This window comes from Antechinus flavipes, chromosome 3 (genome assembly GCF_016432865.1).
Source record: "Antechinus flavipes isolate AdamAnt ecotype Samford, QLD, Australia chromosome 3, AdamAnt_v2, whole genome shotgun sequence".
In the NCBI taxonomy this organism is placed as follows: domain Eukaryota; kingdom Metazoa; phylum Chordata; class Mammalia; order Dasyuromorphia; family Dasyuridae; genus Antechinus; species Antechinus flavipes.
Genome location: NC_067400.1, coordinates 625165668 through 625237756, shown reverse-complemented (window position 1 = coordinate 625237756; position 72089 = coordinate 625165668). Strand labels below are relative to the sequence as shown.

At 38.5% G+C, this 72089-nt stretch overlaps 2 protein-coding genes across 3 annotated transcripts in view; both read left to right on the top strand.

The window, feature by feature from the left end:
- Nucleotides 1–32416: 32416 nt before the first annotated feature.
- LOC127556627 (zinc finger protein 260-like) lies at nt 32417–50069 on the top strand. Of its 2 annotated transcripts, none has more exons than XM_051989890.1 (5): nt 32417–32495; nt 37713–37798; nt 39645–39771; nt 40096–40200; nt 47409–50069. In XM_051989890.1, the coding sequence occupies exons 2-5, from the start codon at nt 37766–37768 to the stop codon at nt 49064–49066; spliced, it is 1923 nt and encodes a 640-aa protein (XP_051845850.1). In that variant the 5' UTR covers nt 32417–32495; nt 37713–37765; the 3' UTR covers nt 49067–50069. The 2 variants fall into 2 exon arrangements, with proteins under 2 accessions (XP_051845850.1, XP_051845849.1); XM_051989889.1 differs by lacking the exon at nt 32417–32495 and adding an exon at nt 34533–34611.
- A 15905-nt stretch (nt 50070–65974) lies between these two features.
- The window catches only part of LOC127557626 (vomeronasal type-2 receptor 26-like), a 17571-nt gene continuing 11456 nt past the window's right edge, over nt 65975–72089 (top strand). The window contains exons 1-3 of the mRNA XM_051990938.1: nt 65975–66018; nt 67172–67463; nt 69698–70501. Coding sequence (XP_051846898.1) covers nt 65975–66018; nt 67172–67463; nt 69698–70501 — 1140 coding nt within the window. The remainder of the gene's footprint in view (nt 66019–67171; nt 67464–69697; nt 70502–72089) is intronic.

The window sequence follows — 72089 nt, the reverse complement described above, 5'->3', positions numbered from 1 at the left end:
ACTCCTTCACTTATTTTTTTTCTTCTTCTCAAGTTTAAACTCATTCAGATGTAAAGATCAAGCATTAGAAATCACTTCTATATAATAAACAAACTTGTAAATTTTCAGTAAACCCATTTTTTATCTGGGAATTTTATTACCCATAACAAGCTTTTTTTCCCCAGGGTTGATGATCTTGTGCACAAGTTGGTTTCAAGAAACCTGGTAAGTTTAAAAATTAAGGGGAATCTACAAGGTTTTTTTGGTACTTTCTCCCAAATAGTAATTAGTAATTACCAATTTCCCCCCTTTCCCATAATTTGTCCAGTATTTAGTGAGTCTCATTATTAAATTATAGACCCAACCAACTTATTGCCGAATCCTTTGGGGATTCTCAGAAGGAACTGGACTCTTCCTCCTATGAGAGGAAACAAGGCAGTTCTTAAAATTAAGATAGAACATATATATTACAAAAATAGGTAGGAGTTATTTTAAAGTTGAACATTACTTAACTTTAGTTTGTAAGATTCCCTAAATTCCCACCAAATTTTCCAATCAAACTCAATTACTCTTTGGTTGTTTTCTGATTCACATAAACTTTTTCTCTTTTTGTGACCCAGCAAAGAGTTAAGTGCCAGTACTATGCCAAAGTGTAGGCCTTTTTCACCTTGAAACTTTCACTGACACAGCCCCCTAACCCTATCTTTTCATAATGTTTGTATGTGGTTGGAGTTCTAAAGTGACAGTAAACCTTTTTATTTGTTTTGCCAAAAGTTTCCAAACTCTCCAGTCCTCTGTTAGCATTGTTAGGGCAAACAGATTGGGTCTTTCTTTCTGTATGCTTTTATCATCATATTTTAAATAATCTTTACTGATGATTATATAAGAAGTTTAATAATCATATGGACACTTACATTAGGTAGACAACATATGGTTCATTGGATCAGGATTCTACAAAGACTTCTTGGCAGTTATAGAAATCAAATAAAGGGAGAAGGGGTTATAGAGTATCATTGTATATATTAGTACAGTTTGGCTAATGTTTTAATTTACTGCTAGGCTCTGGGCTTGATCCCCAGATCCTGGGCATCAAGCCAGTACAGATGGTAAGATGTCCAGATGCTCAAGGTCATGTGCTGGTCATTTTGAATAAGTTCATAGGCACATAGGAGGGTATTTACTGGGCATTGTGTCCTTGCTGTGGCTTTCATCAATTGGGACCTCACAATTAACTCTCATCAAAATTGGCTCAAAGAAGGAATAAAATACACATTTCAGTTGGATATAGAAATTTATCTTATTCTAAAAGAGAGTTAAAAATTGGGAATAACAGGAGGGGAAAGAAGGACTGATTTAAAAAAGTATATTGGAGAAGGCAGTGATCAGAAGAAAACACTTGTGATGAAGGAAAAGATGGGGGTTAAGAAAGAAGGGGAAAAAGTAGCATGCAGAGAAATATATCAAATGATCAGTATCAATGATATATATTAAATGTATCATAAACATATCATATATACCACATATAGCTATTATAACTATAAATGAGAATGGGATGAACTCAGCCATAAAATGTAAGCAGATAGCAGAATGGATTAAAAACCAGATTCCTGTATTTTGTTTGCAAGAAATATATTTGAAGTAGAGAGATACACACAAGGTAAAGGTAAGGGACTGGATTAAATCCATTATTCTTCAGCTTAAGCAAAGAAAGCAGCGGTAGCAATCATAACCTCAGACAAAGCAAAAGTAAAAATAAACCTAACTAAAAGAGATACTGTGTCTTGCTGAAATGTACCATAAACAATGAAATTATATCAAAACTCAACATATTTGCACCAAATGGTATAGCATCTAAATTTTTGAAGGAGTTGAATGAATTATAAGATCTTAACTTTTCCCTATCACAGCTAAATAAATGTAATCAAAACAGAAGGAAGAAGTTAAGGAGGTAAATAAAATTCTAGAGAAGTTAGATATGAGACCTCTGGAGAAAACTGAATGGGAATATAAAGAAATGTACTATTTTTCATCAGTATATGACATGTACACAAAAATGACACAACAATCTCACGATCAAATGTAGAAAAGTAGAAATAGTAAACATATCCTTTTCAGATCATAATGTAGTAAAAACTGCATTTAAAAATGGATTTGGAAATTAAGTAATCTAATCCTAAAAAGACTCACTCAAAGACAAATCATAGAAACAATAAATAATTCCGTTAAAAAAGACAAGGAGACAACATATCAAAATTTATGGGATGTACCCAAGGCAATACTGAGGGGAAAATTTATTTCTCTAATTGATTATATCAATAAAATAGAGGATAAGCAGACCAATGAATTTGTTATGAAACTAAAAAAACTAAGAAAGTTAATAAATTAAAAATCTACAATTAAAGACCAAATTGGAAAGCCATGAATTCACATGCAAAGTCTACCAAATATTTACAGAACAATTAATGCCAATATAGTAACGATTTAGAAAATAAATGAAGAAGGAGCCCTACCAAATTCCTTTTGCAAAAAAAAAAAAAAATTGGGCTGATACTCAAACTAGGAAGAGCCAAAAAAGAGAAAGGAAGTTATAGACAAATTTCCCTAATGAGCATGAGTACAAACTTTTTAAATAAAATACTAACAAAGAGATTATAGCAGTATATCTCAAGTGTTATACACTATGACCACATGGGATTTATACCAAGAATGCAGCCCTAGTTCAGTATTAGGAAAACTATCAGTATAATTTACCATATAAATAACAAAACCAACAGAAATCATATAATCATTTTAAAATAAATTCAGAAAAAGCCTTTGAGAAAATACTGCACTTATTCCTCTTAAAAGCACTAGAGATCATAGGAATAAGTTGAGCTTACCCTAAAAATGGTAAGTAATATTTATCTAAAACCATCAGAAAGTATTATTTGTAATAGAAATAAGCTAGAAAACTTCCCTATACGATTAGGGGTGAAACAAGGATGACCCTTATCACCTCTATTATTTAATGTTGCACCAGAAATGTTAGCTATAGCAATAAGAGAAGAAAAAGAAATTGAAGACATTAGAATAGGCCATGAGGACACAAAGCTATCAATCTCTGCATATGAAATTATGTTACACTTAGAAAATTCTAGAGAACCAATTAAAAATTATTTGAAATTATTAACAACTTTAGCAAAGTTGCAGGATACAAAAGAAACCCACATTCATAAATAACATCTATATATTACCAGAAAAAAAATCCAGCAAAAAGAGAAATTCCACTTAAAATAACTGTAAACAATATAAAATATTGGAAGTTTACATGCCAAATTAAACACAGAGACTACATGAACACAACTACAAAACATCTTTTACACAAAAAGTCAGATCTAAACAACTGGAAAAATATTAATTACTTATAAGTGGACTGAACCAATATAATAAAAATGACTCCTAAATTAATCTACTTATTCGGTGCCATACAAATAAAACTATAGAAAATTATTTTATAGAGCTAGAAAAAATAATAACAAAATTCATTTGAAAGAACAAAAGCTTAAGGATATCTAAAGAATCAATGAAAAAATTCAAAAGACAGTGGCTGGGCCATACTAGCTCTCAAACTTTATAATAAAACAGTAATTATCAAAATAATCTACTATCGGCTAAGAACTAAAATGGTAGGTCAGTGGATTAGATTAGGTACAAATTACATTATAGTAAATGACCATAGTAATTTAATATATAATAAACCCAAAGATCCAAGATTTTGTAATAGAAACTCATTATTTGACAAAAAACTGTTGGGAAAACTAGAAGACAGAATGGCATAAACTGAGTATAGATCAACATTCACACTGTATACAAGATAAGGTCAAAATGGATACATAATATCCATATGCATCCATAATGGATACATAAAAGGATGTAAACCATAAATCATAAGCAAATTATGAGAGCATGGAATAGCTACCAAATTTATGGACAAAGGAGGAATTTAGGTTCAGAGAAGCTGTAGAGGAACATTACAAAATGAAAACTGGATAATTTTGATTATATAAAATTAATTTTTTCGCAAACAAAACCAATGCAGCCAAAATTATATGGAAAGCAGAAAAATGGTGAAAATATTTGTAACAAGTATCTGACAAAGGCCTCATTTCTCAAATATATAGATAACAGAGTAAAATTTATAAAAATACAATCAGTTCCCAATTCTTAAATGGTCAGAGGATATTAACAGTTTTCAGACAAAAAAAAATCGAAGCTTTTTATAGTAAGATAAAAAATGCTCTAAATCACTATTTATTAGAGAAATGCAAATTAAAAGAGTGGCTAATATTACACAAAAGGAAAATGTTGGATGTCAGAGGGAGTGTGAGAAAACTATGACTCTAATACACTGTTAGTGCAATTGTGAACTGATCCAGTCATTCTGGAAATGATTTGGAACTTTGCTCAAAGGGCTATAAAACTGCATACTCTTTCATCCAGCAATATCCTTGCTAGGTCTACATCCCAATGACATCCAAAAAGGGAAAAGGACCTGTTTGTACAAAAATATAATGAGCTTCTTTGTGGTGACTAAGAATTGGATATCAAAGAAAATACAATATTAATCTGCCACTGTTACATAGTAAGCATTTATTATGTGCTTGTTGACCATTGACTGACAGACTTAGGAACTATCTACAATCTTAATTTAGAAAAGTGGTTTAAAATTCATAATGATGCTCTAGCACATTGCTTGTCAATGCCTTCAATAAAGAGACTGATCTGCTATTGGATTTCAGGTGCCCCACAGTTAGCTGATCCAAGTCTTCCTCATTATGTTGTAAGCTCCTCGAGAGCAGTACTTTTCTTTTTTTATTTTTGATATTTGTACCCAAGAACTTAGCACAGTGTCAATCACATAATAGGTACTTTATAAATGTCTATTGATTATGAATGTGATAGTGGAAAATTTATCCATATAAAACCATTGAGAGACTGGGAAACTTTTCTATTTACAAAATAGCCCCCAAGTATGGAGGAATCCCAGTTATCACCAAGGCACTTATTGTCCATTTGTAAAATGGGCTGGAATTTTCTTTTTTTTCTCTCTCTCTCTTACCATATCTTTATTTATCTTGGGTTTCAATTCCCTGTACAACATATCTTGTCTAATATGATGACTATTCTTTTATTTTTATTTTTTAAATAACTTTTTATTGATAGAACCCATGCCAGGGTAATTTTTACAGCATTGTCCCTTGTATTCACTTCTGTTCCGATTTTTCCCCTCCCTCTCTCCCTCCACCCCCTCCCCCAGATGGCAAGCAGTCCTTTACATGTTGAATAAGTTACAGTATATCCTAGATATAATATATGTGTGCAGAACCAAACAGTTTTCTTGTTGCACAGGGAGAATTGGATTCAGAAGGTAGAAATAACCCGGGAAGAAAAACAAAAATGCAAGCAGTTTCTATTCATTTCCCAGTGTTCTTTCTTTGGGTGTAGCTGCTTCTGTCCATCTTTGATCAATTGAAACTGAATTAGCTCTCTTTATCGAAGAGATCCACTTCCATCAGAATACATCCTCAAACAGTATCGTTGTTGAGGTATATAATGATCTCCTGGTTCTGCTCATTTCACTTAGCATCAGTTCATGTAAGTCTCGCCAGTCCTCTCTGTATTCATCCTGCTGGTCATTTCTTACAGAACAATAATATTCCATAACGTTCCTATACCACAATTTACTCAACCATTCTCCAAATGATGGGCATCCATTCATTTTCCAGCTTCTAGCCACTACAAACAGGGCTGCCACAAACATTTTGGCACATACAGGTCTCTTTCCCTTCTTTAGTATCTCTTTGGGGTATAAGCCCAGTAGAAACACTGCTGGATCAAAGGGTATGCACAGTTTGATCACTTTTTGAGCATAGTTCCAAATTGCTCTCCAGAATGTCTGGATGTGTTCACAATTCCACCAACAATGTATCAGTGTTTTTCCATATCCCCTCCAACATTCCACATTATCTTTCCCTGTCACTGTTGGGCTGGAATTTTCCTAATGAATACACACAGAGAAACATTGGTGCTCATTTAATCCTGACCACAATCTTGGGAGTTAGGTACTATGATGATATCCATTTTATAGATGAGCAAATTGAGGCTAACAGAGTGATATGTCTAGGGTCTCACAACTAAGAGTCTTGACATCAGGTTTTTGTGACAAAGGGTGGCAATACTTTGGGCTACTTAGCTGTCTACTGTGAGTTTTGCTGGACTGCCCCTTTTTCATTTATTCCTCTCTGGATAAGGAAAGGGGGAGGGATATTTTTAGAAACCAATGTGATATGAGATAAAAAAATAATCAAAATTAGATAACATTTTTAAAAGGAGAGATTGCTGCCAACCTTAGAGAGAGCAGTTTCAGTCACTCTGCTGTGGAAAACATTCTAAAAGTGCAATTCATGGTTGGGAAAAGATTTTTAGTGAAATTAGAGGTTCTTCAAATGAGAGGGTAGAATCGTCTGAGCATCAAGAGCAATGATTGGCTCATTAACTAAAATAAGATTATATGATTATGTTAGCTGTTTTTAATTGATACAAAAATGTAGAAGTAAGATACTCATCACCTCTTAATTGGCTTGTTGGAATAGTCTACTAATTGGTGTTCCTTAACTTTCCTAAAGCAGCAATTAGTGTCAGCCTCCTTGACCTCCTTCTTCCTCTTCCTTCTGCTCTTCCTCTTCTTTGTCTTCCTCCTCCTCCTCCTCCTCCTTCCTATTTCTCTTGCTTCTCCTTCTCCTTTTTCTCTTTCTCATTGTTTGTGACTCATCATACACAGGACTTTATTTTCCCATCCAGGGTTTTTGCAATGGTACCCAACCTGCATTAAATGTCCTCACATACTCATTTGTTGCCAAATAATGATTTAACTAATGCATTCAACATGCTGACTGCACTTGACAGTGTTTCTAGCATTCTGTTTTTTGTGGAAGGAAAGAATTTTTTTTTTCATTATCACTTGTTATTGACAATGGAGTATTAAATAAACTGTAAAACAACTTATACAGAAAGAACTCTATTTGATATGAAGAATTAGGAAATTCTGGCAGGTATTCTGACAGAAACCAAGGTCTAACCCTGTTGTTATTGAGTTATTGTCCATTTGTAAAATGGGCTGGAATTTTCCTAATGAATACAACTGAGAAACATTGGTTCTCATTTAATCCTGACCATAACCTTGGGAGTTAGGTACTATGATGATATCCATTTTATGGATGGATAATTGTCATATTTGACAATTTTAATGGATATATATCCTTAATGCCCCAAAACCCATAATCAAAAAACCCCTCAAATATGTAAGGTTTTCCCTCCAGTATGAATGCTTTCATATACAGTAAGATTTGCCCTTTGAAGATTTTTGCATGTTCATGGCATTCATTTGACTTCTTTCCAGGATGGGTTTTCTGGTGTACTGAAAGTTTGGAAGACTTTATGAAGGTTTTTGCACATTAATTTCTAAGGTTCCATTCAGAACAAATCCTTTGATGTGAAATGAGGGTTGACCTTTGAAGTGAAATGAGGGTTGATCCCTGGTGGAAAATCTTTCCAAATTCATTGCAATTCCTTGTTTTTTTTCAGTTGGTGAATTTTTAGAGGTCTAATAAAATCTATATTCTTAAAAAAAAAAGGCTTTCCCATATTGATCACATTTATTCAAGGTCTCTTTAGTATGAACTCTCTAATGTAAATTGAGAGATGATTGATGGATGAAGCTTATAACATTTTCATTATATTTAGAACGCATGGCATGACTTTTCTGATGACTATTAAAATCTGGATCAAATCAAAACCTATTTTACAATGATTGTCTTGAAATCCTTTCACTCAATATGCTTTCTTTGATACTGAACACTGCCATAAAGCACTTTACTATATTTGGAATATCTTTTTCCAAAAAGATTTTCTTAAGTTTAATTAAGTCTGAATATTGTCTGAAGGCCATTCCATTTTCATTATATTCATGGAGGACCTTTTCTGGGGGGGACTTTTGGTGGACAGAAACTGTTGACCCTGAGGAACACTTCTCTCAAAGTTGTTGCACTCACTGATTCTCCCTTCATTGGACATTTTCTTGGGGCTCATATTGAATTACTTAGAATGGCCTTCCCAATTGTTTTGCTCCTTCTCTAGCCCTCCCCCTTGAACTTTCTTTGTCTCCCCCCTTCTCTCCCACCCAGAATATCTGACTGTCCCTTTCCCAATACACTATTATAATGTCTAGTCTTATCTCCTAAATCCTGCCTTTAGTTTAAACCAGGCTTCCTGGCCCAAAATCTTTCTCATCTCTTTTTTTGGCCACTCCCTGACCTAGAATCCTCTCCAATCTTAATTGGCTATCCCCAGTTACCTTCGTTGCCTCAGTTCCCCTATCTTCTCTTCTACTCCTTAGAGGGATTATTTTTCCTGGCCTCATGATAGCCCTTGCCATTCCAGGTCTCCCTTTTTAGGACCTTCCCCATCCTCAGTCTTTCCCTTTTAGATCAAACAGTATGATGACTACAGACCAAGGATGGGGGAAAGCAATGGAAAGAGATCTAATATAGAAGGACTCGGTGAAGGTATCCCTGGCCTCAGTTCATTCCAGATACCAAGCCCCTTCCTGTCTCTTGAATCCTCAAAGGAGAAATTTGGGGTGGAAAGGAAAGGATGTGAAATATTTTTTTCCCTAGTTAGAGCTTTTCATTTTCCAAGTCTGAACCTAATTGTTGGCCTTCCTCTTTTGGTTTGAGTCTGTTCTATAGGGACAGATCCAGGGGCTCTTACTCTCACTGGGACTTGGTCCTCTGTAGGTCACTGTGGGAATATCCAATTTCTGGCCATCTTCTCTCGTCCTAGCTCAACCTGCAGAGGATCCATGTCTAGTCTAAGAGGGAAGCATGGAGCTAAAAATAATGGCCTCTGAGACCCAAAAGATGAAAACTAACTCCATTTTAGTATATTATCATCTATTTAAAATATATACCCCATTTAATATTTAACAGTTTTCATATATTTTTATCACATTATTTTAGCAGGTTTTAAAAAAGTTATTTTCTAACAGCATTTCTGATACAATGATTTCTCTAATTTCACAATATAAGAAAAATTTAGAAATACAATAACATGCACAATATCATATATTTAAAACATGAAACAAAATTTATCACTCAGATGACATCAGTTCATCTTGAATGCATTTCCAAATTATCTTATATATGAAAGCATTAATCTTATTGCCTTTGGCATTTTATACTAACCACTTCTAAATCATATACTATCAAGTATGAAATAGTTACAATCAAATAAAATTTTATAATAATAACAATAATCAATATTTATATAGTGCTTACCTTATTCCAAACACTGTCCTTGCATTTCACAATCTTTATATCATTTTGATCCTCATAACAATCCTAGAAGGTGGGTACCATTAATTTTCTCTTTACAGCTTAAAAAAACTGAAGTAAACAGAGATAAGACAATTTGTTTAAGATTACACAGCTACAAAAAATTCTGACATCTGCATTTTCCTGCATATTTCCAGCTTTTTTGCTTTTGCTGTCCAACACCTTTATTTGGGAAACTGATTTGAGGAGATGAGAGAGGTTAACAGGGTCAGAAGATGAGGGTCTCTGGACTGGAAGAGTCACAGGAGAGCCATAGTCTTTTAACTGGGGTGGGGCTCACAGAGGAATCTCTGAGCTGGGATGGGAATGCTCAGGAAGTCCCTGATCTGGAATAGGCACCCAAAGTGGGAATCTTTAAACTGGATTGGGAGGATGAAAGGGGTCCCTCCCTTTTCAGTTTAAATCACCATTTCAATTCCTTAATTAAAATTTACTCATTTTTAAGTTGCTCTCCGATTTAAAGTCTTTTTTCTTTTCATGGTTAAGTAAGGATTAAGTATCAGGTAAATTTAAACTGCAAACAACATAACAATCCCCCCCCCCCCTTCATTCATAGGATTACTTTCAAACTAGTTGTCCCCCTTCATTACACTAATATAATCGTTCTAACAATTTTCAGGGGGAAAATGATCTAAGTTTTGTTTACTCCCTGAAACTTTTACAGAACTTAATTCCAATGTTCTTTTGAACTAAATTCTACAGGGTAAGACCCCCAAACTCACTAAGATAGTTTAGAAGGGAGTGAGTTCCTGGAATTCCGAAGTCCCAGACATTCTTCTATGGAAGCTCAAAATGATTAATCTCCAAATCTTGAAAATCTATTAACATATTTTTACAAGGTTTTTTTTTTTTTTTAACCTAATCTCTGGCTGAAAACCTAAAGAGGGAGCTAGTCCTGCTTATTGGGATAAATGAAGTATGAAACCATTAATCTTTTTCATCATAATAAACTCTTTGAAGCTTTTAAGCAAGACCAATTAATTTAAAAGGAAACAACCAGGATATAAAATTAGGTAATTTAATTTCCAGTTGGAGGAAAGATTCCTACCATTCGTTTGTCTTCTTTAACTAGGAATTTTTACTAGGTCTCACTCACTAGCAACTAGAACCAAATCTGTTCCAGACCATGAGGGCTTGCTGAACCCTTTTCAGGGCTGCTCATTTATTTTTGGTGTCCACCTGTCACTTATTTCTCACCTCTCAGCATGGCACAGTGGCCATGTCCTAATAAAGCAATCCCAGCAAATGGGCTAACTCGGGGACAGGGCAACAACACATCTCCAAGTCAGAGGAATGTCTACCACAAGCACGTGAAGACTTCTCCCAGAAGAATGGATGGTAACAATTTGCTCAAAGGTGTACGCTCAGAGCTTGGCCAGACCTAAAGACTCCAAGTCATTCATTGATCCCAAGCCATTTCCAGTCATCCTAACTTCTATCCTGCCATTGGACTTTAGTGACTGGAAGACAGAGTGAGGGAAACAATTTTGTGCAACTTTGCCCACTTAACCCCAAATTCATGAGCAAGTTAAGATATCCTTTTGCAAAAATGAAGAATGAACAACACCATTGCATTCGGCAATCTCATCAACTTTTGTGGCTTTAATTAATATGTTTGTGCCGATGACTCTCAGATCGACTTATCTAGTCCTAACCCCCAGGCCTCCAGTATCCTCCAACAGCCCATTAAACATCTTGAACAGGATGCCCTTTAGACATATGAAACTCAATCAGAACTAAACTCGTCCCTTCTCCCAAACCCTTCTCCTTACCTATGTTCTCTATTGCTCTTATCATTTGGGGTGCAAATGAGGTTTCATCTTTGATTTCTTTATTTCACTCCCCCCCCCCCATATCCAGTCACTTGCTAAATCCTGTGATTTCTACTTTTGTAATGTCTTTTGTATCTACTCATTGGCCATTGATACCCCTCTGTTACAGGTCCTCATCACCTTAAGTATGGTGATAGCCTACTAGTGGGTTTTCCTCTTCCAAGTGTCTCCCTATTCTATTCTATTCTTCATTCAACTTCAAATTTATCTTCCTTAAAATATGTCTGACCATGTCCCTCTCTCTTCAAGAAATTCCTTATTGTCTCCAGGATTTAATATAATTCCTCTCTCTCTCTCTCTCTTTCTCTCTCTCTCTCCCCTTTTAAAGCCCTATAATCTGGCCCCTTTGTATATTCCCATTCTCCTTATGCACTATTTCCTTCCTTTTATTCTCTCTCACTGACAGAGACTTTTGTTTTTTCTATTTCTCTCACAAGATAACTCCATGTCCTGACTCCAGGCTTTTTCCATGATTGTCCTCCAAGTCTATCTGTTTTCCCCTCATCATCCAAGCCTCCTAGCTTTCTACAAGTCCCAGTTAATTTTTTTCTTTTTGTAAAGAAATCTTTCCCTTTTCCACTCAAAAGCTCTTAGCGTGCACTTAGTGAATTTCCCCAATTTACTCAGTAGATAACATTGTTTGCATATTGTTTCCCACTTTCGATTGTGACTTCCTTGAGGGCAGAGATTGCTTTTGTCTTGCCTTCTCTCCTCAGTAATTATCACTTTCACATAATAGATATTTAAGAAATGCTTATTGATTCCTATCATTTCCTTTCTTCTCACCACTCCAAAAACAGCAGGAGGAAATAACAAAATGCCTTTGGGTCTATAGTAACTATAAATCTTCTGATCTCAAGTGGGTCCCTGTTCAGCCTAGTCACTTTTCCTTCTCCCTCCCTAACCCTAATCCTCTAACTCCCTCACCCCCAGAGGGCTTCCAATCCTTTGTTTTTCTCCTTTAGCTTTCCTGGGCTGCCCCTCGAGTAATCAGTTCAGAAAAGAATCTTGACTTATTGTAAAAATTGAGGCCATTTGCCAAAATCTCTCTTTGTCCATCTCACACTCTCATATCTCACCCTTCATGATCTCCTGCTTCATTCTAGTTTCTGTGGAAATGGTCATCCTTCCTCTTATCAAGACAGTCTTTTTTACATGAGACCCTGATCCCATCCAATTATGATTTTTCCCCTAGGTTGCTCTCACCATTCTATCCTATCTCTCTGTCTCTCTGTGTCTTTCTTCTTCCCTTTCCCCCTTCCCATTTTTTTTTCTCCTCCATCCTGATTTCCCTCCTCCCCCCCCACACATCCATAATTTTCTTTTTTTTTTTTTACTAGTTTCTTTCCTGCCATCACAGAGATTAGTAACTACCATTTTTGAACTTCTTGATCATTAGTCTATTGTGAAGTCAGATCTTTGCTAGAGTAGCATATAGGAACTGCACAGTCTGCCTATGCTTGGGCAAACATCTATTCTGGGAGTCCCTGGGAAATGAATTCCTAACAATGAATAGAAATTCACAGAAGAGAAAACAATAGTTTTGATTACATGAAATAAAAAACATGTGCCCAAATAAAATGAAAGCAATCAGCATAAGAGGAAACAGTTGATACACGACCAAAAGCCATTCTATTATAAAGAATATGAATTAAGAGTTCTCAAAATGATTCTAAACTATTATCCTTGAGAAAGAATAAACTATCACACCTGTAAAAGAATATTCCAAAGTCCTGCAAATGTATGTTCTGGCTCCAGCCTCTCGGGGCTTGGCAGCTACCTCTCCCCTTGGGGTCTGGAGTGGAATGACTATGTTCTATTTATTGCTTCAAACTCCAACCACCTGGGTTTCCCTTATTTGCTAGGGGCCTTTAACTAGCATTTCATTTCATTTTATCTACATGGTGTTGCTAAGCTTTTATGAAGACATATTTCCTTCAAAGGTACAACAAGAACAAATGTACAAGCATTTCCCACAATACTTCCAAGTCATATTCTCCCCTTTACCACTCCAGTCTCTGAGGAGCTGGTTCAAAACTTGGCTCAGCTGTTACAAAGCATTGATCTCATCATGTTCTTATCTAGATGGAAAGATTCACAAATGCAAAGTGAAGTGAGCAGGGCCAAGAAAATAATTATTGACAATAATCACAACGTCATTGGAGAGATTTAATCCAAAATTAAAAGGATAAGCCAAAACTCAGAGATGAGAGGTTAAAAAGACACCTCTCTCCATTCTTCTGCATCCTGGGAGGGGACAGGGGAAGCCAAATGGGAAGGATCCCTCCAGGAGTCATAAGTATGGCCTACACTAACTGGGGAAAAGGAGAAGGCAAAGTTCAAGGGAGAAAACTGAAGTGACACTAAATATCTACCAGATTTCTTCCTGTTCTCAGGAGTAAAAGAATAAATAAGTTTCTATCATTTGTTTCCTTCAGATAGGAAAACCAGCCCTCAGACCAAGGAGTCTTCTCCAAAGCTGAGGCTTTCCTATGATTTCATTTTGAGAGAATTCTGGCTTAGTGATATAAAGTTAAAGAAGGAAAAAAGCAACTGGGGGAGTAATTCCAGACACTTAAAAATGATTCTCAAAAAAATTCTTGTGAAGGGAAAGACAAATGTAAAATGAAGAAATCTTTCTCTGCCTCTCTCTCTCTCTCTCTCTCTCTCTCTCTCTCTCTCTCTCTCTCTCTCTCTCTCTCTCTCTCTCTCCCTCCTTCTATCTTTGTCTCTGTTTCTGCCTGTCTCTCTTTCCATCTGTCTGTCCATCTCTCTGTGTCTATATCTATCTCTCTGTCTCTCTCTGTGTCTGTCTCTGTCTCTCTCTGTGTGTGTTGCTTTGTCTCTGTGTGTTTCTCTCTCTTTCCCTCCTTCTCTCCCCCTTTCTCCCTCTCCCTCTCTGTCTGTCTCTCTTCCTCCTTTTCTCTCCCTCTCTCTCTTTTTCCCTTTCTCTACTACTTTCTCTCCCTCCCCACTCTCATTTAGATCTTGATTTCTCTCAAAGGGGGAAGATGGCTGGAGAATACAAATGCAAATTTCTCCAAATCTCTCTCTTCCCTAAAGGAAAGAAAACCAGAGGAAGATGATACCTATGAAACAATTTAAAAAAAAAAAAAGGATTTTTGAGACATAAATCAGAAAACATTCTTGGTGCTAAGCGATTCTGATGGTCCAATGCTTGAGTATAAACAATAAGATAAGAGAATGTCTCCAAGGTCTCCAAATCTCTTCAAAATCCATAAAATAGGATGTCTGAGAGCTCCATAAATAATAGTTAGACGAGTCTCTGAAGATAAAGATATATCTTAAAACTTCACAAACTATCAAATGGTTTGCTTCAAGGGCTGCTTCAAAGCTGGTATAGTTTTAATTAGCTTCAGAGTTTCTGCCAATCCAGCTGGGTTTACTCTTGGTCATGGCTAAAGATAATTGGATGTCAGACTACTCTGAATCTTAGTTTATATAACCAGTTGTCATGCAGCTCTTCTCAGTTACCTGGATAATTGGGAAGTTCAAACAATTCATGGTAGTTGCCATACTCATTTACAAATTCACTTGTACACAAAAAATTTGAGAGTTTTGCTCAAAGATCAATCTTTCCTGCCTACAGGATAGACCCCAGAGGACATAAATGTATTATTTATATAATATGGTTTATTATATATATGAATATACTATTCAGACCTAATTTGACTTCAGAAAATTCTTTCAGGATATAGATATTCCAAATATAGTCCAAATATTTTAATGAGCTTTTATGTTATTTTAATGAGCAGAGAGAGCATGTGGGGAACCATACTGAAGTTCGGGAAAAGTTTTCAAGATAATGATTATTAAAGCTATCTCATGATAGCTTTCACCATGATTCCTTCCTGATTAGTTAAAAGTCATACTGGAAAAATCCCTTCTCTCTCTTTTTTTTTCTTTTCTTTTATTTTATAATAACTTTATATTGACAGAATCCATGCCAGGGTAATTTTTTTTACAACATTATCCCTTGCACTCGCTTCTGTTCCGAGAAAAATCCCTTCTCAAGGTAATGAGTGTGGTTCAGATTTTGTCCAGTAAAATCTCTCAATTTACTTAAGACAGCTCAGACTAGAGGAAAAATTATATAGATGTAATCAACATGAGAAGTATTATTTTCATAACCAAGACCATTAGACAACAGAAAATCCACAGACCGGAAAAGGTTTGCAAATTCAATGAATTTTGGAATGCTTTCTGCCATAGTTCACCTCTTATTTCCCATCAGAGGATTCATTCTGGAGTGAAACTTTATAATTGTAATGAATGTTCTAAAGTTTTTATAAAATCCTCCCAATGTGAAGTATAAGAATATTCATATTGGAGAAAAACTTTATAAATCATTGTGGAGAAGTGTTCATATATTTTGTAACATTGAAAATATCAAAATTAATTTTAGCTCTTGTTTCTTCTGTATTGATTTTTATTATATTCATCATACAATCTAACAGATTTTATGCTGTATTAATTTTATAATTTAGTCTGCTTCTGCCTAAAGTCACATTTCTATGTACTTAAATTAAGTTTGGGAACTTAGATTTCCTTCCTGAGTTACTTTAAAGGTAAAATTAAAAGAAAAGTTATCTCGCCCCTGGAACACAAGTTACCACCCCCAAAAGATATGTCATCTGTCCTTGCCAATCTTTGTGAAATTAGAGGAGATTTTATCTCTTCCAAGAGACAGCAAGTCTGGTAATTTTGATCTTCTAGCAAAGATTACAAGAGGCAGATGGATCCCCATAATTAGTCCCACCTGAATGCCAATCCACTTTTTCTTTGTATAGCCAATGTTCTATGAAAATCAAGATCCTCTTCTTCCTTGTCAGAAAAGAGTAAGTCCCCCTCTTCTTATAGGGATCACTGGCTTTATTGAGTGGTCATTTTGATCTACTTTGTTAAGTTATATCCATCATTCTTTTTAAAAACTATTTATTTTTAATATACATTTTTTAATGAATCATGTTGGGAGAGAAAAATCAGGGCAAAAAGGAAAAACCTTGGGAGAGGAAAAAAACACAGAAAAAAGAGGTGGACATAGCATATGTTGATTTACTTTCAATCTTCATAATTCTTTTTCTGGGTCCAGATGTCATTTTTTGTCCATAATCTATTGGGATTGCTTTGGATCACTGAACTATTGAGAAGAATCAAGGCTTTATAGTTGATCATCATACATTTTTGCTGTTATGGTGTACAATGTATTCCTGATTCTGCTTATTTCTCTCACATCAGTCCATGTACATCTTTCCAGGTCTTTCTAAACTTAGTATGTTCATATTTTATAGAACAATAATATTTCATTATATTACAACTTGTTTGGTCATTCCCCAATTGATGGGCATGTACTCATTTTCCAATTCTTTGCTACCCCCAAAAGAGCTGCTACAACATTTTTGCACATGTGGGTTCTTTGCCCTTTTTTATGATGTCCTTGGGATACAGACACAGCAATGGCACTGCCGTGTCACAAGGGTACACACCGTTTGATAGCCTTTTCCATATTGCATAGTTCCAGATTGCTCTAGATAATGATTGGATCATTTCACAACTCCATCAACAATGTAGTAGTGTCCCAATTTTCCCACATCCCCTCCCACATTCATCATTATCTTTTCCTGTCATCTTAACCAATCTAAAAGGTGTGTAGTGGTACCTCAGAGTTGGTTAAATTTGCATTTCTCTAATTAATAATAATGTAGATAATTTTTTTCATGTGATTATAGATGGCTTTAATTTTGTCATCTGAAAATTGTCTGTTTATATCCTTTGACCATTTAGCAATTGGGGAAAGGCTTATATTCTTATAAATTTGACACAGTTCTTTATATTTCTAAATGAGACCCTTATCAGAAACACTGGCTGTTAAGATTTTCCCCCCAGTTTTGTACTTCCCTTTTAATCTTGTTTCTGTTGGTTTTGTTAGCCCAAAACCTTTTTTATCTAATATAAATAAAGTTGTCCAATTTGCCTTTCATAATGTTCTCTAGTTCTTCTTTGGTCATAAATTCCTCCCTTCTCCAAAGATCTTCTAATTTGCTTATGGTATTATCCTTTATGTTCAAATCATGTATCCATTTTGACCTTATTTTGATATGGAGTGTGAGATGTAGGTCTATGCCAAGTTTGACATATTATTTTTCAGTTTTTCCAGAAATTTTTCTCAAATATTGAGTTCTTATTCCAGAAGCTGGAGTTTGAGGATTCAGCAGATATTAGATTACTATAGATCTTGATTATTGTGTCATGTATTTCTAATCTATTTCACTTATTCACCATTCTGTTTCTTAGCCAATACCAAATTGTTGGTATTGATGACTGATGCTTTATAACATAGTTTAGGTTTGGTACTGCTAAATCACAACCTTTGTATTTTTTTAAATCAATTCCTTTGATATATTTGACCTTTTGTTCTTCCAGATGAATTTTGTTATTATTTTTCCTAGTTCTATAAAATAATTTTTTTGGCAGCTTGATTGGTATGGCATTGAACAAGGAGATGAATTTAGGCAGAATTGTCATTTTTATTACATTAACTTGGTCTACCCATGAGTAATTGATATTTTTCCAGTTGTTTAGATCTAATTTTATTTGTGTGAGAAGAGTTTTGTAATTGTGTTTATATAGTTCTTGGGTTTGTCTTGGCAGGTAGGCTCCAAAATATTTTATTTTGTCAACAGTTATTTTAAATGGAATTTCTCTTTTTATCTCTTGCTGATGTTAGTGATATATAGAAATGCTGATGATTGGGTGGGTTTATTTTGTGTCCTGCAACTTTGCAACTTCTCTAAGTATATCATCATATCATCTGCAAAGAATGATAGTTTTATTTCCTCATTGCCTATTCTTATTATTTTTCTTTTTGCCATAACCAACATTTTTAATACAGTGTTGAATAATAATGATGATAATGGGCATCCTTGTTTCACCCCTGATTTCATTGGGAATGCATACAGCTTTTCTCCATTACAAATAATACTTGATGTAGCTTTTAGATAGATACTGCTTATTATTTTAGGGAAAACTCACTTTATCCCTATTCTCTCTAGTGTTTTTAATAGGAATAGATAACTGTATGCAGGAACTCTTACCTTTTGTCCCATTTTAGCATTACTATGATGATACTGATGCCATTGAATTACATTAACTTTGTATTTTAATGTAAAATGACAAGTCTTTATATGACACAATTTTCTCAACTGTGAAATAAAGATAATAGCATCTACCTCTCAGGGATATTGTAAAGATCAAACTAAAAGTGCTTTAGAAATGTTAGAGCATGAAAAAAGTCGGTTATTATTATTATTATTATTATTAGTGTACCAAAATGCTCACAGTAGCAATAGGCTGGAAAATCAAGTGGGGAGTGCCTAAAGAACTATGGTTTAGACATGTCCTTGAATATTGTGTAGTAATAAATGATGATTATGAGAAATACATTGAAAAATACATTAAATTTCTGCATTCCAATGTTAATTTCCTGATAGTTCCTATTTCAAATAGACTTCACAGCATTACAGTCTAACATAAATTCTTTCATTTGGCAAAGATCTTCCACATCCATGATATTCCCATATTTATTTCCTCCAGTATGAATCCTCTGCTCTTCTCTAAATTTGGAGATCTTTATCAAGGTTCCTGCACACTGATTATATTGGTGAGGTTTCTTTCCCGTATGAATTCTTTGATGTCTTTTTCTACCTCAATATTATTTTATTTTTCCAGTTACATATAAAGAAAAGAAATTTTGTAAGATTTTGAGTTCCAGTTTTTTTCCACCTCCTTTTATCTCACTCCTCCCCAAGAAGCATGCAATTTGCTATAGGTTATACATGCACAATCATTTATTTTTTTTAAATAACTTTTTATTGACAGAAGCCATGCCAGGGTAATTTTTAACAACCTTATCCCTCACTTCTATTCCGATTTTTCCCCTCCCTCCCCCACCCCCTCCCCCAGATAGCAAGGAGTCCTTTACATGTTAAATAGGTTATATATATCCGAGATACAATCTATGTGTGCAGAACTGAACAGTTCTTGTTGCACAGGGAGAATTGGATTCAGAAGGTATAAATAACCCGGGAAGAAAAACAAAAATGCAAGCAGTTTATATTCATTTCCCAGTGTTCTTTCTTTGGATGTAAGCTGCTTCTGTCCATGCTTGATCAATTGAAACTGAATTAGATCTCTTTATTGAAGAGATCCACTTCCATCAGAATACATCCTCAAACAGTATCGTTGTTGAGGTATATAATGATCTCCTGGTTCTGCTCATTTCACTTAGCATCAGTTCATGTAAGTCTCTCCAAGCCTCTCTGTGTTCATCCTGCTGGTCATTCCTTACAGAACAATAATATTCCATAACGTTCATATACCACAATTTACTCAACCATTCTCCAATTGATGGGCATCCATTCAGTTTCCAGTTTCTAGCCACTACAAACAGGGCTGCCACAAACATTATACAGGTCCCTTTCCCTTCTTTAGTATCTCTTTGGGGTTCAGCACTTCTGCACCTCCTATCAGGTAAATGTTTTAACTCATTTTTCTTTAAAAAAAAAAAAGAGAAGATTCAGTCTATAGAGGATTTTTTTTTTAGTACCAGAAATGATAGTTATGTAAGGAACTGGGGGCCTGCGCAGGTACCCACCAAAGTGAGCAAGTCCTGCGGCTGTGGATGAGGTAGCGGATGGGGTGATTCTAGGAGAGCACCGAATGTTGGGGTCCCATTATGTGAAGCATTCACAATGCCCCTGCCCTCCCCAATGACCGGGCTTGTCCCCATGCAGCCCGGCTCATGATCCGAGCCTCGGAGCAATGCCCCCTATCTTCCTGATGGCCGGCCTGGCTCAGTGAGAGGCCTTCTCTGGTTTGACCAATGGTGGCAGGGAGGGGGCCGAGCAGAGCCAGGAATCCTATCCTTTGCAGGCCTGGGTCTGTGTGCCTTTGTGCTCATTGCTCCAGATGCGGGCCAGCCTCCAGGGACCACTGAGGGACCATGTTGCTGCAGATGAATCGAGGTAATCCTGAGGATTTCCCTTATAATTGTAAAGAGAAGAATCAATGGATGCACAGGCATCTATGGTATCTAATATGTGGCCCTCTGGGGTGTCCTGAAGGGGTCTAAGGGCTGAAGGGTTCGTGTCTGCCTGTGGGACGGGTTGACAGCTGAGCAGAGTGGAGAGCCTCTTGAGAGAGGGAGGGGTCGCTGGAGCTCCGGGCTGTTGGAAGCTGTGGGGTTCAGGTGGTGCCCATTACGCGGAGAATACTTGAGGCTGCCTGTGGAAGGATATATGATGGGAAGAGGATGCCAGCCAGTTTAGACCATGAATAATGAGATGATTTCAAGTGTAGGATCAGAAGAGCAAGAGGAATGGCCCAATTACGTTCAATATAAAAGAGACTGTAGGACCATGAACTGGAGTCAGCAAAAGGCAGGCTGATAAAGAAAAGATCCTAAGTCAGGACTCTCCACTGGGAGCCACTTAGTTTTTCCATGACTGTTTCCTCATCTGTAAAATGGGACTTTTAGTAATTCCATTCACTTCCTGCCTTTGATGTAAACCCCTCAACCCAAAATAACTTTGAGCATCATAAGGACTATAAGATCTGTGATTTAGAACCAGAAGGGATCATAGGGTTCACCTAATCCATCCTTTCATTGTATTATGTGGAAAGTGAGAGGGTTCTAAGTCACCTATAGTAATAAAGAGCAATCAGGATTTGACCTCAGGTCTTTAGGCTCTAGTGTTTTTTAGCAACAATCTGAGCCTTTCCTAACAAAGATGCCCATTTTTTTGTTATGAGTCAGATACTCTTAGAGATTGAGCAATAGTTGATGATCCAGAGAGATTATTCATGGTCCATTCTGTAAGTTGCACTTCTTATTGGACAGAGCAGTTTCATCTCCGAGGCTCCAGGGAAGGGCAATCCCTGGGTGAGCATAAATGTATTTGGCCTTGTGGGAATCAGTGACAATCAGGGATGTGGCCGTGGACTTCACCCAGGAGGCATGGGGATGTCTGGACCCTTCTGAGAAGGAGCTGTACAGGGACGTGATGCTGAAGAATTATGAGCACCTGGTCCATCGGGTAAGAACAACTTCCCTGGATGAGTCATAATCTGCCTATGAGAGGAACTTTTTGACTTCTCTGAGGAAATGTGTGGAATCATGGAAGCTGAGCACTTATTGTTTGTAATACAGAAACCTGAGACTACTAATTCTTTTGCATCTTGGAGATGTGGTATTTGTGTTATCTTTCTGAGTGAAAGACTTTGTACTATCAGTCGTTGTCTTAAGAGGAGAAGACCCCACGATAAAAACAAAACACGTCTTTTAGGAGCTGACATCTCATGGGAGTTTGCTTTATAAAACTAGAAACTGTCACCTAATTTTGTCAACCCACTCTCTGTTCTCAAAGGTCTTAACATTAACCTCCAAAGTTCAAATGTTCAAAAGTTTTTAGCCTACTGCAATGGGTGCAATGAATGAATTTTTTTAATGAATCCAAATCCAGATTCCCTATTGCTAACTGAACAAAGGACATCCTTGTGTGTCATTTGTATTCTGATCTATGGACATGTGTTAGCCTTCTCATTTTTCTGCAGAGAGAATTCAAGATTGAAAGCTGAGCTGACTCTTTCCACAGCTCTGCTTCTTTATGAACAGGACTCACTGTTTCCAAGCCAGATGTGATCAGTCAGTTGGAGTGAGGTCAGCTTCCTTGGAGGCGAGAAAATCAAGTCATGGGGACTAGTTTTCCAAGGGAGTGAGAGGCCAGTCAGCGGACAGCTCAAGTTATCCATTTTTACTGGTGGGCAAAAGCTGGCTTTGGACCTTTCTTAGTTTCAGAAGAAGAGATGAAATTCTCTGGTATGGTTCATTCTGATGAAGCTTTGTCTACTCCTCAGACAATCCATTTTCTTGACATCTTCCCATTTCCGGTTTCTTCAAACTTTGGATACTGATATTTACTGACATAAAGTGGGGGTATCTAGGATGAAATGTTGTTTGAGGCTTCTTTTGTGCCAAAATACTTTTTTCTTGATAAGTGGTCCTTCACCCAATAGTTAGTGATATAGGGTTTATTGTACACCAATGTCTTGTTTTCTTTTGGATTACTGACTTTTTGTTCACAATTTTGGTAATTCGTCCCAAATAGGATTTTTGTAATTACTACTTTACCATATTTATTTGTAATGTCCGGGCTAGTTCCCTGGAGGTCCTCCGAATGGGCCTTGGTTTTAGCAGAATAATCACCACAAGAATAGTCAGGAATAAAGTCCAAGTCTTTATTATTCCTTCACAGTCTATCTCCTTAGCCTAGGGTCGGGCTAGTTTTCTGGGGGACCTACAGATGGGCCTTGGTCTTAGTGGAAAAGTGAAGGAGACAAGACAGCCATGAGGTTCTTTGCTTCCAGGCTGAGCTCCAGCCTCCAATCCTCTGCTTCTCTATCTCCAACTCTGTCTTCCTCCCAGATCTCTTAGCTTTTATATACTCTATTACAAGTACCTCATCATAGGTATCTATCTTGTAGAATAAGTGTCAACTTGTAGAACTATATTAAATACTAAGTACATGTAAATTAGAGAATCATTATCTCAATTCCACTGAGTTAACACCTTGTTGTAATCTTTTTTGCTTTTTTTTTTTTTTTGCTTCTCTAAAGCAGGGCTGAGATAGTTTGGTTATTGTACCCCAAAATCACTGGATTCTTTTACATGGTATCATCATTTCACTCTGTTCACATGGATTGTCTATGATAATCTGTCCAATAATTATCTGTTCATTATTACTCTAATACTGATTTGTTTTTGTATTTAGAGTGTTTTTGCATATGTGTCCAGCCAGGGAAAATAACTGTCTTGGATATCGTGTTCTCTTTTTTTACATGTTAAAATATATATTAAATCTAACATGTGTAAACATGTTTATGCAATTCTCTTGCTGTACAAGAAAAATCACATCAAAAAGAAAAGAAAACGAGTAAGAAAACAAAATGCAATTGAACAACCACAAAAAGAGTGAGAATGTTATGTTGTGATCCACACTCAGTTCCCACAGTCCTCTGTCTGGTTGTAGATGGCTCTTTCCTTCACAAGATCATTGGAACTGGCCTGAATCATCTCATTGTTGGAAAGAGTCACATCCATTAGAACTGATCATCTTATAATATTGATGTTGCTGTGTACAATGAAATCCTGGTTCTATTCATTTTACTTAGCAGAAGTTCATGTAAGTCTCCCCAGGCCTCTCTAAAATCATCTTTCTGATTGTTTCTTACAGAACAGTAATATTCCATAACACTCATATACCATAACTTATTCAGCCATTCTCCAATTGATGGGCATCCACTCAGTTTCCATTTTCTTGCCACTACAAAAAGGGTTGCCATGAACATTTTTGCACATACAGATCCCTTTCCCTTCCTTAAGATCTCTTTGGGATATAAGCCCAGTAGAAACACTGCTGGGTCAAAGGGTATGTACAGTTTGATAACTTTTTGAGCATAATTCCAAATCGTTCTCCAAAATGGTTGGATCTGTTCACAATTCCACCAACAATGTATTAGTGTTCCGATTTTCCCACATTCCCTCCAACATTTGTTTATTATTTTTTCCTGTCATCTTAGTTAATCTGAGAGTTGTGTAGTGGTTTCTCAGAGTTGTCTTAAATTGCATTTCTCTGATCAATAGTGATGTAGAGCATTTTTTTAATATGACCAGAAATGATTTTAATTTCTTCATATGAAAATTGTCTGTTCATATCCTTTGACCATTTATCATTTGGAGAATGGCTTGAATTCTTATAAATTTGAGTCAATTCTCTATATATTTTAGAAATGAGGTCTTTATTAGAACCCTTAAATGTAAAGATATTTTCCCAGTTTATTGTTTCCCATCTAATCTTGTCTGCATTAGTTTTGTTTGTACAAAACCTTTTGAACTTAATATAATTAAAATTATCTATCTGGTGTTTAATTATGAGTTCCAGTTCTTCTTTGGACACAGATTTCTACTCCACAAATCCGAGAGATAAACAGATAGCCTATTCCTGCTTCCTTAGCTAGTCCCCAACTATTTCATTAATACCAGAGTTGGACCAGGAACTAAGCCAAATTCATTGGCCCAGAGTTTGCTCGCTCCATTCTTTTCTTTGCCTCTTTGGACATGCAGAGTTTGTCCTTCTTTATACAAAGCTGCTCCAATTTCTATAGTTCTCTTTGATCATCCACCAAATCCTTCAAGTATGTGAAGTTGCCAACGACCCAACCTTAGTAAAGGCAATAACTGTTTCCCAACTTCTTTTGGTTTCCAATCCATGTTGAACATTTTTTCCCGATGTTTTTAAGTGTTTTGTAAACTACTACATTAGGCTTGGCAAGAGGCAGAGATGACAGATTTAGTTGGAAGAGGTGATCAGCATCCATACTGCAAAATAGTGAAGAGGGAGTTGAAAGAGTGGAAGTGGAGGCTCTGATTGCCTATGGCTGACTAGAATTAATTAGTGGCACAGTGGATAGGGCGCTTGGGTCTGGCATCAGGAAAAACCATGTTCAACTCTAGTCTCAGATACTAACTAGCTATATGACTCTGGACAAGTCTTGTAACCTCTATTTGCCTCAGTTTCCTCAATTGTAAAATGGGAATTTTAAATGCTTTCTGCTTTGTGTGGTTGAGGTGAGAAAATCAGGTAGTGTCTGTAAAGCACTGAAGTTCTTTAGTCCCTTTTTCATTTCCTCCTAAACGTAACCTGAGTTTACATTCACTTTCTGGGCCACATCTTGCTGTTTCCTCAGAGCAGATCTGTAGTCCACTGAAACCTCTAGGTTGTCTCTTTTAGATGAACTGCTTCTCATTTTACTTCCCCTATTTTATCTTTGCTATGTAAATATTTTGTGTTCAGTGCTCTATCCTGTTGAGATTCATCTGGATCTTGACTCTTGTCAGTGTGTGAGTTTTCTCTCTTCACCTGTGAAAATGGGAAGCATACTATTTATGATTTTATCCAAATAATTGACAAAAAGCATTAACACAGCATAGACTCATGAGGGTACTTCATTCAAGACCTCTAGCTGTGGTGGCAACCAACCACTGATATCTGAATTTTCAGGTTCGTTTTTTGAGTTCTGAATCCATCAGATTTTATGATAGCCTAGTCCACATTTCTCCATCTTCACAAGAACAGTACGAGATCTTTCATTAGCTATTTGGTAAAATTGAAGTAGAGACATACTCGTAACATTTACCTTTTCCTTCAGCTTAGTAAGCCATTAAAAAAAGCTTCAGTCCAACTCTTCACTTAATGAAGGAGTCTATGTCATCTCTAAGAGATGCCTCATTGCTTAATGTTTTAAATTTTTTCATTGTAGAGAGGCAGGATGGCTTCTGTCAAAAAAAAAAAAAAAACAACACAACAAAAACCCCAACAACAACAAGAACAACAAAATTGTTAGGATGAAAATTAGAAGCAAGCTTTGAGTTGCATTTCTGATACAGAGTAATTGTGGGACGTTAGCAAAGTTATTAAATCCAGCCTGAGTTTCTTCCTTTGGAAAAATGTAATAATTGACCTTCTTGCTTCCCACAGCTGTGAGACTTAATGTAAAAGTATAAATAACTACACAGATTCATGGTGATGGAACTATTTGTTTTCTCCCTTCGAGTTTGAGACTTTTTTTCTTCTTAGAGGAAAATGAAATCAGCTACAAATATAAAGTAGGTAGCTATGGAAGGATATGTATATTTAATTTTTTTTCAGATTGGGAGTGTATTCCTGAAACCAAGGATTCATCTTCAAAACTGGGCATTTCTATTGAACCTTCATCTCAGGAAGAATGTACAAAGATTCATTTCCTTATCTCAAATTTGAAAAAAAGTTTTGGGATGTGATTCCAGTTTACAAAGCAACAAAGCACTGAGAAGAAATATTCTCAGTAATAGGCCATGAAAGTCAAACTTGCAGGAAAATGAGAGTCCATGGGTATTGTAAATAATGTAGATATTTGGTAGAAAGCCAATGCTTTATTGACAATAGAAGGTTCCTTGTAGGAAAGAGGCTTTGTAAATGTGATTTATTAAAAAAGGCTTCGGTCTGTATTCACACTGACATAAAAGTAACACAATCTAATCAAATACAATGTATTCACACTGACGTAAATGTAACACAATCTAATCAAATACAATGTTTTCTATTTATAATAGATGTGGGAAATCTTTCAGTTCTCAGTTTGACCTTAAATATCTAGGATTAGAGCCCCTTATTTTTTTTCCTCCACGTTTTATTTTTTTTTCTAATTGTAAGAATGACATTTTGAGATTAAAATTGCGTGTATGTGTGTGTGCATGTGTGTGCACACATACGCACATGTGAAAGAACTACCTGTTAGCAATATTTAAAAATAAATGATTGGGCAAAAAAAAAAAAACATCTAAGATTATAACCTAGAGAGAAATGGATATGTAAAAATCTTTCCACATAACTCCTTCCCCTCCACCCTCAATCAATTTTTATCAGACTATTTGTACTGGAAAGAAATTCTATGAATTTACATTTAAGTCTGTTACCTTTTCTCTCAGGGTAGATAGTTTATTAGACACCAGAAAATTAATATTGGAGCTCAAGTTTATGAATATAATCAGTATAGTAAAACTTCTAATCACTACCCATTCTTTCTTGTTACAGGATCCATTCTGGAAAGAATAAATGTTTTATCTGTGGGGTGTCTCTCTGCAGCAAGGCAAGCTTTTGACATATGAGAATTCACATGGAGAGAAACCTTATAACTGGATGACTGTGGGAATGCTTTCTGTGAAATTAATGATCCTTTGTGTTCATCGTAGAATTTCAGAAATAAAAGGAATTCCTTTTTTAAAAAAAAACATTATTTATTTTTTCATATTTATGATAATTTGGTTTTTTGTTTGTTTTTATCATAGCTTTTTATTTACAAGATATATGTATGGGTAATTTTTCAGTATTAATAATTGCAAAACCTTTTGTTCCAACTTTTCCCCTCCTCCCCCCACCCCCTCTCCCAGATATAAAAAAATTATTTAAAGCTTTTTATTTTCAAAACATATACATAGATAATTTTCAATATTCTCCCTTGTAAAACCTTGGGTTCCAAAATTTTTCCCTGCTTTCCCCTCCACACTCTCTCCTAGATGACAAGCAATTCAATATATGTTAAACATGTACAATTCTTCTATACATATTTATACAGTTATCTTGCTGCACAAGAAAAATCAGATTAAAAAAGGAAAAAAAATGAGAAAGAAAACAAAATACAAACAACAACAGAGAGTGTGAGAATGCTATGTTTGTGGTCCACACTCAGTCCCCACAGTCCTCTCTCTGGGTGCAGATGACTTTCTTCATCACAAGACCATTGGAACTGACCTGAATCATTTCTCTGTTGAAAAGAGCCAGGTCTGTCAGAATTGATCATCATATAGAAAGACTGAATTCCTTTTACATGTGACAGCTCTTTAAATAGCCAGTGTGCCCTCCCAGGGGCTTTTCTTTTCCAGTCCTTTAACCATCTTTTCAATCCTTTAACCATTCCTTCCTCAATCTTCTTTAGCTTCATTTAATGCAATTTACTAAAGGAGGATTCAAATAGGAAATCTCAGGCATTAAATTTCCTATCTACTTTCCCTCAACATTTTTTGCCCCAAATTCCATATTGTCATTTGATCACAAAAGGGAAAGTTTGTTTTCATTTCTAAATAAGAATCAGATGGATTCGAGTTTGGGTTAGTTAACTTTTCAAAAGAATGTCCAAGGTCATATAACAAAGAAAACGCTGTATTAGACATTTCCTTTAGTTCCCACTAATTCACAAAAGAAAAATTGTGTACTATATGAAAGGGAACTACAGCTAATTCCAGAGGAGAAAAATAGCTTTGACAAGGTAAAAGCCAGAGAATACTAATCTTTAAAACAGTCACTGAGTGCTTCATTCTGATCAGCCTTCAAATGTTGTAGAGGTTTGGAGTCTACAAATGTACGATATTGCATATAATATATGATTCTTGTTGATGGGTCAATTGGTTTTGTTCATTTATTTTTCCTCTTAAATTTTTCTTTAAAGAATGACTCTGGGAAGAGTAAGGTAGAGGGTTGCAGGGGGTTATTTAGACAATGTAAAGTTGAAAGATTTAATAAAATTTTATTTTTAAAAGGCAACTGGGATAAGCAATACAATAAAGTGAAAAAGAAAGGCAGGATAAAATGAAACCCTTCAATATGCTTTTTACAAGAAATGCATTTAAAAAGAAGACATAGAAAAAAATTGATGCCATTTGATGTAAGCTCCAATTTAGGTTTTCTTTTGAAAACCAAAAAAATTGAAAAATTGAATCTTTCTACATGGATTTTCAGTCTTTTTTTCTTGCTTCTCCCCTTGACATCATCTACTTCTCTCCTCTTTTCACCTAATTTCTGACCAGGATCTCTCCTCTCCAGTTCTTACCAACTCTACCCCTCAGAAAATCCAGGACATTGAGTAGTTTCCATAGAGTTTTCTGAACTCCCACAATGACATTTATACTTGAAGATGTTGCTTCCCTAGATAAAATGGGAGCTTTCCAAAGGCAGAGACTGTTTTCATCTTGGCCTTCTTTTGCCATCGTATAGTACATGGCCGGACGGTAAACTTGTAGTAAATGCTTGTTGATATTAATTACAAACACATAGAAATATAGACTATAACTTGAGGGGATTAGCAAGGTAGAATGAAATTTTTGTTGAGGGGCTATAATTGAGGTCCATATTGAGAAAAAATAGGAAGAGAAAGAGAATTATTAAAGAGGTAAGAAACTAAAGGGTGGGATCAAAAGCAAAAGTATTGGGAATGACTTTGGCAAGGAGAAGGACCACTTCATTTGATTGTTATGCCACAGTTCTCTTTAACTGTCCTGACTCAGTTTCCCTTGTTTCAGTTTCCTTAACTGTTCTGTCTCAATCCCCTAAGTTGTAACCTGTACTCTGGGACATTAAGACTGAGGACCATTTGCTCTAAGGTTATAAATTAGCAAGACAAACAAGAGACTCTTTTCTGCCCTCAAGAATTTACAATATCCCTCTAAAATATTCCAAGATACCTCACTGATATCTTTACTTCTGTGTATTCAGACATCCTGTCTCTGGGTTTTTAGGATTTATGGCCTCCCCCATCCTGACAGAAGTTTTCCCGCCCTTTTTACCCCTTCCTTTGTTTAGAGAAAAGATATTTAAGAAGTTGGGGTTCCTCCATTCATTGCTGGATGCTGGACGCTGGATTCTTTGAGATGACAGTCTCCTCCAGCTCTGGCACCAACATGGATTCCTTGGTCCCAGTATATCTTTATCTCTGTCTGACTGGATAATTTGAGACGAGAGTCCTGTCCAGTCAATTATGTTCTCCCATTAATAAAATATTAAAAACTCTCTAATCTCTCTCCTGCCTCAGTTTCTCCGGCATTACATGATAACAGAAGAGAAGAAGATGGGTGAAGAGGCAAAGGGGTTTGAGATATTAAATCGAAGAGAAGAGAAAGCTCCTGACAGGTGAACAGTATTCTCAGTGAAGTTGTAGGTGAGGTGAGAATGGAACTTGGGGAAACTGCAGAAGCAGCATTGGGTATAAGTAGAGAAGGTCTGGAACCAAAACTATGGACAGCGGTGAGTAAGTCGGTAAGCACCTACTAAGTGATCAGCAGTATGTTGAGAGCTGGGGATACAAAGTAAAGCAAAATAAAGTCCTGGCTTTTAAAGAGCTCACAATCTAAAAAGGGAGATAAGCAGCCCAAAATGTACAAACAACATGCAGGATAAATCTGAAATAATCAACAGAGGAAAGGTACTAGAATTAAGAGTTGGTAGTTAAAAGAGGAGATTCAAGTTTGTACCAGGCTTGTAGCAATAACAGGAGAGAAAGGGACATATTTGAGACATTTTACAAAGTGAAATCAACAGAGCTCATCATTAGATTTAATACAGGGGTGGGCTGAGAGACAGTGAGGAGTTGAAGACGACATCCAGCTTTTGAGCTCAAATGACTGGGAAGATCAGTCTTTCTACCATCTTTCCCATCAAAAGAAAAGTTTGGAAGAAAAGACAGTTTAGTGGGAAAGAAAATGAGTTCACTTTTGGACCCAATGTATTTAAAGTGTCTATTAGACATCCAATTGGAGATATCAGACAGATAGTTGGGAGATGTGACTAATGGTCACATTAACAGAAGTTAAGGCAGAATAGTTGGATATGAGAGTCATCAGTTATAAAGGGCTGAAACTCTTAAAAGGTATGCTTGAATCAGACAACGGTGTACTTATGGTTAATTATCTATTTGATATAAGACAATGACTATTAGCATGTGGCTAATAGAATAGAATAGAAGGTGGCCCTTCTCACCATTGGTGCTGGCTTGATCTTTGGGGTTAAGATAATCATAGGCAAGGATTAGAGGGTGAGGTAAGACAAGCCTGACTCACTTGGAGGCAGGACAAGGAGGAGAAAGGTGGAGATTCTGGACTCCAGATTCAAGAAGAGTTCTTTGGCAAAATTCCTGGCAATTTGCCTGCTTTTTTAACTTCTCCCCCTAAAGACCAAGGACTTTTACTTATCCTAACTCTGGCTGATCCTGAGACCTCCAGGGAGCTAGTGTGGACTTAACAATCAATGTAGAGAAGAAAATTAAAACCATGGGAGCTGATGATGGAAAATGACTTTGAGAATTCAGTTAGGAAGCTTTGTACTATTTGCCTAACAACCCTCCCACTCAAGGCTCTGAATAGCTGTGACCCTGGATTCTCCCAGCCAAAAAATTAAGATGTTGGTGTTTCCTCGTAGTGGTGATGATGTGTCTCGTTTGTTTGTTGTCTAGCTGATCACCATGTTTGTTAATTGAGCATCACTTTTTTACTGTTCCCTCTATTTTTATACCTTGTTCAAGTCAAGCTTCTGCGTAATAATGAACTTCTGTATTTCCCTTTTTTAAATCTGTGCCTGTTAAATACAAAATCCTCCAAATCTGGGTAGGAAGTTAAGAATGACAGAAGTGGAGGTGTCTCCTGTAGGTAGCCTTCTTAAGGAATCTAGTCACAAAGAGCAGAGGAGACAAATTATGATAGCAGGGAAGAAAGGATCAAGTGATAGTCTTCTGAGAATCAGGAAGGCATGGACATAGGTGTAGAGAGTAAAGAAAGAGCCAGGAGATAGGGGGAGGTGAAAGGTGAGATTGCTTATATAAGAACTGGGGTTTGCTGTGCCAAAGTGGGGCTACTTCTTTGTGTAAGATAGAAGGAGCTAGTGGGGGAAAGGCATCTGAGGAATACGAGATGAAGAAGGAAGGGGGGCTCTTGGCCAATGGCCTTATTTTTTTAAAAGTACAATATGAGGCAAGGTTTGCAATAGAGAGATGAAGATGGGGGAGCTTGGGAGGCTTGAGGAGGGATGAAAGTTTTGAAAGAGCCAAAGTGGAGAATGGGCGAATAAGTTGCTAAGATGACAGTAGAGGTCACATCTTCCTTCAGCCAAGGGTAAGACGCCACAATAGATGCTATAAGGTGAGAAATGTTTCAGGAGTGTAGTGCCGGGCTAGTTCAATAAGAGGCCAAAAAGAAGATGGAGGGAAAGATCCTGGCGCCAGAGCAATGGCTAGGAGAGGGGTACAAGGTATCTGGGTGAGGGACAAAGAGAATGGGAGAGAGGATAGAGAGAGAGATATAGAGAGACACAGAGAGACAGAAAAAGAAATAGACACACACAGAGAGAAACAGAGACAGAGAAGACAGAGAGAGAGGGAGGGAGAAGAGAGAAATAGAGAAAGAAAAGAGAGACACAGAGAGAAAGGGAGATGGAAAAGAAGAGGGAGAGGGAAAGGGGGAGGGAAAGGGAAAAAGAGGGAGAGAGAGAGGGAGAAGAGGCAGACACACACACACAGAGTTAAAGTTTGGGGGCCCACAAGACGTTTTATGGCGGGGCCGGGCCGGAGTCCTCCCCTGTTTGTATTAGTCTGTGGTGACCTTATTGCACCCGCCACCCGGCCATTCCTGCCCTCGATCCTTCTCCATGAGGACTACCAAAACGTCCACCGCAGGCCTTTGGGAATTGTAGTTTTGGCTCCGTTCTACGCACGCGCACTTCATAGGCAGCAGCTGCGCGCGCAGCACGGCCCCGTCGCCATTGGCAAAGCATCCGCTCGGAGGCAGCTCCTGAGGCTCCGCCGGCCACATCTCCAGGTACAGGTACCCGCGGCCTTAGCCCTAGGACCTTCGTGGCGTCTGCGTAGGAGCGGGACCCGCGCAGGCCGGTGGGGGAGTGCGGTCGTCGGGCCGCAGTGCGAGTGGTGGAGGTTGGGCCTCAGGGGGAGGGGCGGGTTCAGGCGGAACTTGTACTTGGGTAGGACAGTTCTTGAGCCTGGCGGCTATTGGTCGGATGCCAGTGGGCGGGGCCACGGCTCGCGGACGTCGAGGTCATTGGCTGGTTGGGATACGGGTCTTGTGGAGCTCGTGATCCTTGATTATCCTTAGTGGGTGGGCCTGCAGACAGTCGCTTTCCATCTCGCTCAAGTTGGGTACTGCTCTGGGGCCCAGGGTAGGGCTTATCCCGGCCTCCCTCGGCTGGTCCTCAAGTGTTGCCTTTGGAAACCGTTACCATGGTAACTGCCTCTCTCTGAGCCGCTAGCAGGCAGCGAAGCGGAAGATGGGGACGTGGACGGGGGCGGCGTCGGGCCGGGGCTGCTTTATACCCAACCTGCGCTAGAAGGCGTGTGGACTTAACAATCAATGTAGAGAAGAAAATTAAAACCATGGGAGCTGATGATGGAAAAGGACTTTGAGAATTCAGTTAGGAAGCTTTGTACTATTTGCCTAACAACCCTCCCACTCAAGGCTCTGAATAGCTGTGACCCTGGATTCTCCCAGCCAAAAAATTAAGATGTTGGTGTTTCCTCGTAGTGGTGATGATGTGTCTCGTTTGTTTGTTGTCTAGCTGATCACCATGTTTGTTAATTGAGCATCACTTTTTTACTGTTCCCTCTATTTTTATACCTTGTTCAAGTCAAACTTCTGCGCAATAATGAACTTCTGTATTTCCCTTTTTTAAATCTGTGCCTGTTAAATACAAAATCCTCCAAATCTGGGTAGGAAGTTAAGAATGACAGAAGTGGAGGTGTCTACTGTAGGTAGCCTTCTTAAGGAGTCTCGTCACAAAGAGCAGAGGAGACAAATTATGATAGCAGGGAAGAAAGGATCAAGTGATAGTCTTCTGAGAATCAGGAAGGCATGGACATATGTGTAGGGAGTAGAGAAAGAGCCAGGAGATAGGGGGAGGTGAAAGGTGAGATTGCTTATATAAGAACTGGGGTTTGCTGTGCCAAAGTGGGGCTACTTCTTTGTGTAAGACAGAAGGAGCTAGTGGGGGAAAGGCATCTGAGGAATACGAGATGAAGAAGGAAGGGGGGCTCTTGGCCAATGGCCTTATTTTTTAAAAGTACAATATGAAGCAAGGTTTGCAACAGAGAGGTGAAGATGGGGGAGCTTGGGAGGCTTGAGGAGGGATGAAAGTTTTGAAAGAGCCAAAGTGGAGAATGGGAGAATAAGTTGCTAAGATGACAGTAGAGGTCACCATCTTCCTTCAGCCAAGGGTAAGACGCCACAATAGATGCTATAAGGTGAGAAATGTTTCAGGAGTGTAGTGCCGGGCTAGTTCAATAAGAAGCCAAAAAGAAGATGGAGGGAAAGATCCTGGCGCCAGAGCAATGGCTAGGAGAGGGGTACAAGGTATCTGGGTGAGGGACAAAGAGAATGGGAGAGAGGATAGAGAGAGAGATATAGAGACACACAGAGAGAGACAGAAAAAGAAATAGACACACACAGAGAGAAACAGAGACAGAGAAGACAGAGAGAGAGGGAGGGAGAAGAGAGAAATAGAGAAAGAAAAGAGAGACACAGAGAGAAAGGGAGATGGAAAAGAAGAGGGAGAGGGAAAGGGGGAGGGAAAGGGGAAAAGAGGGAGAGAGAGAGGGAGAAGAGGCAGAGGCAGACACACACACACAGAGTTAAAGTTTGGGGGCCCACAAGACGTTTTATGGGGGGGCCGGGCCGGAGTCCTCCCCTGTTTGCATTAGTCTGTGGTGACCTTATTGCACCCGCCACCCAGCCATTCCTGCCCTCGATCCTTCTCCATGAGGACTACCAAAACGTCCACCGCAGGCCTTTGGGAATTGTAGTTTTGGCTCCGTTCTACGCACGCGCACTTCATAGGCAGCAGCTGCGCGCGCAGCACGGCCCCGTCGCCATTGGCAAAGCATCCGCTCGGAGGCAGCTCCTGAGGCTCCGCCGGCCACATCTCCAGGTACAGGTACCCGCGGCCTTAGCCCTAGGACCTGCGTGGCGTCTGCGTAGGAGCGGGACCCGCGCAGGCCGGTAGGGGAGTGCGGTCGTCGGGCCGCCGTGCGAGTGGTGGAGGTTGGGCCTCAGGGGGAGGGGCGGGTTCAGGCGGAACTTGTACTTGGGTAGGACAGTTCTTGAGCCTGGCGGCTATTGGTCGGATGCCAGTGGGCGGGGCCACGGCTCGCGGACGTCGAGGTCATTGGCTGGTTGGGATACGGGTCTTGTGGAGCTCGTGATCCTTGATTATCCTTAGTGGGTGGGCCTGAAGACGGTCGCTTTCCATCTCGCTCAAGTTGGGTGCTGCTCTGGGGCCCAGGGTAGGGCTTATCCCGGCCTCCCTCGGCTGGTCCTCAAGTGTTGCCTTTGGAAACCGTTACCATGGTAACTGCCTCTCTCTGAGCCGCTAGCAGGCAGCGAAGCGGAAGATGGGGACGTGGACGGGGGCGGCGTCGGGCCGGGGCTGCTTTATACCCAACCTGCGCTAGAAGGCGAGTCTCAGGATGAGGGTCTCACTTTCGGGGCGGGGGTATGTGTGTGTGTAAATGGATACCAGCGGCGTTTTATCCCTGTTGCTCCCTAGCCCTTGTATGCTTCCATTTAAACGAATTAGGCACAGCACCATTGTTTGCTTTTAAATTTGAGATTTTTACTAAGTGAAAGACAAAGGAAGGAGTGAATCATCAAAACGTGGACTTCTGCCTCCAAATCTGGATCGTACCCCTCCCCCCCAATGCACAGCTTGCAACACCTCCCTGTGAAGTACAGGATTAGGGCAGCCCCGTGCCCAGGGCCCCTGCTTAGTGTGAATTGGTGGCTTGATGTCATCCTCTGGTCTTTGACTCCAGCTGTGAAAGGTTCCATCCCAGGCTAGGTGCTGTGCAGGTTCTTTGACTCTTGTGGCCAAAAATCACCTCATCTTGCCCCAAAATAAGCATGTGAAAGATTTCCTCTAAGTTTTGGGCCATTCCTACTCATAAACTTAGGATTCTGCTTAATTAGGCAAGGCCACCTTCCAGGTTCATTTCTTTCCTTCTAAGAGCTTCTGTGTGCTAGAATGATGGAGGCCATCCCTCCATTCTCTGGTGGTGGTTGAGTACTGTCAAAACAGAGCTCTTGCCCTGGGCAGGATGATGTCCAGATCTGCAAACTGCCCATGGATTTTTTTTTTTTTTACTTAACTTACTGCTGCATTTTTGGTAGCAAAACAAATGTCTTCTGTCTCAGAAGCTGCTTTCCCTTTGGGCCTTCCCTGTTTCTAGAATCCTTTCATCTCTGTCTTGGTGTTTATTTAAAACAGCTTCTTATGTGGGCTGTGGGTTTGGGCAGGGTTCTTGTCTTTGATGCCTTAAGGAATCTGACACTGCTACCATTGGTAGAAACATTGACCAAGTAATTATCTATCGAGCATATCGAGCATCTCTAAGAGAGATGGTGTCAACCTTCAGAGAGCTTATAGTCTTAGAGGGAGAGAAAACTCACCCAATGGAGTGGTAACCAGGGAAGGGTGAAGTCATAGAGATGGTGAAAAGGAAACTGATTAGCAAGCCTTTTCCAGAAACAATGGAAATATTGATGTGATCACAGCCTGCAGAGTAACAGGAACAGAGTAACACAAGAGAGGTGTGCATCCTAGCATGGCAGGGTGGAGAGATGTGGCTGTGGAGGCTGGACTCATCTTAGCCTTGCTGATTTAGGTCTGGAAGGGGTCATCATTGCTAGATGAGCAAACTGAGGTACAGAGAGGTAACATCAATTGTCCAGGATTATGTAACTAGTCATTATCTAAGGCAGGATTGAACCTTAGGTTGGCCTTGTTCCAAGGAGGCGTAGAGAGTCCTCACTAATCATTCCAACCCTACCTGGAAGGATAGCCTTTTGGAAGGTGTATGATCTGAGCAGCAGCAATGTGGGGGTAGTTTATTTAGGCAGCTGGCAAAGTGGGATGATCAAGGCACTAGTTCCAAGGCAAGAAGAGGCAGAGCTGCCTTGTTGGGCGTCAGACATGTGGCTAAGGAAGTCAGTAAATCGATTATCAAGCATTTGTGCATAAGGGAAAAGGAACTCAAGTGTGTAGCCTTTATAGTGCACAAGTGATGTTCCCGCTCACAATACTTGGATTGTGACCTCCTCTTGTTCCCCCCTCCTCCCCCCGCCCCATCTTGTGTCCCAGACCTGAGCGCTCTCCCTTGTAAGGAATCCTGGTGAGTCTCAGTCAAGTCTTTTGTTTAACTTTTTGCTGAAAACATGAGAATGTATTTGCAGTTATCTGATATAATGCTGGAAGGCACGGGAATGAAAGGCCTTTCTTTCTGTGCACTGATTAAAGACCTTCCTTTATTGCTGCTGTGTTTTGCTCCAGAAACCTGGCCAGTTCCCTGAATAAAAACAGTCAGCCTAAAGGAATGAATAAAGTGTTCTCTTTTGAGGCCCCCCCCCAAGATGGAAGCGCCCCACATCTGGAAGGCTGCTCCGTCTGGAGGGTCACATATCAAACGAGAATACTTGGCACAGTGCCTCCTTTGTTCTCAGCCTTGTGTAAGCCCCACAGTGGGAGAGAAACTTTGGAATCTCACCCAGGAGGGGCGGGGACACCCTGCCTGGGACCCTTTCCCAGCCAAGAACCTCAGGTATTGGTGCTGTTCCGGAGTGACGATGTTATATGTTGTTTGTTTGTTATAGCTGTCTGGCAAGTGTGTATTATTCCTATGTTATAAGTTTACTTTTCAAAATATATTGTTTGAATCAATATTCTATGTAGTAATAATAACGTGTACTCTCCTCTCCCCACCTCAAGTCTGTGCCTGTTGAATTCTGGACTAGATTAACTTCACACCCCCTCGAAGGAATGCCTTCTGAGAATGGGGGGAGGGGAGGGGTAAAAGTCAAGTCCACCCTCTGAGCCCGAATCCAGGCTCTCAAACAAGATCTGTTTGCTCTGACTTGGTCAACACCCAGCATTAGTTAGAAGTGGTGGCTAGAGAGCTATGTAATCTTAGTGTTGGGGGTTTCCTGCCTGGGGGTTCAGGAGTGCTTCAATCCTTGATAGTCATTTCTCTTCCCCAGCTCTTTCTGCCCCATTCGCGTCTCATTGCTGAGAGGGGAACAGAAAGGAGGGAATGGCCCCTGAGCTGCTGACAGTCAAATGCGAGGTGAGTTGGAATTCCCTCTAGCTTAAAAGACCCTTTTTGTGGGTGTTTCCTTCTTTGTCCTCCTCCCCTCTGAATAACCTTCCCAATAAAGCCCAATCCACGGATTTTTGGAGACATGGACCCTGCATTTATTATGCTCTTACTATATGCACTCTCCTATTTAGAAAGCATCTAGTTGGGCTGGTTCCTGAACATGAATCCCTCTCCAACAGACTAGAGCAGTGGCCATCCAGTCCCTACTTAACGATCCTGTTGGGGGTGGGGGGGAGGGAGAGGCAGAATAGGAGGGGTAGGGAACCTCTGCCTTTCTGGACGGCCCAGTCTGCTCACTGTTGGATGACTCCTCGGTTCTTGTTCCTGATTCTGCCCCAGGGGCCAAACTGGACAGGTGGAATCCCTCTTCAGAGCAGCCCTTCAGTTTCTTGGGGCCCTTTAGTCTTTGGAAGAGATTCTGGTTTTTTAAGATTGATCATGTGCTCTGTACCCCTAGGGCTCTCTTGGCAGCCCTACAAGGATTTTCATTTTACAAATGAGGAAATTTAGGCTCAGGAAGGCTCCGGGATTTGCCTTGGCAGCCAGCTAGTGAGAGTTGGAGCCAGAATGCAAATTGGACTCCAAAGCCACTTTTTTTTTTTTTTTTTTTTGCTGAGGCAGTTGGGGTTAAGTGACTTTCCCAGGGTCACACAGCCAGGAAGTGCTATGTGTCTGAGGTCAAATTTGAATTTTTTCCTGACTTCAGAATCTCTGAGCTTGCAGTCCATTGAGCCCCCATCCCCTCCTCATTGGTCTAGCCTTGTCCGTCCAGCAGGAGAAGGCCATGTTTGGATTCTTATATGAGACTTGCTATGGATTCCCATTCCTGGATGATTGCTCCTGCTCTTTCTTTGGTCCGACCCTTTCCTCTGGCTGCTCAGCCCCGAGGCGGCCCAGCCTTGGCCCTCTGTAGCTTTTTTTCTCCTCCTGACTTGGTCTTTGATCCTTACCCCTCCCCGTGTTCCACTCTCTGACCCCAGCTTATCAGAGTGCTGCGGCACCCTTTATGGCCGTATGGTTGGGATGGTCGGGGGGGTGGTTGGGGAGCCACCAGGTTGCCAGACTTTCTCTGCTTCCCCTTCCTCCGAGGCGGATTTCCTTCTGGAGTGCCAGGCTCTGGGGTCTTGCCTGCCTTCCTATAGCCTTTGAAATCTGCTCTTCCTAAACCTGAGCTGCGCGTTACCCTGGGCCTCGCTGCTGCTGCTCCTTTGCCGTCGCAAAATCTGAGGGGCCATTTCCCTTCACATTCCCATGGTTCCCCGACTTTGATGATGATTGGGCTACGTGGTGCAGTCTGGGCCTGGGGGTCTGGAAGATGGGTGCAGATCCTGACTTGGACACTTGGTGACGGAGCCATTGTGGAAACGCATGGCACCAAAAGGATGACTGGACCTTTTTCAGCCCCACCTGTAAAAAGGGAACATTGCTCGCCCCTGCCTCCAGGAACCCGGTGATGTTCCAATAGGGCGCTGTATAGGAGGTGCTTGGCTGGTCTTTGAGGGCCCCTCAGATGAAGGATGATGATGACAGATGTGTTCCTGGATCGCAGAGATCATTGATGTTTTTGGCTCCTGGCGTGCTCAGCCTGCCCTCCATGTAGCCTGTGCTCACCATGTGCTTAATGAGTTTGCATGTGGGAGCTTAAGGGTGACGAGTTCTCAGGGTCAATTTGAGCCATTAAAAAAGAAAAACTACCCTGGGCAACAGCATCGATCATGACCCTTCAGTGCTGCGAGAACTGCCTCCCATGTGTCTTTGCCGGGGCACGTCCCCCCGTTATCTGTGTCTGAGAAGTAGTGTGTCCGTATTTCAGAGGCCCGTGACGTTCCAGGATGTCTCTGTGGACTTCACTTGGGAGGAGTGGGGCCAGCTGGACCTGCCACAGAGGGACCTGTACCGGGACGTGATGCTGGAGAACTATGAGAACCTTGTGTTTCTGGGTAAGGACCGTTCATAGCCTTTTATTGGGTTGTCCAGACCACTTCCCAAAGGCTGTGGGGTGTCTGAGAGGCTCCTTTGAGTTTGTTCCACACGAATATTCCAGAATCTATGGAGTGCTGGGGACGGGGAGGGACAGTGTTTCTGAATCTTCGGGGCTCATGGGCCAGAGTGTTTCTGCTTTGCCTCCCCTGGAGCAAGGCCTTTGTGGGGGCTGCCCCTCTGCTTTCTTTGTCTCCATTATGTTCTCCCCTTGAGGGGAAACACTCAGGATTGAGATCCCGAATGGTTCTTCAGCTCCATTCTCTTTTCTGCCTCATAAACAGGCCTGACGGTTTCCAAACCCTATGTGATCTCTCAGTTGGAGCGAGGAGAAGCTCCAGGGCTTCTGAGGGAGCCCGAGGGAGAAGTGCTCATCGGCCCCGGTCCAGGTGAGTGTGTGAACCCCGGCCGAGAAACCTCCCAGCTCGCCCCAGGTCAGTCAGGGGCCAGCACCTGGGCCGGGGAGCTGAGGAATCCCCCTCCAACGTTTCTGGGCCCAGGGTGCAGGGGAGGGCTGGCCTAACAGGAGCGTGCTCCTATGTCCTCGTCCCCTTCGATGGTCACTCATCTTCCTGAAATCTGCCTTTTCCTCCCTCACATCCCCCAGGGGCAGAGAAGACCACGGCCCTTTTCTTGAGGGTGAATGTTTAAAAATACACCCTGAATGTACAAAGCATAAAAATCATCCATGTAAGAAGGTTAAAGGTGGTATAGGAACGGTCACACTTCCATAAACAATGGAGAGAAACACGACCCGAGGTGCAGGCTCCCGGGTGTGCAGGGCAGCAGGCCATGGCACCAGGCAGAGGTCTGCCCACCTTGTAGGCGGACTGAGCAGGGCCTTCCCTGGCAGTGCCACATGTCACCAGTAATGGCCAGAGAAGGCAGTCCCTGCCATCTGTCACCTCGCCAATTCTTTCCTTATCAGAAGCAGCCCGAGGGGAGGTCGGGAAAATCTTTGATTCTTGGGGACGGATTGAGATGCTCAGGAGGCCTTAGACCCAAGGTTTGGCCTTCGTGTCATAACTCTGAGGGCTGGCAGAATGGGAGGTGGCTGCCCTGTGGGAAGAGACCGAGGAAGCGCTTCCAAAACTGAGAGTCTTCGGCAAGAGCCTAAAGACACGGGAACACAAGGTCATCACAACTGCCCGTTGACAGTAAGGGGTGTTGAAGAGAAAGATTGAGAAGCGTATTGGGTAGCTAGTCCAAAAGGTAGAGCAAGAGCATGAGTTGTGGGTTTTTGTGCCAGAAACAGGAAGGGTGGGGCCCGTCCAGAGACGGCGCACGCCTAAGGAAGGTTGGCATTTGCCTGCCATCTTGTAAGTCTAAACAACCTGGGAGAAAGAGACAACTGTCTGCCAAGAGCCAGACACCACGGAGAGAAGCTGGAGGGGGAAGGTGTCTCCTGAGATGCCCAGAAGCCACCATACGTCAAAATGCAAGGACGGAGCTGGTGAGGAAAACACGGCACCAAGTTTGGACCATAAAGAAGAGGGCCTCGTGTTCTTGGGAACAAGAGTCAAAAAACAGTCTTAGGGATCTCTGACACTGGTCAGTGAGGTTCTTGATCAGAATGGGCTCTACGTGGGTCCTATTCTCTATGTAAAAGAAATGAGACAATAAAAAGGGAGGTTGGGGGTAGCATTTGGGATGTGGTGGAGAACATTGGGTCCTGGCAGTTTTAAGCTCTGCCCTTTGGAGAACGTAGCCCAGAACAGAGCCAGTGGCTACTAGATATTAAGGGTCGTTCACTCAATAAACATTGATTGGGAACCTGCTCTTCTGTGCTGGCCACTGGAAATACAAAGGCAGAGGGGAGAGATTCCCTGCCCTTCAGTTAGAACTTACAACGTTGCTGTCTACGGGTAGGTACAAGTAAATAGTAGACATTTGGGGAGGGGGAAAGAGGCACGAGCAGCTGGAGGCATCGAGAAGGGCCTGCAGAGTGTGCACTTGAGCCAAGGCTTAAAGAAAACGGGATAATAAGGCACTAAGGTGAGAACAGAGAACATTGTAGACGGGGCAGCTTGGAGATGGAGAACTGTGCTTGAGGAACAAACAGCAATCACCATTTTGGGTGGTGAGTGGGATGTGAATAAGGCTGAAAAGACAGTTTAGGGCCAGATTGTGCAGAGAGGGGACGTTTGTGTTTGACAGAGCAATAAGGGAACAGCATTTATTTAGCACTAAGGTGACGTGCTCTGACCCATGCTTTAGGGAGATCACTTTGCCAGCTTAGTGGAAGACCAACAAACAAGGGAGACTTGAGGGAAGGAGCCCAATCAGCAGGCATCCAGGGGAGGCAGCGAGGGTCTGAGGGAGGCTGGTAACCGTGTGAGAGGAGAGAGGAAGGGGGGAGTCTGGCCTGGTGCCCCCTGCACTGGCAGGGAAAGTTAGAGAGGGGAAGAGAACAATCCTTTTTTTGACTGTATTGAGTTTGAGACGTGTATGGGACATGGAGCTCGAGACGTCTGCGAGATAGAGGGAACAGGGCTGGATAAATAATGTTCTGAGAATGCTCTGCATAGAGGTGATGATTAAAGGCATAGGAGTGGATGAAGTGACTACGAGAGGGGACAGAGAGAAGGGGGTAGAAGAGAAGAGAGGAGGCTGTAGGACAGAGTCCTGGTAGGTACGCACAAGTAGGAGGCAAGACATGGGTGTTCCAGCAAAGGAGACGGAGCAGGAGTAGTCTGACTGGAAGGACCAGGTGAGAACAGACTCAGAAAACCAGAGAGGAGGATGCTGGGCAGTGTCAGAAGCTTCAGGGAGGCTATCACTCATAAGGAGAACCACCCCTTGGGAATTAGGCTACTCTGATCTTCCTGCTCTGGGCAGCTCCCTAAGACTCCAGGCACAGAGAAGGGCTGGGGAACCTCCTAGCTCCAGTTCATGCTGTTGAACATAGATTAGAATGGGGAGGGAGAAGCAGGGACAGGCAGGAGGAGGAGGGAGAAGGGAGATAGATCCTAGGTAACTTTTTAAAATTTTTATTTTTTCCAGCTACATATAAAAACATTTTTTTGGGTGGGGGTGTATATGTACACTCATTTTTTACATATTTATGAAAAATGTTGGGAGAGAAAAACCAGAACAAAAGAGAAAAACTATTGGGGAAAAAAATAGATGGAAAAGAAAAAAGTGAACACCATGTGTATTAGATTTACATTCAGTTTTCATTGTTCTCTTTCTGGATGCAGATGATGTTTTCCATCTCAGAGTTTATTGGGATTGCCTTGAATCACTGAACTGCTGAGAAGAACCATGTCCGTTATAGCTGATCATCATATAATCTTTTTAATTTTCCAGTAACATTTTTTATTTCTATTTTTTCTCAATTTTATTTAAAGAAACAATGAGAAAACAAAAAGAAAAAAGGGATAAAAAACAAAAGACAATATAGTCATGTGCCCAGCAGAACATCAGGAAGGATTCAAAATATGTAAAAATAAATACCAGTTCAAGAAAGTCTATATTGATAGAAGTTATATTCATGAGTATCCAGCTTTTCTTTACTTCCTTGTAAATTATTCTTTTGCTCTCTGCAACTTTTTTACTTTACTCTTTTTTCCCCCATTTTATCCCATCCCCCCAAGCAGGCTATAGTTGAGTCTAGAGAGCCAGAACTCTGTAGATACACACACACACACACACACACACACACACACACACACACACACACACACACACACACACACACACACACACCCCTTTCCTATCCCTGCTGATTGTTTGCTTTAATTCTGCTCCTTGACTTGCCTTGCTATTATTTAACCTCCCCCCACCCATGGATCCTCTCTTCTTCCCTCACCCATTGCTTCCCCTCCCCCGTTCTTCCCCCCTTATAGATTTTGGAGGGTGCTATACCCTTCATACTATATTTGTAATATTGCCTATTTAACTCATTCCCAATATGAATAGGTTTCCAGAACTATGAGCCCTTCTCCTCCCTCTAATATTTGTGTCCATTCTTCCTCTGCACTTTATTTGTATGATATAATTATTTTTACCTTAACTCTGCCCTAATCTCTTTTTTTTGAGTTGTATTATTGATGTCAATCTTAAATATATGCTATAAATCTCCCATGTAAAAAATTATAAATTTGTCCATGTTGAGTTCCTTGAAATTGATCTTTGATATTGGCTCTTATGTGTTGAATTTTCTAGTAAGTTCGAGTTTGGTTGATAGAAAGCCCTGAAAATCTGCAAGTTCATTGAATGTCCATTTTTTCTCATTCAATATTATAGATAATTTTTCTGGGTATGTTATTTTTGGCCACAAGCCTAGTTCTTTTGATTGTCAGTAGATAGCTGTAGTTTTTTATTTTGGCTCCTGATAAATGTCATACAATTCTAATTGTAGTTCTATTGTATTGAATTGATTTTTTTTCTTGTTTCTTGCATAATTTTCTCTTTGACCTGGGGGTTTCAAAATTTGGCGATAATGTTCCTGTGTGTTTTCCATAAAGAATCTTGTTGAGGTAGTGATTGGTAGATTTTTTTTTCTATTTCTACTTTCCTCTCATGTTCTGTCACTCCAGGACAATTTCACAACTTTCATGCAATCCAATTATTCTAGATTTTCTCTTCTTGATCTGTTCTCTAGATCTGTCATTTTGCTTATGTTTCACATTCTGTTCGTATTTTTCATTCTTTATGATGTTTTGTTTTTTCTTGGTTTCCCCTTGTCCAGTTCTAATTTTCAAAGGATTATTTTCATCTTTAAGACTCTGTATCTCTTTTTCTTGTTGGTTGTTTTTTTCCCCATAATCTTCTTGTTTTTCTTGGATGGTTTTTATTTTTATTTTTTTAGTTTTTCCTCAATGTCATCTGATTTTTGAATATTTTTTGAGTTCTTCTATAAATTCTCTCTGGACAGGGAGCCATTTCACATTACTCTTTGGGGTAGAGGCTTTTTTTTATTTCAGTGTCCTCTTCTGAAGATGAACCCTGATCTTCCTTAATGTGTTTCTATGACGGGATTCTTCTTTGCCAGTTCATTTTTAAAAATAAGAGGTATTAGTGTAAGCACTTCTGATCCTGGGGGGTGGGGCAGGGATGAAGCCTCTGGCTTCATCTTAGTTCTCCCCTTTCACCAGGAACCCCACTCCAAAAGCATCCCCTCCCGGAGCATCCCTGCCCTCTGCCATTGTACTCCCTGTGGGTTGGTTTCCGCTTACCCAGGGTCACACTGTGCAGTCTCCCCCTCCACAAACAGTCTGGGAAGTGAAAGTTTCCATGATTCCTGCTGAGGCTCCTAGCTGCAGGGCTGCCCTCTTGCTATCTCTCTGGAGATGTCCTGGAGATATTTGTACTTCACATAGCTTAATCTTTCTTCCAATCTTCTCTGGTCTTTCTTCAGATCTTCTCAGGTTGTATCAGGACGTCTCCTGTTCTTCCCCAAGTCTTGATTTTTCATGAGTCTGTGTTCACCCCGAGGTGCAAATCTGTTCTATTTGTGGGAGAAATTGACCAACTGAACAATGCTTTCTTAGTTCTGCTTATTTCACTTAGTATCAGGCCTTTCTGAAATCATCCTGTTGATTATTTCTTACAGAACAATAATATTCCATAACATTCATATACCACAACTTCTTATTCATTCATTCTCCAATGGATGGGCATCCACTTACTTTCCAGTTCCTGCCACACAAAAAAGGCTTCCACAAACATTTTTGCACATGTGGATCCTTTTCCCTCCTTTATGATCTCTTTGGGATATAATCCCAGTAGAAACACTTCTGGGTGAAAGGGTCTATGCAGTTTTACAGCTCTTTGGACATAGTTTCATATTGCTCTCCAGAATGGCTGGATCATTTCACAACTCTATCAATAATGCATTAATGTTCCAGTTTTCCCACATCTCCTTCAACATTTATCATTATCTTTTCCTGTCATCTTAGCTAATCTGAGAGTTGTGAGTTGGTATTTCCAAATTGTTTTAATTTGCATTTCTCTAATCAATAGTGATTTAGAGTATTTTTTCATATGGTTATAGATAGCTTTAATTTCGTCATCTGAAAATTGTCTATTAATATTCTTTGACCATTTCATCAATTGGGGACCGACTTGCATTCTCATAAATTTGACTCAGTTCTTTCTATATTTTGAAATGAGACCATTATCAGAACTACTGGCTGTAAAAAAATTTTCCCAATCTTCTACTTCTCTTCTGATTTTGGCTGCTGCAAAATCTTTTTCATTTAATGTAATTGAAATTGTCCATTTTACATTTCATAATGTTCTCTGGTTCTTATTTGGTAATAAATTCCTCCCTTCTCTGAAGATCTGATAGGTAAACTATCCTTTGCTCTCTTAATTTGCTTATGATATCATCCTTTACACCTAAATCATGTACATTTTTTATCTTATTTTTGGTATAGGGTGTGAGATGTAGGTCTATGCTGAGTTTCTGACCAATTTTCTAATTTTCTCAGCAATTTTGGTCAAATAATGAGTCATTATTCCAAAGTTGGAGTTTGGGGGTAAATTACTATAATCATTAATTATTGTGTCATGTACATCTCATCTGTTCCATTGATCTACCATTCTATTTCTTAGCCAGTACCAAAAGGTTTTGATAACTGCTGCTTTATAATAGAATTTTAAGTTGGTACTGGTAGGTCACTGTAATGGGCTGAGGCTTGAGTTGATGCACTGAGGTCCCAAGCACATGAGGCTAAATAGTAATTGGACCATACTCTATTAATATATAAGCTTGGAGAAAGAATGGCCCCCACCCACTCTTTGTGCAAGTCCTGATGTGTTGTATAGGAAATGACGATTTTGGTGGGTGGAGGCAGGGGAGTGGAAAAGGAAGGGGAGGAGAGACTTTTGGGATTGCCATTGCCACTGTTGGCTCAGCTCACATCTCTCTCTGTTAGCTGATTTGTTTAAGCGGGAGATGTAATGGGCTGAGGCTTGAGTTGATGCACTGAGGTCCCAAGCACATGAGGCTAAATAGTAATTGGACCATACTCTATTAATATATAAGCTTGGAGAAAGAATGGCCCCCACCCACTCTTTGTGCAAGTCCTGATGTGTTGTATAGGAAATGACGATTTTGGTGGGTGGAGGCAGGGGAGTGGAAAAGTGCCACGGTTTGCTCAGATCTCTCTCGCTCTGCTAGCTGGCTTTTGCCATTGCGACAACCTTTCTGTTTGTTTCTCTTCTTCTTTTTGCTTTTTGCTTTTGCTGTGGCAGTTGGGGTTAAGTGACTTGCCGATGGTCACATAGCCAGGAATTGTTAAGTGTCTGAGAGAAACAAATCAGCTAACAGAGAGAGATGTGAGCTGAGCCAACCGTGGCAATGGCAATCCCAAAAGTCTCTCCTCCCCTTCCTTTTCCACTCCCCTGCCTCCACCCACCAAAATCGTCATTTCCTATACAACACATCAGGACTTGCACAAAGAGTGGGTGGGGGCCATTCTTTCTCCAAGCTTATATATTAATAGAGTATGGTCCAATTACTATTTAGCCTCATGTGCTTGGGACCTCAGTGCATCAACTCAAGCCTCAGCCCATTACAAAGTAATTTACTTTTTCAAAGCACAACAAATAGTAAATACTAATAATCTGTTTTTTTTTTTTCTTGCAGATTATCTTAGTCAGGAAATTAGATCTCAAATCAAGGACTCCACTCCACAGGAGGGCCTTTGTTTAGGAGCATCATCTGATCACAGTCTCACAAGGGATGATCCCTGGGATTCCAAGATGAACGAAGTTTGGGGATATTTTAATGGTGTAGAGGAACAAAAGGGTACTCTCGAGAAACAATCTAGAATCAGTCTCCAAGAAATGTTTAATAGTGTAGGCATTCAAGGATGCAGTATGTTTGCAAGAAGTTGCAGTCCAAACTCATTGTTTGTGTCCCAACAAAGAGTTTCTACAGGAGAAAGTTTCTATGAGGATGATACACTTGGAAAGAGCTTTAAGCAGTTTTCAGAACTAATTGAACAGCATAGAGTTTCCTTTTGGAAAAAGCTTTGTAACTATAGTAAATGTAGAGAGGCCTTTAGTTATCACTCAGATCTTATTCACTTTCACATGATATGTACTGAAGATAAATCATATGAATGTACTGGGTGTGGGAAAGCTTTCAATAAAACTTCACACCTTACTCCTCATCAAGGACTTCATACTGGAGAAAAATCCTTTGAATGTGATGAATGTGAAAAATCTTTTAGTTGGAGGACATCTCTTATATATCATCAGAGATTTCATACTGGAGAGATTCCCTTTGAGTGCAGTAAATGTGGAAAGGTTTTCAGCCATAAGACATTACTTGTTTATCATCAAAGAATTCATACTGGAGAGAAACCCTTTGAATGCAGTGATTGTGGAAAAGTTTTTAGCAAGAAATCATATCTTATTCAACATCAGCGAATTCATAGTGGAGAGAAACCTTTTGTGTGTAATGAATGTGGGAAAGCTTTTATCCAGAGGGGACACCTTACTAAGCATCAGAGAATTCATGCTGGAGAGAAGCCTTTTGCATGCAATGAATGTAGGAAAGCCTTTAGCCAAAGGGAACACCTTATTGTACATCAGAGAATGCACACCAGAGAAAAACCCTTTGAATGCAATGAATGTGGGAAAGCCTTTAGCCTGAGGGGAAACCTTACTCAACATCAGAACATTCACACTAGAGAGAAGCCACCTTGTAAGTGTGATGAATGTGGAAAAGACTTCAGCCACAGGGGTTCCCTCGTTCATCATCAGAGAATCCATACTGGAGAGAAGCCCTTTCAGTGTCATATTTGTGGAAAAGCTTTTAGTATGAGATGCTATCTTAATAGACATCAAAGAAATCATACAGGAGAAAAGCCCTTCGAATGCAATGAATGTGGGAAAACTTTCAGCCGTAGAGGAAATCTTAATGAACACCATAGAATCCATACTGGAGAAAAACCCTTTGACTGTAATAAATGTGGGAAAGCCTTTAGCCATAGAACATCCCTTAGAAATCACCAGCGAATTCATACTGGAGAGAAACCATTTGAATGTAATGAATGTGGAAAAGTCTTCAGCCAGAGAGGGAACCTTACTGAACATCAGAGAATTCATACTGGAGAGAAACCCTTTGAATGTAACGAATGTGGAAAAGCCTTCAGCCAGAGGGGAAAACTTAATGAACACCAGAGAATCCATACTGGAGAGAAACCATTTGTATGTGATGAATGTGGGAAATCCTTTAGCCAGAGGGGAAACCTTAATGAACATAAGAAGGTTCATACTGGAGTGGAACCCTTTTAATTCAATGAATATAAGAAAGTCTATAATAACAACTCATGCCTTAACATCAGATAATTCAAACTGAAGAAAAATTCTGTTAAGTGTAATGAATACGAAAAAATCATTAACAGCTTTAATATCAGAAAAATCCTTTAATGACTGTGGAATAATTCAGCTGTGCCATATCCCTTATTTATTGCCATATAATTGATTCACACTGTAGAGAAAAATTTGAGTGTAATGAAAGTGGGAGGGGAAAACCTAATAAAGATAATTTATGATAGAAGTCACTTGAATATAATGAATGTGGGATATCTTTCTTCCAAAGCACATCCTTTATCATGAGAACAAACTTAATGGAAATAGACATTTTAAATGTAATGAACTTGGGAAAACCTTCAACAAGAGAAGAAAAATTTATTGACCAAAAGACTGTTCAAAATGAAGAAAGAAATCTCTTGTACAAATAATAAATGTGAAAAAACCTTTAGCCACAGGGAACCCTTATTAAATTGCACATAATTCATACCAGAGAGTATCCTGTGTGATGTGGGAAATTGAACTGTGGATCAGTTTTTGTTTGTCATCACAAAAATATAAAAAGGACTTTGCAAGAAATGTAAGAAAAGTCTTTAAAAGCCTTAAGAAATAACAAGAATTAAAATGGAAGAAAAAAATTAATGTAATTATTGAGCATACATTAAGGTTGTAATTCCTTCCTGTTAAGACATCCAAGATTTTGAATGATGGGAATGTGATAATATGAGGAGAATTGTATAATTGTTTAATAGTGAAGAGAAGGCAGTGTTTTTTCACAAACTAGTACATTTGGTGCTTTGATAAAAATTAAGTGCTTCTATTAATCTTTTTGTGTAGATTAGCTGCCATCAAGTTGCATTAGAATTGCCCAGGTCACTTCAAAATATGTGCTGGGTTAGGATCTGAAATAGTAAATTAAGATTGGAATTGTTTTTTTTAAACTTGAATAAAACCACTGAAATAGTGTGAAACATAGTATTGTAAATTGTGGATGTTTTGTCTTTTATTTTTTCATACTAAACTTAATAACCATCAGCAGAAATAAGCATTCAGATGCACAGACAGGAATAAATAAAATTACAGTAATCTGTGAACATTGTTATTTTTAACAAATGTTACTTTGTAGTACTAAATAAAATCTGGAAGAACAAAAAGTCAGTTATTCTAAAAGAAATAATTTAAAATAGGAATGAAGGTGATCTAACATAACCAGATTTCAAACTACATTATTGAGTAATAATCATTCAGTATTTAATACTGGTTAAAAAATACAAAAGTAGATCGGTGCAACAAACGAGACAGTTCAGATCTAGAAGGAAATGAATACAATATTCTGCTATTTGATAAATTTAGGATCACAAAGTAGTTGGGGAAGGACTCCCTATTAACAAGAACTAATGGGAAAATGAAAACTTCAACAAAGTAGCTTGAAAGGTCATATTCTGAAAAATAAAGAACAGGAGGTATTTTTCCTACAACTTTCATCAAGGGGAACATCACAACCAGACTGGAAATAGAAGAGAGATCATAGAAGATGGACAAAGTAGGCAGGTTTGGTTATATAAAACTAAATGTTTTGAGCAAAATCAGTGCAGCTAGAATTTTAAAATCTGCTTATTGGGGGCGGAGGGAGGGATTGCTTCAAACATCTTTGATAAGACGGGTCATTAAGGGCAATTGACACAAATCAGTTTATACACATAATTAACATTTCCCAATAAAAGAATATGGACATATTTTAAATAAATGTAAATTATCAATCACAAAATGCAGATTAATAACATGCAAAATAAAATGACACTAAAAATTGGAATTTTACTTCCATCACAAGATGAGGAAAAAGAAAAATAGTCAAATGTTGAGTGGTCTTTGGGAAAGCAAATCTATTAATACACTGCTATTGGAATTTTGACTTGAAGCAAGCATTTTGGAAAACAATTTGGAATTATGAAAAAAATGAACTTTAAATATCTTTACCCCAGCATTCATGTTGCTGAACATAAAGTCTAAGGAGATCACAGAAGGAAAGGTCCCATATATACCAATGTATTCATGGCAGTACAGTTTTTTTTTTATTCTAGAACATTTTATTTTTTTAAATAACTTTTTATTGACAGAACCCATGCCAGGGTAGTTTTTTTACAACATTGTCCCTTACACTCACCTCTGTTCCAACTTTTCCCCTCCCTTCCTCCCTCCACCCCCTCCCCCAGATGGCAAGCAGTCTCATACATGTTAAATATGCCACAGTGTATCCTAGATACAATATATGTGGCAGAACTGAACAGTTCTCTTGTTGCACAGGAAGAATTGGATTCAGAAGGTATAAATAACCTGGGAAGAAAAACAAAAACGCAAACAGTTTACATTCATTTCCCAGTGTTGTTTCATTGGGTGTAGCTGCTTCTGTCCATCCTTGATCAATTGAAACTGAGTTAGATCTCTTTGTCAAAGAAATACACTTCCAACAGAATACATCTTCATACAGTATCATTGTTGAGGTATATAATGATCTTCTGCTTCTGCTCATTTCACTCAGCATCAGTTCATGTAAGTCTCTCCAAGCCTTTCTGTATTCATCCTGCTGGTCATTTCTTACAGAACAATAATATTCCATAACATTCATATACCACAATTTGCTCAACCATTTTCCAATTGATGGGCATCCATTCATTTTCCAGCTTCTAGCCACTACAAACAGGGCTGCCACAAATATTTTGGCACATACAGGTCCTTTTCCCTTCTTTAGTATCTCTTTGGGATATAAGCCCAGTAGTAGCACTGCTGGATCAAAGGGTAATGGCAGTACATTTTTGAAGTGATAATGAGAAATGTGTACCCATTAGCTAAAATCGATTGTTGAATAATTTGTATTCAAATGTAGTGGAGCATGATTTTATCATTAGAAAAGTGTCCAGTATGTGGCATTCAGCAAAACATGAGAAGACTTGAGAGCTTTAAAAGAATGAAAAAAGAAGCATTATGAGGATAGTGACAATGTAATATAAATGAAAACAGTAAAAGATTCCATCAGTTCTCTTTAACTCAGTGAACTATCTTAGTTTTGGAAGTCAGATTATGACGTATTTCCAGATGGCCTATTAGTATAGGACATTTTGTAGGTGATCACTTTTTTTTTTGGTTGCTTATAACTGAGGGTTTCATCCTGGTGCATTGGGCAAGGTATAAAGAAAGAATCAGAAGAGGGCCAGTATTAAAAAAAAATTCAAAGTATCATAATGTTGACAAAAAATAAAGTGTTATTAAATGAAAACATGCAAATCAATTCGTATCTGGTTGCTTGGATTCAAGTATATTTTCACAGAAGCCTTCCGTTTTCAGCCCTACTTGTTCTCAGTTCAGCATTTCTAACTGTGCTGGACCCTTCTGTCTAGATGTCTGGCATGTATCTCAAACTCATCATAGCCAAAGTAGGTCTGATTGTCTCCAGTAAAAATTATTTGTCCGTATTTCCCACTTTTGGTTTAGAATACAGCCACATTACTAAGTGAAATGAGCAGAACCAGAAGATCATTATATATCTCAACAATGATACTGTTTGAGGATGTATTCTGATGGAAGTGGATCTCTTCGACAAAGAGAGCTAATTCAGTATCAATTGATCAAAAATGGACTGAAGCAGCTACACCCAAGAAAGAACACTGGGAAATGAATATAAACTGCTTGCATTTTTGTTTTTCTTCCCGGGTTATTTATACCTTCTGAATTAAATTCTCCCTGTGCAGCAAGAAAACTGTTCGGTTCTGCACACATATATTGTATCTAGGATATACTGTAACCTATTCAACATGTAAAGGACTGCTTGCCATTTGGGGGAGGGGGTGGAGGGAGGGAGGGGAAAAATCTAACAGAAGTGAATGCAAGAGATAATGCTGTAAAAAATTACCCTGGCATGCGTTCTATCAATAAAAAGTTATTGAAAAATTAAAAAATAATAATAAAAAATAGAATACAGCCACATTATTTGTAAGCAAACTTTATAGCCTTCAAGTCATCCTTAACTTTTCCCAAGTCCTCTCTCTTCATATCTAATCAATTGCATGTTCTTTTTTAAAGCATTCATTTGAATTTTTTTTGAATTCCAAATTCTCTCATTTCCTTCAGCAATACTCCCTCCATTGAGAAATGCAAGCAATATAACACTTGCTAAAGTCAATTGCATGGTTTTTTTTTTCCTTTTTTTCTTTTGTGTGAGGTATTCAGGCTAAGTTATTTGCTTAAGGCAGGTCTTCCTGGCTTCAGGGTGAGTGCTCTATCCTCTGTGCTGTCTAGCTGCCCCTTCCCTGTGTTATATAATTTCAACCTCCCCCGTGGCTCATATGCTACCTTCTCTCCACTTAGAGAGTTAACTGAGATATTCTAAACTCATCACTTCTTGTCTTACTGTAACACTTTATGAGTCTTCCTGGTTCCAGTCTTTATCCTACACAACAGATCTGTTTCATCACTCCCCAAATTATTTTATTAAAATATAAGTAATCATATCACTCACCTGTGTGTTTTTCCTCTGAGACTGATTACTTCCCATTTATACTATAGGTATCTTGGGAGACATAGATGTCTTTTAATATGACATCCTAGATGTATCCCCCTCAATTTTTGACTTTGTTTCAATATTTTTTTTTTGTTTTCTTATTGAATCATTATCTTCTACTTAGTTTGTTATAATTTTCAGGAAATTTACTTGACTAAGAGGTTGCACTTCTTTTGTTAAGCTGTTAATTCTTTTTCCAAGTCTGTCTTATATAGTACTCATTGTTTTTCTTAATTCATTTTTTTTACTTTCCTATTTCATTTATAATAGCATTTTAAACTCTTCATTTTTTCTAGAAATAAATTTTTTGAGGGGGGGTAATAAAAGGACTAAATTGGGCAAGATTTGCTTTTGATGTTTTGCTTCTAAGTATTTTGAACTTATTCTGCTTTTGGGGGGGTTTATAATCTTGGATCCCTGCCATCATAATCTAGCTCTGTATCATTTTTTAATTCATTCCAGTCTTATTTCCCTGACTGGGACTCTGTGTTGGAACTAGGATCCCTGCACTTCTGTAAAGACTGTACTGGCTTCATAGATACTGGCTTATATTCTCTGTTGTGCTAAGGGTCTGAGTGGTAGAACTCTGGTCTTTTTATTCTTTCAAGTCTGGCTCCCAAGTCCTCTCTCTTATATATATTTACAGTACGATGGTGCTCTCTTGTCCTTGAGAGATTGACTCTGAACTCCTCTTTCACAATTCCTATCCTGGTCATTTACTTGTGGGTCAGATTTTTGATCTTGATCTAATAGAGGGATTATGGGGAAATGGTGATAACCTAGGACAATTCCATCAGGACTTAGAGATACATTACTGTATTTAGAAACAAACAAACCAAAAAACACACTTCTAGGCTCTTTTCTGTCCAACCCAGGAATACAGAGGGGGAGTTTTCCCTCACTCCCAAAATTCTGCCTAGACAATCTGAGACAGATCAAGGGCAAAATACAAAGAAGACAGTGGGGGAAGTTCCAGTACTCCTTTCATGAGCTTTGCCCTGTCCAACATGAACCCACTCTGGGTTTAGAGCCACATGACAGCAACTTTGAAGCATTCTGGGGAGCTGCACACCCTGCTCTAGTCAAAGTGGAGCCTAGTCCACACCTTAACAGCAACAGGGAATTCCATGTGGTCCAGACCAGTATATGTATCCTGAACCAAATGAATCTAAAGTGGGTCCAATCCCAAATCCACTGTTAGCCTAGTAAAAAGAGCCATGTTTCCCACTCCAGGCAGGTCCCAACAGGACATTCATGTTCTGAGTAAGATACTTGTAAGATAAAGATAGTCAAAATCCAACTGGAGCAGTCCCTGAGTCCCATGGTAGGAGCTCAGTTTGGAAGTATCCCCTGAGCTCATCAGCAAGATGAGGGGATCCCGAGCAGAACCTATAGATTGGAGAGTTCCCAAAGCCCTGTGACAAGAGGGAGGCCTGAGTACTAACATCAAAGCATCCCCAGAATCCCTTGAAGGAAGAATCTGGACCATTCTACTGAGAACTAAGCAAGTCTTGTCCACACCATTCATCTGAAGAGTTTGATCTAAAGTAGAAAGTTTCTACTGGGCAAACCAAAAAAAATCTCTTAATGCCATAACGGAAATATTTTGTTATGAGAGAAGTTCAGGAGCCAAAGTCTTTAAAAGGATAGTGACATCACAGTAAGTCCAAGAGAAATGCAGGGCTTTAGGAGCATGAAATAAAGGAAATGAAACAAGAAACAGAATGAAAAATCTAGAGAGATAAATATCCGAACAAAACAAAACCAAAAAAGGGGAAAAAAGAAAATTTAAAAATATAAAAAACAACTGGTATGGAAAACATAAAAAAGTCAATTAAAAATTTTTCAGACTATATGAGTATTATGATCAGAAAAATGTCTGTATATTTATATCAGGAAATTATGAAAGAAAAATGCCTACAACTAAAAAAAAAAGAGGGCAAAATAAAAATAGAATTCAACAATCACCTCTTGGCTGTCACCAAAATTAAAATTCCTGGGAACATAATAAACAAAATTCAGCATATTCAGGTCAAATAAAAAGTACTACAGGTAACCCAAAGAAAGAAGTTCAAATGTTAAGAAGCAACAAAAAGTCTTGTATTAAACTTTGACAACTGCCCTTATTAAAGAGAAAAGAGCTGGATAGTCCTGGATAGATACTATTCTGAAAGGCAAGAGGTAAAGGCCAAGAATATCTAAATTTAATCAACCCAGCAAAACTTAAGTATAATCTAATGGGGAGGGAAGAAATGGATCTTTAAAGGATTTTTAAGCATTTGGAATAAAAATACCAGAACATTTAGAATTAGAAACAGACATCAAAAGTAAGATGCACATACATTTATTTAATAGGAAGGGAATATTTGGAAAAGCATGATTTACATGTTAACAGAATGAGATAAAACAAATAAGATCTCAGAAACCTAATATCATTAACAATCATAGAAAAAAGTATAAATGACTGATCCTCAGGTCAGTCAGTCAACAAACATTTATTAAGCACCTACAATATATCAGGGTTCTAAGTACTAGAGATACAAATGTGAAAAATAAAGATAACCCTACCCTCAAGGAGCTTACAATTGTTTGATTTTTTTTTAATTTAAAAAGAAAAAGTTGCTATATACAGTGGAACATAAGAAGATTCAAAATATGAGACATACTTTTCCATTTCAAGAGAGTCTATATAATAAATCCTACACATTGGGTTCAGACTTGTCTACCTTTGCTTCCTTGTAGCTTTTGTTTTCTGCTGTGTACTTTTACTTTTTTCTTTTTCCTCCCTCCCCCCACTCTCTCAAGAAAACTACCATCATCTTTCATAAGTCCAAGTCTTTCCATGTCTTTCTAAATCTACCAGTTCATCATTTCCTATATCACAATACCCAATCTTATCCTTTCTAGTTTTTTAAATAGTCTATAACAATATTGATTAATAAAGCAGATCTATAGTGTGTTTTCCCTATTATTCTCTTTTAATTAATATTATTTTAGCTTTGACTTTGTAATCAACAATTACTATCCCTGCTTTTTTAAAAAAAAAAATTCTACTACTAGTGATTGTTATGTTTGTATGTATCTTTTATTTCCCATCTCTGCTGACTTCTTTTCTCTACTTCTACCTGCTATCTTGCCTTGCTATTACTTAATCTGGCCTAACCCCTTCCCACCACTCCCACAAGGATCCCTCCCTTATCCTCTTTTCCTATCCTTTCCCAAACCAATTTCCCTAATGAATATTTGTAGAGGGCCACAGACAGTAGGGGATCTCTGGGTTGAGACTCTTCAACCCAGAGACAATGTCTGCTTCAGCTCCCCATCTTCCCTAAGGGCTCTCAGCTTTTCTGAGACGTTGGGGATGGTGACAACCTGTGTTGAGATTGAAGCAGAGTGATACCAAGTGGCAAAGAATCATCTACATACAATAGCAAGTTATTTATGTGTTCCTGTATGAGCAGTATATATTTAGCACATGCACAGTGTTGCTTTGGTTATGTAAGGGTATTAGGGCTTATAAGACTGAGAAAATTTGGAATAAATGGACCCCATGTTGGACCATTTACGTGAGTCTCACCTCATCACTTCTATTCTGTGACCAAGGACTTGGGCTAGTACCAAGGTCCTCCAGAAAGCTAGTCTGGACACAACAAATATTAATGCAAAATTTTAAAATAAAATATTAACAAGGAAGTCACTACAACATATCACAAAGATCATACATCATGACAAGGTGAATTTCAAAAATTCAAGGCTATTTCAATATTTTAAAAAACCTATAAATATAATTGACCACATCAATAACCAAACCAACACAATTTTTAAATTATCTAAATAGATACAAAAAACTCCTTGCAAGAGACAACACCAATTTCTATTAAAAATACTAGAAAGCACAAGAAAAATGAAGCTTTTCTTAAACTGATAAGTAGTATCTATCTAAAGCCAAGAGCAAGCATCATATCGCCTAAAAGGAAAATAGTAGAAAGGGTGGAAGAGAAAGGGAAATAGTAAGAAAGAAGGTAAATCAAGGGAGGCAGTGAACAGAAGCTAAACTTTTTAAAGGAAGGAGTAAGATTAAAAAATGGAGAAAGATAATAGAAGAGAATGGGATGGAATGGAATACACCATTAATAATTGTAACTGTAGATGTGAATTGAATGTATTAATCTATAAAATGGATATAGCAGATTGAATTGCCAAATAAAATCTGACAATGATTTTTTAAATAAAAGATTCACTTGAAATAAAAAGACACAGAGATGGGATTTGTACCAGCAATAATTAGTATAAACTAGAAGTCTTTTCAGTAAGATCAGAAGTGAGCATTATCATCAAAATAATCAAGATTGTATTAAAATGATAGATATAATAGTTAAGACAGGAAAAAGAAATTGAAGGAATAAGTCTAGATAGTGGAGAAACAAAACATCACTTTTTGCAAATGATATGATGGTATACTTAGAGAAGGCAGATACATGGTTCAATAGTTGGAGAGCTGGGCCTGGAGTCAGAAAGAAGAGTTCAAATTTTGTTTCAGATATTTACTGGGAAAATTACTTAGCCTGTTTTACTTTAGCTTCTTCATCTGTAAAATGATCCATTATATTTACCAAAAAACTCCAAATGGGATCAGAAAACTTAGAACAAAACTTAAATAACTGAACAACAATAATTATTAAAGAATCGCGATCAATTACAAAACTATTTAAACATTTAACAACTTCAGCAAAGTTGTAGGATCTAAAATAAATGAAGATCAATCATCATCATTGATATATGTAAATAAAAAATCCTTCAGAAAGAGAGAGAAACAGAAATTTCATTTAAAATAACTACAGACATTCTAAAGTACTTGGAAATCTATTTATGAAGACATATTTAGGAACTATACGAACACAATTACAAAAAATTCTTCCTGCAAATAAAGGCTGATCTAAATTGAATGGAAAAACATTAATTACTCATAGGTAGGTTGAGCCAATATAATTAAAATGATAATTCTACCTTTATTAATTTACTCATTCATTGCCTTTCCCATCAATCCACCAAATTATTACTATATTGAGCTAGAAACATGAATAAAAATTCATTTGGAAGAACAAAAGCTCAAGACTATTATTTTACCTACTTATTCTTTAGGATTAGATTATTTAGTTTCCAATTAATTTTTGGTTTATTTTTTATAGCCTTTAATTACATGTAATTTTTATTGCATCATTATTTGAAAAGAATGCATTTATTATTTCTGCCTTCCTGCATTTAATTATGCCTAATGCATAGTCCGTTTTTATGTAGGTTCCATGTATGCCCCCAAAAGAATATTTCTTTCTGTCCCCATTCAGTTTTTTCCAAAGGTCTATCATACATAACTTTTCTAAAATTTTATTTATCTCCTTAATTTCTTTCTTTTCTATTTTATGATTTGATTTATTTAGTTCTGAAAGAGGGAGGTTGATATTCTCCCACTGTTTGCTGTTTATTTCTTTTTGTGGCTCTCAACTTCTCCTTTAGGAATCTGGGTGCTATACCACTTGGTGCATATATGTTTATATTGATATTACTTCATTATCTATGGTCTCCTTTAGCAGGATGTAGTTTCCTTCCTTATATCTTTTAATTAGATCTATTTTTGCTTTTGCTTGTTTTGAGATCAGCTGCCCCTGATTTTTTTTTTCCTTCAGCTGAAGCATGAGATTCTGCTCCAGCCTTTTACCTTTACTTTGCATGTATCACTCTGCTTTAAATGTGTTTCTTGTAAACAGCATATTGTAGGATTCTGGCTTTTAATTCAGTCTGCTATCTTACTTCCATTTTTCCCATTCACACCCACAGTTAAAATTACTAACCTGTATTTTCCCCCATCCTATTTTTTCCAAGTTATACTTTTCTCTCTTCTTTCCCCCTTTCCCTCCTCACCAGTATTTTGCTTCTGACCATTACTTCCCTCAAGCAGTTCTCCTCTTTTATATCCCCTCTTCTTTTCCTATACTTTTCCCCTTCTATTTCTGCCTTCCCTTCAATTAGCTTCCCCTTTTTTCCCCTTTCTACTCCTACTTCCCTATAGGGTGAGGCAAGTTTCTATATAAAACTAAATATGTATTCTATTCCCTCTTTGAACCAAATCTTTGAGCCAATACTCATTCTACTCTCTTCTTTTCCTCAATTGTAATTGGAATTTTTTTATTTCTTCATGTGATATAATTTATACCATTTTACCTCTCCTTTCCTCTTCCAGTACAATCCCTTTTCCACTTATAGTTTTTTTTCTCACATTAAAGTCAGCTTACCGCTACACCCTCTAAGTAAACTGCAAACAAAGATACAGTTCTCAAGAATTACACATATCTTACCATGTACAGATATAAACCTTTTAACCTTTAAAAAACTAAAGTTTTTTCTTTACCTTGTATTTGCTTATGCTTCTCTTGAGTTCTATATTTGAAGATCAAACTTTCTGTTCAGCTCTGGTCTTTTCATCAAAAATAGTTAAAAATCCCCTATTTCTTTGGATGTTCATCTTTTCCTCCTGAAAGATAATGTTTAGTTTTTCTGGGTAAATGATTCTTGGCTGCAGTCCAAGTTTTTTTTGCTTTCTGGAATATCATCTTCCAGGTCCTTTGTTCCTTTAAAGTGGAAGCTGCTGATTGTAGCTCCTCGATATTTGAATTGTATCTTTCTGGATGCTTGAAGCCTTGTTCTGATTTTCTCCTTGTTCTTATAATTTTGGAATTTAGCTACAATATTCCTTAGAGTTTTCATTTTGGGTCTCTTTCAGAGGATGATAGGTGGATTCTTTCAATGGCTATTTTACTCTTTTATTCTAGGATATCAGGACAATTTTCCTCGATGATTTCTTGAAATATGTTGTCCAGCATCATTTTTTCATCATAATTTTCAGGTAATCCAGTAATTCTTAGATTGTTTTTCCTGAATCTATTTTCTAGATCAGTTGTTTTTCCAATGAGGTATTTTATATTTTCTTTCTTTCATTTTTTTGGGTTTTGTTTGACTGATTCTTGATGTCTCATTGAGTTATTCACTTCTATTTGCTCAGTTCTAAATTTTAGGGAATTGTTTTCTTCAGTTAGCTTTTTTAAAGCTTTCTTTTGCATTTGGTCAGTTGTACTTTTAAAGGAGTTGTTTTGTTTACTGAATATTCTTTACATTTCACCAATTCTATTTTTTAAAAGGTTGTTCTCTTTTTCCATTTCACCAAATCTATTTTTTTATTATAGCTTTTTATTGACAAAACATATGCATGGGTGATTTTTCACCTTGCAAACACTTCTGTTCCAACTTTTCCCTTTCTTCCCTCCACCTCCTCTCTTAGATGGCAGGTGATCTCATACATGTTAAACATATTAAAGTACATCTTAAATACAATATATGTGTACATATTTATATAGTTCTCTTGTTGCACAAGAAAAATCAGATCTAGAAAGGTAGAAATAACCTGGGAAGTAAAACAAAAATGCAAGCAGTCCACATTCGTTTCCCAGTGTTCTTTCACTGGGTGTAGCTGGTTCTGTTCATCATTGATTAATTGGAACTGAATTGGATTCTCTCATTGCTGAAGATAGCCACTTCCATCAGAATTGATCCTCATACAATATTGTTGTTGAAGTGTATAATGATCTGGATCTACTCATTTCACTTAGCATCAGTTCATGTAAGTCTCTCCAAGGCTCTCTGTATTCATCCTGCTGGTCATCTCTTACACAACAATACTATTCCATAACATTCATATACCACAATTTATCCAGCCATTCTCCAATTGACAGGCATCCATTCAATTTTTAATTTCCAGCCACTATGAAAATGGCTGCCATAATCAGCACAATGTACCACAATGCACAGTTTGATAACTTTTTGAGCATAGTTCCAAATTGTTCTCCAGAATGGTTAGATCCATTCACAACTCTACCAACAATGCATCAGTGTCCCAGTTTTCCCACATCTCCTCCAACATTCATCATTATCTTTTTCTGTCATCTTAGCCAATCTGACAGGTGCATAGTGGTATCTCAAAGTTGTCTTAATTTGCATTTTTGACTTATAATGGATCCATTATATTCCTTAGCCAAATAATGATATAATTCTGACATGAGCCAGTGCTCATATAAGATCAATTTGTTTTTTTAACAAATCTCTGTTGGGTTTCTTATGGGAAATTGAAAAAATATATCAGAAAGTAAGAGTCTAAGTCTGTACTTATTGATTCTGATCCAATCTTGGCCAATAAGTGGTATCTTTTAAAAATTCTACTGCCAATTTTTATGCTATACTGGCCTTCCCAACAAATAAGAACTTTTACTGACCTTTTGCTCAAACTTTAGGTGGGAGGATAAGTTTTAAAATCAGGTAGGAAAATGGAGGGATTTTTCTCTTAGATATTTCAAAGTTATGAGGTCTTCTATTATGTTATGTGATCTTTGAGGGCATGGACTGACTTTTGCCCTTTTTGTGTACCCCAATGCTTAGCACAATGCCAGAAATATAGTAGATGTCTAGTAAATGTGTATTGACTAACTGTCTTTTTATTCCTAATTCTTCCCAAGTTGGGAATTCAAATGGAAAAATTAGAAGAATTTTCTTCTTTTTCCTTTTCATTCTTTTTTTAAAAAATCAGTGATGCAGTATCATAGCAGATTTAAGGGGTTACAGCTCCCTAGGATTAACTTTGTGAAATTTTCATTAAATTAGAATGTTCCTGTCATTTTATCTCTTCTTTGAAGAGAGACCGGAAATACTTAGTTTTTAAACAAAACCAAAGCAATTGTAAAAGTTCCATCTTTGAAATAGGGTAAGTGGTTTTTAAGTTTGAAACTTTTAATCTAGCTAGGTATGTCTATTGTGAATGATTTAGCACTTAATTGCCTAGAAATCATTAAAAGGAATTGGAATAAATAGTGAATTTATAAGGTCTTAAGAAAAGAAATTAATAAATTTTTATTTGATATAATGAGAAAATGTGCATGTACCTTGGAAATCTCAATTTTGATCAAAGCAAAAATGAGGAACTTGTAATTTTCATTCAGTTAGAACAATAAAGCACTATTTTCATCACTTATCAAAATAGCCCCTTTTCCCTTAATATTTTTAAAAAGAATTTTTGTTCAAATTTTTTAAGTTATACCTGGGCCTTCACTTTTTTACATATTTCCATAGGAGTCACGTTGGGAGAAAAGAATAAGAAAACAAAGGTGAAAATATGATGTTTAAAAAGGGGTTTTCTTCGGTAGAACAGTTAACAAATACAAACCTATTATGTGCCAGATAGACAAAGGATATGAAAAAGAGCACACATTTCTTTTCTTTAAAGAGCTTACAAACTAATAGGAGAGACATGAGTACATCTAGATGGATGGAAAGTCTATAATAGGGTAGATGAAATTTATTGAAGGGAATCCGAGAGAGGAACACACGAGCAGTGAGATGCTTGAGAGTGGAGCCTAGGACAGGCTGCCCAGGATTGGGCATCAACAAGCATTGACTAAGTGTCTACTAAATTGACTAAGTGACTGACCAGGCAGTGTTCTATATGCTGAGGACTGAAAGATCCAAACAAAAGTCATTATCCTAAATACTCTTCCATTCTCTCGGAAAACAGTCATTTACCACCAGAAATATTCAGGATGGTGAAATTCAAGCAAACAATACTCAGGTCAATGTGTGGTCCAAGCAGCAAGGTGGAAGAGCTTGGTCTATTGTGAATACCTGTGAATTGTACAGATTTTTAGGAGTGTGTTTTCCTAGATCCTGAGTTTGAAAGAGATGTGCTGCCCAACTTTTAGAAGATTAGGACTTAATTCGGAAGACTGACAGCCCCACTGACATGAACTCATTGTCCCATCTTCTCAGTAAATTGGACTGGTCACACCTGATCTTAAAGTCGCTTCTGAGTACCGGAAGTTTTGCTGTGGCAGCTGCAAATGTTTTTAAGGATCAGAAAGTATCCTTGAGAAAACAGGCTGCCTAATGACCATGAGGATTTGCTGGGAAAAGGGAAGAAGATGTCTAAACATATTTTTCTTTAGGTTTTTCCTTGGAGGCTGAAACACAGGTGCATATCTTCAGGCAGAGATGATCCCCAAGAGCTCTTTCTTGATACATGCACTTTCACCACTGAGGGGCCATATTCACTCACTTATTTCTCCGGATTATAATTATCCCTACTTATGGCAAATTGGTTTCTGTACAAGAGTTGGACTTCTGCTGTTTTTTTGTTTCAGTGTCAGAAAGAGACCAATGTCTGGGTACCTGTCCAGAGAAGACATTTATCAGAGTAAGAACAACTGTCCCATTAAAGGGTGATTCAAGCACTGGCCATGGATGTCTTGAGTGCTCCTAGGCTCAGGATTTTGCAAACTGCTCAGGACAGAGATCCCAATGTTCCTTCTGATTAACTTCCTCTTGCTTTCGAGCATCCCTTCTTCTTTAGTCAGGAAAGAAAATTTCCCCTGCTTTGAGCAAATCAACCCACGTGTCCACAAAGATGGAGACCTTGTCATTGGTGGGTTTTTCCCATTGTACTTAATGGCAGTGAAGACTTTCACAGGAGCAGAGCAGCCACACAAAGCCTGTAATCCCCACCAGTAAGTAGATGGATCCTGGGCTGTCATCCTAAGAAATAAATGAGCAAGCCTGAGTAGTCAGCCCATAGCTTCTGAGACTTTTCCTTTCTTCTTATATGTAATTGTTGTATTTTTTCATTCTTTGGTCTGTCCTTAAAATCTGTAGAAAAAAGAAATCCTTTCCTTGACTTAGAAACTAGAACGAGCCATCTTATTGCCATTTGGATCCTTCCCATGGCCACTCAGTCTATGAAGCAGGAAGACCCTGTCTTTTACCTCTGTCTTGGGAAAGACCCATCTATCTTTTATATTCTATGTTCCATGATATCAGTGCTGAAGAGGATAAAGGAAGGTCCTGCCATACCAGGAACCCCAGTAGGAGGCTAGCTAGCACTAGAAGCAACAAAAATCACTTTTTTGTGTGTACTAGATATGTAGGAAAGAAGATCTGGGTTCAAATCTATCCCGAGTTGTTATATGTGCTTCATAGAAATATCAATAATAATGAAAATGATAATAATAAATTTTTAATTGTATTTTCAGGTTTGCAATGTCTTTTTATTGTCCCTTAAACTTGCTGAGTATCATTCTATAAAAATGGGATTAATAATAGTGCTTCTTTCCTGGGGGATTGTGTCCATCAAGTTGTACAATATAGGTAAAACTTTTTTTTTGTAAACTTAAGGTGTTATATAAATTACAACTAAAATAATAATAATTTTTCATTCTGTGAAGAGAGCTATTTGGTTTGGGCACCCATTCCAGGGAATGAGTTAGTGCACCACATCCTTTGATGTGGCTAAGTAGCAGAACCATTTATTTTCTTGTTAGCATCTTTTTTTCTTCAATGAACCTGCCATAAGTTGTCAACATAGAATTGATTGTGTGTGTGTGTGTGTGTGTGTGTGTGTGTGTGTGAAGATAGAGAGAGGGAGAGAAATACACACAGAGAAAGAAAGAAATACAAAGAAAAAGAGAAAAACAGAGACATATTTAACATGTATAAGGCTACTTGCCATCTAAGGGAGGGGGTGGAGGGAGGGAGGGAGGGGAAAAGTTGGAACAGAAGTGAGTGCAAGGGATAATGTTGTAAAAAATTATCCAGGCATGGGTTCTGTCAATAAAAAGTTATAATTATGAAAAAAAGTTTTCAAAATACTTTTTAAAAAAAGAAAGAAAAACAGAGAGACAGATAGACAGACAGAGACAGAGATAGATAAAGGAGAGAGAGAGAGACAGAGAGACAAAGAGAAATTCCCTGTATGGCTGGCATCCTGCTTATTATTATAAACATTTTACAGATAAGAAAACAGACTCCAAAAAAGGCTGATTGGAGAGGTCTTCTAATACTGGGGCTAAGGCCCTTTCCAGGATACTATGGTGCTTAACAAATGTTGAATGAAGGCTGTGAATAATAGGTGAGAATGAGCAATAATGGAGCAATGGAGTTTGTCCTTTTCACCAAAGAAGAAGAAATGGAAGTTTCCTCCCAGATTTTTAGAGGATGTAATGCACAAAGTTCTACACTAGGCATGGTGGATTGTCCTAGCAAATTCTTCTTTGTCACCAGAGGTACTTTTAAGATGATCTGGGACGATGTATGCTGAGAGGAACACAACTGAAGCAAACAGCTCCTGTGGCTAGTTTTGTCATTCATCCTCCCCAGATGAATTCCCTGAATATTTTCTATTCCAGGATTATTACTGAATCACATAAAAAAGTAAAGGGTAAGAGCCTGAGAACTGAAATCATCGAGAAATGACTCTTATAGGGGACAACATGGGAGCAGATCTTGCAAAACAGTGAGGAGTTCCAAGAGCTAGCAGTAAGGAGGAAGAAAATTTCAGGTTTGCTGAACAAACACAAAGAACATCATGTGAGGGAAAAATGCAGGAAGCAGCTTTGGTTGCAATGTAGTATACATGAAAGGGCTGATATGTAATCAGGTTAGAGAAATAGGTTGAACCGAGATTGCAAAGTGTCTTCCTTGCCAAACAAAGGGTTTTATCTTTGATTTTAAGACAATGGGAAACCAGTGAAAATTCTTTAGCAGGGAACTGACATGAGAAGTGTCTTCTCTTGAACCTGGATCAAGGAGGGGAAGCACTAAATTCAAGATCAAGTCAAAAACTTTTGCAGCAATCTAGGCAAGAAATTAGAGAATATTACAGTAAATAAGTTGTGGATTGAGTGGACAGGAGGAGAGGTATTCCTGGAGTTTTGAGAAAATAGAATCAATTTAACTATTCATTCAATGGGTGAGTGAGAGGGAAGAAAAAGAAAAGTCAATAGGCAGAAAAAGCAGGGCAAGATAAGTTGACTATTAATGACATTCTCTCAGAGAAAACAAAATTTGGCAAGTGATTGGTTCACATAATTCTGAGTCGGGATACCTTATACAGAAAACCTTGCCCTCTCTACAGCATCACTGTCCTCTTCCATATTGATGTAGTCTTAACCATTACATTTCTTGAATACGGCTATTCTCAATATCCTTACCCCAGAAGTCTAGATCTCACCAGGGCAAAAAAGTACTCTTTCACATTTCCTTTTCTTTAGCATCAGTTAAAAATGGATTCATCCCCTGGTTCCTTCTTACGTCACCCTTAAGTGGTTAGTGTATTTCACACAGTAACTTCTCAATATGTATTTGTTAAATAAAATGAGTGTTCATCAGATCTCGCAGGCAATCAGTTAGTCAATAAGCATTTATTATATGCTTACTACATGCCAGGGACTTTGCCAAGAATTTCCCTACCAATTATCTACACTAAAACTTTCAGGAGGGTTAATAATGAAGGGGGGACAACTGATGTAAAAAGGAGATGTTTGTGATACATGTTAAACTGCCTGAGCTCTGAACCCTGTGATCTAATGTTACAATGAGTCCCTTTGAAGTTCATGAGTTCTATGGAATTTGTTGCTAGCTTCTGATCTGTTCCCCACTCCCTGCAGGTGGCTGCACAAAAATTACCAGCAGGTTCTGGCACTGATGTTTGCTGTGGAGGAAATCAACAGAGACCTCCGGCTGCTCCCTAATACTACCTTGGGGTTTCACATCTACAACACCTACCATAGCGATTCCAGGACCATGGAGAGCTCCCTGCGGTGGCTGTCCGGTCAGGGCCAGACCATTCCAAATTTCAGCTGTGAAAGGCAGGACAAGGCGATAGCTGTTATTGGAGGAGCCACATCTGCTCTTTCTGTCCAGATGGGGACACTACTGGAGCTCTACAGATTCCCACAGGTAGGGGGTCTTGGACATCTTGTGTCCCTTTCTTGAAAGTAAGCTGATGTCCAAAATCAAGCAACATAAATGGGAGAAAGGATAGGAGTTTTATTTTGCCTTCCTTTTACAATTCAAGAAATTGTAGCTGAGAGAAATTAATTGACTTGCCCAAGATCACACAGAAAGCAATATTTGAACTTAGGGTGTTTTTTTAATGTCTCCAGACACAAAAGGCTATCCATTGTGCAACTAGATGCCCTTAACTATTACATGATCAAACAGGATTTGAGTTGAGAACTTTCCTATTCAAGTTCAACATTCTGAGACAAGAAAGTGATGAAATCTATCCTTCTATAAAACCTGTCACTGGCATGGCTGGCAGTGGGAGTTTACATTGACACTGGTGCTTAGGAATTACTATGGTCGAGAAAATTCCTCATCTGGTGGCCAATATTTTGATCCACTTTATTCTCCTCTTCCTAAGTCGTGTCTTTTAACTTGAACCCTGCTGGGATGTCCTTGCAAAAATCAAGTCTTTTATGCATCATAACACCATGTGATTGTCAAAAAGACTGTACTTATGAAATAGATTTAGTCATCACTTATTAGACCTGGTAGATTTTTCACAAATAATATAAACTGGATTGTCTACATTGAAAGAAAACAAAAACCAATGTTAAGAGAATTTAAACGTGAACTCTTTTAATGTTAGAGCTTGTTGTTATTAGCTCTTGGGAGGAATGGTGTTGGAATCCTTACTAACTGCTAAGTAATTAGAGTTGATCTAATCTTACAAGAAGATGTTTTGGGCAGAACCTGAAACAAGGTACTAAGTAGAACTACCCATAATCCCTCTCTCTGGAAGGAGCATAAATAGGCCAATGGGCCAGTCGGAGAGTTCTTGAGAGAGGAAGACGCTACAAGTCGAGATTTCACCGGAATGACATGAAGAGTTGGAGCTGGCTGGAGGCTGAAGAAAGCAGAGGCAGAGGCTGAAGGACCAGACCTTTGGAGTTAAAGACATTTGGAGAGAGCTCTTGGAACCAAGCAGAGAGATAGGCCTCTAAGCTAACCGGGCTATATTGGATATAATAAAAGATCTGAACTTTTATCACCTGGCTGCTTTTTGAGAAGAAAAAGTTCACCACAGAATGGTACCAACTATTCTTATTATGTAATCTTGTTAAATAACTATTTTTAAATATCAATGAACTCAAAGGGGCTAATTGGTATCAAGTAATAATTCAGAGTTGTGAAGCTTGTAGTGGGGACTAATGAGCAATCCCATTTAAAGACATGTGCCATCTCTTATGATTACCCCTCAATGGAGAAGTATCCAGTTGTCTTCAGGAAATGTAGCCAACCAGTGTGAATGGGTATCAGGAGAGTGAGCCCATGGCCTGCTCACTGGACTGGCAACATTCCTTTAGGTAAATCACTTAACTCACAGGGCTCTAGGTAATTATAAACATCAATGTTGTAGAGAAGGTTCAGACCTGCGTTAGTAGAAACTTTCTTTTCCCCATTGATGAAACAGGTATATTTCCTATCCTTAAAAAATTGTATTAGTTTAAAATGAATCATCATTCTTGCAAATGAAAGTGAAATAGTGATTTCAACTATTATTAAAAATAATAATAATTTAGCAGTTAAATAGTGCTTTAAGTTTTATAAGGTAATTTAGAAATACCATCTTACTTGATCCTTATAACAACCTTAGGAATTAAATGCTATTATTGTTTTCTTTTATTCAGTTGAAGCAGACAGTGATTAAGTGACTCTAGACCTAGTGTTCTATCCACTGGGACACCTAGCAACTCTCATATATGTGACCATAAATCCATACATTAAATACTTCATTTTAGCAATACCATTCTTGCTTAAAGAATCATCTCTTCACCATGAACATTTCCAACACATAGGAATGATGTGCCATAGTGATGATTTACCCAAGAAATTTCTTTGGGGCCACAAACAAGGACAATAAGTCACAAAAAATCCTGAACTATGAGACAGAGGCTATGAGGAATCAGTGTAGTGAAGAATTTCACTAGAATGAGAGTATTCTATCATCTAGTTATTGTCTTTCAAGTAACCGAATATTAGGATGACCAGCATTTCACCATTATTTAGGCCCACTCTAACTTATCCCTAACAAAGCTAGATAGATTGGATAATATATTGAGTTTTTTGCTATGCACCGATCTTACTTTCACATAGCCCAGAAAGATTCTCCTTTCTTTCCCATCCAGATAAGTTATGGCCCCTTTGATTCTGCCCTGAGTGACAAGTCCCAGTTTCCTTCTCTCTACCAGTTGGCCCATCAGGACTCCTCCCTGCACCTGGGCATTGTCCAACTTCTTTTACATTTTGGCTGGACCTGGGTGGGCCTGGTTGTTACTGATGACTTGAGAGGTGAGAAGTTCCTCTGGGACATGGGAGAAGAGATGAGAAGACACAAAGCCTGTGTGGCCTTCACAGAGAAGATCCCTGTCAGTGAGAGACGCCATGCTGAATCCCAGGTGGATTTCATGCCCAGAATTCTGGGATCATCAGCCAAGGTGATCGTCATCCATGGTGATACAGACTCACTGATGATCCTGAGATATTCACAGCCACCTATATTTGTAATCTGGAAGATTTGGATTATCACTCCTCACTGGGATGTCACCATGAGACCTTACAATCATGATGGAGATGCTTTTCATGGAGCTCTCATATTTTCACATCAGACAAGCGAAATTCCTGGTTTCAAAGCATTTCTCAGGACAGTCACCCCAGCCAAATACCCAGGAGACATTTTCCTTAAGAGCTTTTGGGTCTCGGCATTTGAATGTCCAGATGAGCCCCAAAAACTAGAACTAGAAGACTGTTCAGTAAATGCTTCCTTGGAATTGCTTCCTTTGCACTATTTTGACATGACCATGTCCAGCCAAAGTTACTTCCTCTACAATGCTGTGTATACCGTGGTCTGGGCTCTTCATGAAGTGCTCCAGGAAAGATCAGAAATGGGATCTGTGAGAGATGAAGGCTTCCTGGTGCTTCAACCATGGCAGGTAATACCTTCTATTCGTAAGGTCATATCCATTGGTATACACAGGGTCACAAAGGGAAATTCTTGGTTTGCTACTTTTAGAATTTGTTCATTCCTGAAATTATGGATACACCACCATATGGAGGATTTACCAATAATTGCAAAGTATTATAATGTAACCTTTCTTTCTGAAAGATGTCTTTCTCTGAAAATTACAGAAAAGATTTTCTCGAGCCTAGTGCCTAGGAGAGTGTTTTGAATACATTGTAGAAAAATGTATTTCATTCTTGGAAAACTATGGCCATATTGTTAGATGCAGAAACATAATGAAACCTAATTTCCCTCTTAATAAAGTGCTATTTCTATTCCCTCTAGCTAATTCTGTTTTTCTTATGTTATGTGCTTTAGGACAGTTCTTATACAAAAAAAACCTTCTTGGGGTCATCCCATGATGGATGGTAAATGTTCTGAAAAGAGGCTTCATTATTCTGACAAAAGTACTGTGGAAAATTGTTAACGTGCTACTTTAGAAGCATCCTATTCACTCCCCCAGTAGCAATGTGAAGTCTCATTTGAGTTAGTTGTTACTAAATTAGGGGAAAAACCTCCTTTATTGTCATTCTTTTTTATAAAGTTTTAATGATATTTTTTTAAAAAAACAATTATATCCTAATGATCCTTCCTTAATGGGATACTACTTCACTAGAAAAATCATAGTTAATCAAAACAAAATGACACATTGGCCACATCTGACAATTATTGTTTCATTTCATACTATTAATCCCCCACCATTCTCACAAGAGAAATGGGGTAATTTTTACTGTCAATCCTCTGTCTAACCAAACAATATTGGTCAATGCATTGATAATGATCCAGTCTAGTTAAGCATTCAGAGAATCATTTTCAAGAGTCCAGTGAGCACGTGCTGATTTTTACCATAGCAGCTTCTGAAGATTATATTCTCAAGTATGTCGTGATCATTTTTTTCAGTGCAAGGATTGCCGATAGAAATGGAATAATTGGAACTCAGGAACTACAGCTCCCAGTTATAGAAAAATATTCCCCTTGAATTAATGAATGAGCATATATATGAACCCCTCCATGAGAATCTATTGATGTTTATTGAACTTTTGATTCCTCTTGCCTCATCCTATAAGTCACAAAAGTTCAGTGTTACACACTGCTCAGAGAGTGAGAATCATGACACTGCTTGACACTAAATGATGTAGGAGTGAGCTCTAGAGAAAAGGAGTGATCAGGGATAGAAAATGAAGAAGGTTCAACCAGTTTTCCTTTTGTCCATTCACTTGGAATGAATTAGTATCCCCAAATGGATGGACGATTGAGTGATTCCTACTAGGATATGATTTCATTTATTTTTTCAAATAATTCTAGTTGTAGTAGTATCAGTACCACTGGTGGTGGCAGTAGCAGCAGCAGCAGCAGCAGTAGTAGTAGCAGGGGTGGTGGTGATGGTAGCAGTAAGATCTAATATTTACATCTCAATTAAAAATTTGCAAAGTAACCTGGGTCACCTCCTCAGACTCCCAAGTGACATTTAATGTGCTTAAGGTAGCATGAAAGGGATGGTACCAATTCCAATGACCACT

What these genes read in the sequence shown, in the direction of transcription:
- LOC127556627 (XM_051989890.1), top strand. Translation starts at nt 37,766, where the DNA reads ATGGCCCCTGAGCTGCTGACAGTCAAATGCGAG. An exon ending in TGCTGACAGTCAAATGCGAG is followed by an intron (nt 37,799 to 39,644) that starts GTGAGTTGGAAT and finishes TCCGTATTTCAG; the next exon opens with AGGCCCGTGACGTTCCAGGA. An exon ending in GCTCATCGGCCCCGGTCCAG is followed by an intron (nt 40,201 to 47,408) that starts GTGAGTGTGTGA and finishes TTTTTCTTGCAG; the next exon opens with ATTATCTTAGTCAGGAAATT.